Raw genomic sequence first — 72,089 nt, forward strand, 5'->3', positions numbered from 1 at the left:
ACATCGTCGTTCAATCCTTCAGAGTCGCACATCAGTTTATGGACCCATCTTTGCTCTTTCCTCAATAGAAACTGGGACCTGTCCGTGACATGCTGGGGTATGTAAGGTTGTTCTAACACTACCCATTGGAGGTCATCAGGTTGGTGTTTAGCTGCAAGGAAATGTGAGGTCAGACGTGTCGCCTGCTTGTTACGCCTGATCGTGCTTTTATGCTCTTGTATCCGTAGCTTGACCTTCCTCGTAGTCATGCCTATGTATCTTAAATTACACGGGCAGGTAATTAGATAAATTACTCCCTCGCTATTGCAATTAGTATGACGTTTGAGTACCCAAGGTTTAGCTGTGCCAATATCAACATGGAGAGTTTTCCTCGTTTGTGGGCAAACTGAGCAGTTCCCGCAGGGGTAGTGCCCTTGGACCGGTGGGAGATCCCACAGTGTAGCTATCGGGGTTTCTGGAGTAGTTCGTGGTCTAGTGTGTACCAATTCATCTTTGAGGTTGCTCCCTCTCTTGAACGCAAACAGAGGCAAGGGTATGTTCTCTCCGGTGCTGTTCAAGATACGCCATCTGTGTCGTATAATTTTCTGAATCCTCGATGACGAAGAGTTGAAGGTGGTCACACAAGCCAATCTGTCTAAAGGAGGTTTCTTGACTGGAGGTGCTAAGAGTGCCTCACGGTGGTTGTTTTCTGCCCGTTTCTTGGATTTCTTAATCAAAGAAGCTGGATATTTCCGTGCAATCAATTTTGTCGACAGATCTTTAGCTTCAGATTGAAAGTCCACTTTGTCAGAACAATTCCTGCGGACCCTCAGGAACTGCCCAAACGGGAGGTTCTCACGAAGAGACCGAGGATGATGGCTATCAAACCTCAAAAGCGAGTTACGGGCCATTGGTTTCCGATAAAGCGTGCTGGCTAAGTGGCCATCCTTTGGGAAGATCCACAGATCCAGGAAAGACAGCGCTGTTTTGCTGTAGTCCAGGGTGAACCTTAAGTAAGGATTCTGGCCATTGAGCCAGTCTTTAAAAACCAGGAGCGATTGTTCATCACCATGCCACACCAGCAAGATGTCGTCTATGTACCTTTTCCACACCATCAATTTCTGATGGTGTGGATTGGTGATGGCAAAGACACAGTCAGTTTCAAATTGGTGAACATACAGATTCGCCAGACTCGGCGCAAATTTACTCCCCATTGAGGTCCCTGATACTTGTAAGTACAGGTCTTTCTCAAAGGCAAAAATTTTTTGAGTCATAGCCAACTTCGCCAGTTCCATTATGAAAGGGATCGGTGTTATGGTATCTGGTGCTGCATCCTCCAGGAGACGTCTTACTGTTTCAAGGGTGTCTAGCTGGGGTATACATGTATACAAAGATTCCACATCTAGAGATACCAAGATGTCTTTATCTGTATCAAACTGCACCTCAGGTAGTAAACGCAGTACATCCTTTGTGTCCTGTAGGTATGATGGCATTTTCTTCACCAGTGGACTCAAAAACACGTCCACAAAAGAGGACAAGGGTTCAAGAAGAGACCCTATACCAGAGATGATGGGACGTCCCAATGGAGGTCTAGTGGGTTTATGTATTTTAGGCAAGGTGTAAAATGCCGGAATGACAGGAAACTTGGCCATTAAGAAAGCGGATTCGTGTGCTGTAATCCAGCCTTCACTGCTTGCTTCTTCCACTAGGCATTTGATCTCGTTTGTGAGCCTCAAAGTAGGGTTCTCGTCCAAAGGGGCATAAAAAAGGGTGTTGCTTAGTTGTCTTAGGCACTCCGTCCTATATGAAGTGGCATTCTGAACCACTATGGCACCCCTCTTGTCGGCTGGCTTTATAACGATATTAATGTCTTTTGAGGTGTGTTTCTGCGCGCAGGAAACGTGTATACTGCCATTCACTGTTTCCTGTGGTAGACTAGGAACCAATGGGCGGATTTGGTTTTAAGTTCTCTACATGGTCCGCTCTGACAAAAAGCATGTTTCTACATCGCGTACGGTGTAGCAGCCGGCGGGTGCGGTGACCTGATTTGATTGGTCGAATTAATATGCGGTAATGATCCAATAGGAGAGGAGACAGCAAGTGTGTCTCTTTCTGGTCCGCCACGTATCTTTATGTGGTTGCAGGCTCTGCTGACACACCACCTCCCCCTCGGCTCAGTTTAAGCCAGAGGCAACGACGGAGAGGTAGGTGGGCAGACAGGGTTGCTGTGGGTGAGATTTTCTTCCTTTCTTTAAGGGTTTAAAGCGCTGCAGTGGCCTTTGGTAAAACGTTCAGAAAGTAAATGCTTTCTTCGTGTGTAAGGAGTCTGAGATCCAGGAGTACACTCTCTCCTTAAGCATACCAGATTTTTGTACATAGTTTTTTACATACTCTCTACCCTAGATAGGACCAATTGAGGATAACCATGAGCTTGTGGTGAGATACGTGACGGCTTGCTCATTTTTTTTTTTTTTTTAAACTTATTTTTATTATTTCCATACTTTGCATAGTTTACACATCATACATTTATACATTTCATATTATACATTTCATATTAATTGCCTATGAGGTAAAACATAGGATCGGCAATAACGACTCATTTGATATATGTACAAAAAAACAATAAGGAAAAAACATAAAACCAAAAGCAAAGGGACAGCCCTTAATCTTACTGAGGCCCAATATTCTCTTTCCATCTAGTTATGGGTTCCCATATTTTTAATCCTCTCATTTTACCTCTTATCCCTTTTCGGGAATAAATAGGTTTCTCCAAATTATAAGCTGCCAATAAATTAGCCAACCAGGTTTGCATGATAGGTGGATTTTTATCTAACCAGGCTCTAGCTATAGTCAGTCTATAAACTGCAGCAGCCACAAAGATAAACCCTTTATGTACTATACCTCCATCCTGATCTATCCCCAACAATAATATTGATGGTGTGAGGGTTATGCGTATCTTCAATGACCTAATTAGAAATCGTTCTATATTTTCAATCAAAGTATACAGTTGTGGACACGTGACGAAAACATGGATTATATCCGCCTCTGAGTGATTGCACCTTGGACAAGTGATACCCGTAGTACCTCCCCATTTAGCTATTCTCGCTGGGGTAAAATATAAGAAGTACAGCGTTTTATAATGCTGTGATTGTAAAGGTGCCGAACACAAAACCGTACGCGCAAGCTCAAGTGACTCTTGAAATAATTATTTTGGAATACTCAGTTTAGATGCCCATTTGTTACTAAATTTTTCCATATCATCTGCTTTTCCTTTCACCAAGCATGCATACAGGCTCCTAATTGTACAGTCTGCAGAGATTTGTATTTTCTCTAAAATTTCATTACTCTGATATCCTGCAGGTCCTCCTTGTTTATTGCCCAAAAAGCTCCTAACCTGAAGGTATTTAAAGAAAGATCTTCTATCAATATCATATTTCGTCACAAGATCTGTAAACTGTAACATCGCTTCAATCCCTCTGAGGTCCCCAATCTGTACAATTCCCCTTTCAGCCCAGCCAGCCATTGTACTATCCGCAAATATTGCTGCAGGCAATGACCTATTCTTGTATAATCTAATATATCTATTAAACCTACCAAGGCCTGACTTCTTTAAAAAAACATTCCAGATTCTAACAGCAGCATTTAGTGTTTTAAATCTGGTCCTTTTGTAGTTACAAGTTTGTCGACAGAAATTTACAAGGCTGTTTTGGGCGAAGAAGCAGAAAATTGCTTCTTAAACTGTACGGAGTATGGGTAGTACAAAAGGACCAGATTTAAAACACTAAATGCTGCTGTTAGAATCTGGAATGTTTTTTTAAAGAAGACGTGACGGCTTGCTCAGTTACTTATTTTTGTAACAAATTGAGACTAACCTTGAGCTTGTGGTGAGATACATGACTGCTTGCTAAGTGGTTAGTTTATGCGACAGATGACACAGATTTGACACCTTTGGCTATGTATGTCACCTACAAGAAACAAAACAGTTCTTTGAATAAGCATCAAGGATACACACCGCCATTTAGATTGTACATAATCCCAATGGGTGTAAGAAAACTCTCAGATATGTATTAGGTCAACACATTCCCACTACCAGAGAATGGTCATGGCCAACAACTGCCTTAGTCTGATGGTGTTCTGGTAAATAGACTGCATGTATGATGAACATAATTTTACTTTTATCTTGTATATATTTCTTTCAGTGCGTGGCCTCCTTTAGCCTGAGCTGTCGCCAGGTGAGGCGAGGCTCCTGATCCCACAAAGTTGGGTAAGTGAATACACTATGAATAGTGTGAATGTTCCATACGTGTGTGATTGACACTGTATGGGACTTCAGTTACGCTTTGCATTTTGTTTTATGCAATATTGTCTTATGTTTCTTTTTTCTAACAGGAGGGGATACACCACCCTTGAAAAGATTATTCTTTCTTTTTTTCACACGTTACAAAGTAAGTGTTGCAGTAGTGATACGTAGGTCCTGACGAAAGCCTTTACAGGCTGAAACATGTTGACCAGATAACATCTCGGGTAAATAGCTAATCATCTTTCTTGCTATTGTCACTCTGTTTTTAACCATACCATCTTGACGGGCACACCCAATAAAGTTTTCTTGTTGACGTCAAGCTAGGTATTTTTACAATCACTTGGATCATCTTCCTTTTTTCACATCTTTGAGCACTGCAACTAAGCCCTTTTCAGCCACTTGTGCTGTCATTTGTTCAGGTTGAAGGTTCAACCTTTGGGTCCTATGCTAGCCTCAGTATTCACTGAAGGTAGTGCTGGTTGGACACCAACTCTCTACATTTGAAAATCCCAAATGACGAGCCTCCACTACTGAGTGGGCTGATGGGTACTTTTCACATCTTTTGTATCCCTCTATCTATCCTGTTACTCCAGCCTTGGTTGTGGAATACTTTTGAGACTCCCCTAATGCTTTTATAAACTATTAAACAGGAACTAAATTTCCGTAAACGCAACATAAAACATTTCAGCCAAACAATATACCTTAAGTAGTTATATTTAAAAGAAAATATTACTACATTTAACTTAAATTATATATTTCTGGTCTTTTAAAAAATGACAATTTTTCCACATTTTTTAAATGAACATTAATAATAAATATTTTTTCTATTTACATTTATACATCAAATAAACAACATAATAAACAAATATGTTTGTATTATCAATATAGCAAAATTGTACAAATCTACATTTTAAATGAATTAACAATATTGATTAACAGAAAATGATATACATTATTATAAAATATGGAAGGATTACTTGGTTCTACCACCTGGGACACTCGTGGCACTCGCAGGAACGGGAGGTGCCAAGTAGGTTAGTCATCCCCCATATGAAGAATGTTGACCAGTATTGTTCGCGTGATACATTCATATCCAATTGAAGGGATGTTCTTTCTGTAAAATTCTGCTGTCTAACTGGGAGTGATAGCAACAAAGCCATTATACCTGCCTGCATGTGTTGTTTTCGTCCGCAAAAACTATAAAAAATAATATTTAAAAAGACTTATAGTCAACCACTAAGACAGCTGGTACCCGGCCTTCCATAAACAAACTTATGATCCGCAGTTGGCATTTCACCTCGCCAACAGTCCGCATTGGGGTGATTTTTGACTGACGTGGCTGATAGAGATTTTTTCTATTTCTCTGAGAACAACCATGGCTGTAGTAGGATCTGTCACTGTGGAACACTTGCATGGCATTTTAGATATAACCTAGAGGCTCTCCAGCTTCATGTACTAAAAAAGAATACACATACATAGACATACATAGAGGAGTTTTGGGTAATTCCTTCTCATCCATTGGTCTCTTGAACTGTCATTCACAATTTGTTTCTGCCCACCACAACATGCAGAATGGGCAGCAGCTCATCCCTTTTAAGACAAGGGGATTTTATCACTGTGAGTGGTAGCAGCTTACCTGATCAAGTGCACATCTGCCTAACAAGGTGCTTCTATGCCAAGGCTAGTGGGATAATTCTTTACTTTGTCAAGGTTTTTTCTTTCCATTCTTGATCTTTTTATTAAGCCATCTTTGGGTTTTACACTCTGTCTTTCAGTTACAGTAATTCAAAGCCAATAGTACCTTTTCATTTTGCAATAAGAATCAAATGTTCGTGTTAGATGCTCAAAAAAGGGTCTTTTATTACCTGTACACCTGCTGCTGGGAAGCATTCAAATTATTCCATTAAAATTCTATGCTTGCTCTTTTTGTTTAAACTTTTTATTGCTAACCTATGGCTGACACATTTAGGGAGTAAACTGCAACAACAACAAGATGATGGATGGAATGCTCGAATTAATCCTTGCCACTGGCAATTGCTCGGAGTGCATTCCAGTCCATTATTGTTTGCAAACCATCCCACTCTAGGCAAAGTCCACCTTCTAAAAACCAGTACCTACCTCACTCCTCATTTGAGCAGTTTGACCCGAACTGCAGGGCGAGGCTCCCTCCAGAGGGAACCAGGAGAAACCCCAGACCGGTTTCAATCTACTTAGGTCTCATCAGTCAGGTGTAGCTTTAGTCCTATAACACAGTGAGCGCGGGGCACACGTCTGGGCATACCAGTCGCACTAAGGGCATAAACATTAGCAGCAAAAAGGTAACGGATCGAATACTTGAAATAATGTCAGCAACTGACAATTGCTTGGGCCGCATTCTGTGATGATTTTTATTCAAAGGCTGTGTCTCAAACAATAATTCCAGGTCTACATCCTATTGCTCACCTCTAGCAATCAGTAGTAAACTGCCAACTTTCTTTCATATCAGAAGCTGAAAGCTTTTAAGTTCATTCAAACAACTCACAGTCTTGCCTCTTTCGGGTAACCACCATGCAGGTTTTGTGACCAGGTGCCCTGGATTTGCAAGACAGCCCTTATTTTTCACCATTTGTCCTAGTAAATTTAGAACATCTGTTTTTTTTAGAGATGGTCGACTGAACCAAGAGGGAGGAAAGTTTTCAAGTGGTCCAGTCCAGAATTAGTTTGCAGCCCTTACCATAGAACATTTTAATTATCACAGGTGATACTGTACCTAAAATATGCATTCCATTGTCCCTTATTACCTTATTGATTTTTTTTTCTATGTTGGTGAGCGCTATTAAGTCATTCTGTGCCCATTTTTCAATGCCAAATTATAATCCTATGTCTCTGTGGAAGTCTATACACCATATCTGCACCACATAGGTTTTTTGTTTCTTCAAGGTATAAAAATCTTTCCCTGAGGCAAAACACCTTTCTTTACACACTATCAGTTGTAGCAATGATCCCTCCGGATTCCCACTCTGGAAAAGTGCTTTCATTAGCCTTCAGGACTAAACATGCATGCTATTCTACGCTCTGAAAGTATTTGAAAAACAGCAGTTAATACCCTCAAATGTGCAAATTTGTAATTGTTCATAACTGTTGAAAGAGAGACCTCCCAGGAAGCACCCCAAACTCTACCATGTGCCTAGATTTGCGAAAGCTTAAATTCTCCTAAAGTGGCAGATTCTACAGCTTTTGTCCTCCATGTGGTTTCAAGACAATTGTGATACTGGTTTCAGGTAATCAATTTACACCCAGGGCAGTGAGCCTTTGGTTTCAGCCTTAACAGGCATATGAGTCAATATTGTAAAAAAAACTGCATAGGAATATTAACTTTCCACTGCAGAAATACATTTTTGCATGGATACAGAACAGACTTGTCTTGAAACAAGAATGTTACACAGAGAAGTGCCTTACCTTGATGTCCATCCGTTCAGTAGTTTTTGAGAAGTTCAGAAATTGTATTGGTTGGGCCTAAAAGGGTTAAACTTTAGAAATCAATGTATTCTTTTTGATTTACCTATAACTTTAGCACCAGTTGATAAACCTGCACTAAATTTGATAAATACCTAGCATTTTTAGCTTACTCTTTGTTATTTAACATGTTTGGTGATTCGTGAAGGGGAGCACAATTGAAAGTGGGGTAAAAACATGTCCATTTTCTAACTGTAGTTAAAAGTGACAGGAGCTGCCAATTAGATCTACTGTGAAATATGGGCATATTGTTTTTAGTAATAACAATGTTTCAGTAATGTGTTTTTTGTATAACAATGAACAACAATTTCAGTAATTGGTAATGGCATACTTAATAAGCCATATATATAGTTCCCAATAGATACAAAACCATGTCAATTGCAATTATGCCACTTCATTCTTCAGGTTGTTGAATTATTTGAAAAAAGGTATTATGGAACAGTATTGTAATAGCAAAACAATAGTGCTTGGTGCAGTAAGTGACCATACAGTGCAAGTAGTGTAAACAATATTGTATCGTATTGTAATTGCATTTTTATAGCACTTACTACCCCTGACGAGGCGTCAAAGCTCTTCTTGGCAAGTAGCATGCTACTCAAGAACCCATAAAGGATTAGTGGCGAATTAGTATAGTGAAATATGAAATTAATTTGTGTGGTTAATATGTTAGCTTGTTTTTTGGATTGAGAAGGATAATTGAGGGATAGAATAGGGAAAAGGTTTTCATTTATATAGCGCTTGCTACTCCTGATGAGGTGTTGAAGCACTTTTAGGCAAGTAGTATGCTATTCCGGAACCAAAAAAGGATTAGTGGTGAATTAGTCTAGGGAATTATGAAATTATTTGAGTGGTAGATATGCTAGTCTGATATTTGAATTGAAAAGGATAGTCTGGGGAAAAGAAGAGGGAAGGGTCTAGAAAGTTTTTTTTTTAGTTCAAAGCAGTGGAAGGGGGTTTGGGATGAGTAAAGGGGAGGTGGAGTGGGAAAAGTCAGAGGGAATGTTTAGAAAGGCTTGTCAGGGAGATCTGAATAGTCAAAGAGGTATGAGATGATGCAAGGAGGTCTAGGGGAGAAAAGAGTCTAGAAAGGGGTATTTAGGGGATCATAGAGTGGAATGAGATTTGGGAAGTATGAGAGAGTGGAGGTAAAGGAGATATTGATAGAGGTATAGGGTGAAAAATAGGGTAGTGCATTGGAAAGAGTAGTAGAATGACATTTGAGATGAGTCAAAGAGTTGAGGTAGAGGTTATATTGAGAGCGGTTTAGTGTGAGACATAGAGTAGTGCATTGGAGACAGTAGTAGAATGAGGTTTGAGATCAGTCAGAGTGGAGGTAGGTATACATATTGAGGTAGAAGTTATATTGTGAGATATATAGGGTGGGATATTGGGTAGTGCATTGGGTAAGCTGAAATAGAAGCAAAGTGATAAATATAAAGATACATAATTACATGAAAGGTATATGTATATGCATAAGGAAGGTAATATATGTAGAATAAAGTTGCATTTAATAAACTCACATTTTCAAATGATGTCGTACTTTAAATTTTTTTTATTTTTTTTATTTTTTGTAATTCAATAGTGAAGCAATTGTAGATAAAAAGTAGTGATAAAGATGTACTTATTTATGCAGTCACTTTTTTTGTTTTTATTTTTTGTAATTCAATAGTGAAGCAATTGCAGATAAATAGTTATGATAAAAGATGTATTTATTTATGCAGTCACTTTTATAGCTGTTAAAAATAGAATACCTTAACTATAAGTAATATGAATGTAAATATACAGGTTCCCCTCTTATTAGATAAGTTCCTAAGTCAGGGATATAGCAGCAATTGTGTGAAAAAATACTTGGTCAACAACATAGAATGGGGGCATTAAAGTATGACTACAGAAACCCAGATCATGAATAGCGATATAATATTTTTATTTATATCAAAAAGGGAATAAAAAATCATCCTAAACATACATTTCAATAATTGTATCAAACTGATTCATTAAAAAAGACTTTCATGTTGAATATGACATTATAACCCTATCATTCAGTCATACTTGTTAATTCAACCTTTAATCTTTTTGGACTGGCCAAAGAATTCAGTATTACATGAACATAACTTGTAATATGTTCTATGGTGTTGCCTAACTATAAGTAATATGTACATTTTTTAAACAGCACTATACACGTTTATAAAAAGCAATACACATATGTAGGTACACATCTATAGTCCAAATAAATGCTTATTTACAGAGGGATATGCTGTATATTTATATTTGCGTATGGTGGTTATATGGAGAAGTTCTAATTCTTGTACATAGTTTGGCTGCTTGAACACAAAAAGATGTGCTATCCATTCTTTTTTCTTATACAGTGGTATTTTGTTGTGAGGTGCCTCTCTAGAGAGGAGGTTCTTTTGTTGAATGTATTTTTTGATTTTATTCTTGATGAAGAGCAGTCCTGTTCTATGTATTGGTTTGTGGGTGATAGAAAGCAGCTTGATTGTGGATCTTCTGGCGACCAGTAACCAATGTAGGGCTGTCAATGCAGGGGAGATTTGGGCTTGTGGCCTTATTTGTGGGAGTAGTCTGGCAGCAGAGTTGTGAATCTGTTGTAGTTTTTTCATAGTTTTAAAGGTGATCCGTGGTAAAGGCTATTGGCATAGTCGAGTTTGGATAGAACAAGAGAGATCGTAGCCTGGACCTTGTGTGGAAATCCCAGATGGGTGAAGATACGTCGCAGAGGTCCACTTGGGCATTCACTGAGAGCTGGGAGTCCATGGTCATTCTGAGGTTTCTTACTTCCTTTGATACTTTAGGTGGTGTTCCCAGATAATCAGGCCTTGTGGGTCATAATTTTTCCTATCACCAAATGTGAGTATTTCCATTTTGGAATCATTAATTATGAGTTGGCTCCATGTCATCCATTGATCCATGGCTCTGAGACAACTGAAAATTGGTGAGTTTCCAATGTCTTTGGGGCATTCCAGTTGAAAGAGTATTTGTGTGTCATCTGCATAGTTATAGCACGTGAAGTGAAATTGATTGAACAGTGTCTGTAACGACTTTATGTAGATGTTGAAAAGCATGGGTGAGATGAGGGACCTCTGCTTTTATGACTTACAGTTTGAAAGAGAAAGGGGGGTATGGATGACATTAGTTCTGTTTTGAAGGTAGGATATGATCCAGTCTAGAGCAGTCCCCTCTATGCCGGCTTCGTAGATTCTATGTTTCAGAGTGTCATGGTCAACCAGGTCAAAGGCAGCTGAGAGATCCAAGAGAAGAAGTGCAGTAACCCCGTTGCAGTCAACTATGTTCTTAAGGTCATCCCAAATGGCAACGAGGGCAGATTATGTGCCTCTTCCCGAACGGAATCCTGTTTGGAAGTCTGAAAGTATGGCATTATCTTCAATGAATTGTGACATCTGGGCGAATGCTGCTCTTTCTATAAGTTTGCCCAGGATAGGTCCATTTGTAATCGGCCTGTAGTCATCGGGGTTCAGTGGGTCCAGGTTTCTTTTCTTCACAAATGGGCGAATGTATAACTTTTTTTTAGTTCTTCTGGAAAGATTTCAGCAGTTAAGGAATTGTTGATGATTCTTCTTACTAGTGTGGAAGCAGAGGTTATTAGAAGAATTGTCGTGAAGGTTTTGGTGGACAGACATCAGAAGAGCTCTGCTTGCTTTGATCAAGTCCATAAATTCATTGTGTGATATTTGTTGGAAGGAATGGAGAGGCTGGGTTAGAGAATTATTGGATTGTTGTTTTAGAAAACGGTCATTGCTGGTGCTTTTTATACGAGTCCAATGTGTCTGCTCTGGCCGTGTATTGATTTGCCAGTTTGTCTTTGAAATCTTGAGTAATAGGATGAGCTCCTCCTAGGCAATTTGGTTCACAAAATTCAATGAGAATTTTATAGAATTATTATTTGCACATTTAAATTTTGTAATTCTGTCTGAATTGTACATTGTCTTAGCTTTTTTGATAGCTGACTTCTATAATCTGTTAAATTTCTATAAGTGAAGTTTGTCTTGTTTGGTGTTTGTTTTGAGCCAGGCATGTTGCAGCTTTCTAATTTTATCTCTGTATTTCTCCAAGGTGCCTATTTTCTTTTATTATGTTGTGTAGTTTTTAATTGTATTATGATTTCAAAAGCTTATTGTAGCTACTCATACAGTTTTTGAACAGAATGTATTGTATCAGATCTGTACTGGATGTTAACTGTTTTTCTAAGTGTTCGAAGTTGAGTTTATTCCACAGTCGATAGAGGGATGCACTTACGGTGTTGTTAGATGTGGTGCTTTGTGTTGTTTTATGTTGTAAAGCAAGCAATGGTGGTCTGACCATGTGAGTGGGATTATTGTTTGAAAGGTAACTAGTTTGGTATTTGCAAAAATGACATCTAGGATATGTCCAGCAATGTGTGTGGGTTTGTGGACGATCTGATGCAGGTTCAGTGCATCTAGGCCCGTGATGATTGTTTTCAGATGGGGCACATTGGGTTTGTCAAACCAAATGCTGAGGTCACCCAGAATGCAGATGTTGGAGTGTAGGGCTATCAGGTTTGAAACTGTGTCTAGAAGTGTGTCTGGGAATATTGCTAGTTGGAGGTCTCAAAAGGAGCAGGAAGTTTCTGAAGGAAAATGCTGCAGGGTTACATCTGGTGAAAAGGGCCTCACAACGTTGCCAGATGTAGTGATATGTAATGTTTTCCTGAATACAAAAGCTATGCCATCTCTTCTTTTGCCTATTCAATTTTGTGTGATAGTTTGGCAGCCTAGAGGAAGGGCTTCATGTGGGACTGGAGACATATCATCTCCAAACCATGATTCATTTATGAAGAGTATGTCAGGTTTTGTGTCAGTGAGAAGGTCGTAGATGTGATGTTTGTTTTTAGAGAGCAATCAAGCAATATTAGTAGACAGTTTAGAGAATGTGCATTGGTGATCGTGTGACTTTCTTTTGTAAAAGTGTGAGCAGTATTTTGTGGGCTTGTAGCAGGTGTGTCCTTAGTGTAGGTATTAGCTGCATGAGCATAGCAATCGTGTAGCTGTTCTGTATCGTGTTCCTCGTCCGGCAGCCTAAGAAGGCATTTTGATGGGTCTGTGTGTGTAAGTGGCGGAAACGGTGGTTGGGAGTGAGTTGGTAAGCTGTTTTGTTATTGTAGTATAACCGTGTTGTGCAATAGAAATGGAGATGCACAGTTGTGAAGAGTGGAATGTTGCTTGTTTTGTTTGCGTCTGTTTTGGGTGGAAGGTGTATGAGTTAGCAGTGGTGGTGCAGCATGTCAGTAAGTGTAGTGAGGTTCTAAATGGTCCAATGGATGAGAGGCAGTTAAAAGAGAGTTTCTCCTCAGTTGCTGTATATGTGCTAGGTGTGGGGGCAGAGATAAAGCTTGACATTAGAGTTTGTTCATGGTGTGTATCATTTGTGTAGTCTGTCAGGTGGGACGGTGCATGTTTGTAGTTTGCAATGGAAAGAATGATGTGGTGTATGTAAGAGATTGTATTGTGCTGGTGTGGGTTATGTTTTGTTTTTGAGGAGTAGTGAAAGGAGGTGCTGATGTATTTAATTTCTGAGAAGGATTTGTGTGTAAAGTATTGTTGACAAGTGGAGGTTGTAAAGAACAGGGGATGGTGATGTGTTTGTGAATACAGTGTATGTTGGTAATGTACCAGAGTTAAGAGTGTTTGTGTTAGAGTTGATTGCTGAAAGAGGTATTATCAGTGGTGCAGTGGAGTGTAACTGTTGGGCATAAGCATGGGCGAATTTTGCGAATCAGGCGTTCACGAATTTTGCGAATTTGCGAACTCGCAATCCGCAAAATCCGCGAATTCTCGCGAATTTGCGGATTTTTTTTTGTGTTCGCAAGGATTTCTGTCAGTTTGCAAGGATTTCTGCCAGTTCGCGTGGGTTTTGTACCAGTTCGCAATTGCGAACTTACATGTCGGCTCGCAACGGTCACGATTATGTTGTTTCTACGTCTGGTTCATCATCACAGGTTCCCAGAACCCTCTGTTTCACCCCTGCCTGCCTCTGTTTCACCCATGCCATCCTCTGGTGCATCAATGCCACCCTCTGGTTCATCATCACTGTAGATTATGGGGGGAAAAGCAAGCACACCTGCCTGCTTCAACTGAGATGAATTAATTTGGGGTTGATTTATTAATGTGTCACTGTTTTAAAATTCCAGTCTGGCACCTGCTTCCTTATCTGTAATTTGCTTTCTGTTGCAGTGCAATTTTTTTTTCCAGGACCTTTGTGGCCTCCTTGTAGCTATTCTATGAGCCTGCTGTGAGGGTCAGAGCAGGGTCATATAATTGTTGCAACTAGCAACTGAACTCTGGAGGGGCCCTTGTCAGGAAGCACTACAGGGAATGGTTACTAATGATGAGTTTGAACTTTTGAACCTGCTGAATGCTTTTTTTGTGTTCGCAAGCATTTCTGCCAGTTCGCAAGGATTTCTGCCAGTTCGCGAGGGTTTTGTACCAGTTCGCAATTGCGAACTTACATGTCGGCTCGCAACGGTCACGATTATGTTGTTTCTACGTCTGGTTCATCATCACAGGTTCCCAGAACCCTCTGTTTCACCCCTGCCACCCTCTGTTTCACCCATGCCATCCTCTGGTGCATCAATGCCACCCTCTGGTTCATCATCACTGTAGATTATGGGGGGAAAAGCAAGCATACCTGCCTGCTTCAACTGACATGAATTAATTTGGGGTTGATTTATTAATGTGTCACTGTTTTAAAATTCCAGTCTGGCACCTGCTTCCTTATCTGTAATTTGCTTTCTGTTGCAGTGCAATTTTTTTTTCCAGGACCTTTGTGGCCTACTTGTAGCTATTCTATGAGCCTGCTGTGAGGGTCAGAGCAGGGTCATATAATTGTTGCAACTAGCAACTGAACTCTGGAGGGGCCCTTGTCAGGAAGCACTACAGGGAATGGTTACTAATGATGAGTTTGAACTTTTGAACCTGCTGAATGCTTTTTTTATGTTCGCAAGCATTTCTGCCAGTTCGCAAGGATTTCTGCCAGTTCGTGAGGGTTTTGTACCAGTTTGCAATTGCGAACTTACACCGCACGCAGCAAAATTGTATCACCAAGAAAAATAAATCCGCTGCGTGCGAATTTGCGGATTTTGCGGGAAATTCGCGGATCTCGTGGATTGCCAATTTACTGAAAATCCGCAAAATCCGCGAGCGTAACGAATTTTCCGCCCATGCTTAGTTGGGCAGTATTATGGTCAGTATTATGGTAGAGGAGGGTGTTGGGTAAAAAGATGGAAGGTTAAGTATAGGTTTGTTAGTGACAAAAAGGGGCCTGTTAGGAGTAATTAGGGTGGGTTGTATTAGTGATGAGTGGATAGGTTAGTGGTATAGGATAGAGTTGTGTAATGTTTGAAAGTGATGGTGCAAATGTGTTGTAGCTGGTATAGAAGGCTGTATAGCTGTGGTTTATGGGTTTTTGTAGTGGGTGCTGAGACATTGAACTTTGTCTAGGGTTAGTTTATAGTAAATGAGTAGAGTACATGTGCTGTGAGTGTGTTAATGTGGCTGTGGATGGGGTAGGGTGGGTGCTGGTGCATATAAATTTGGGCAGCATTTCGGGATCTAGCCCGACCACTCTCGAACAGCTTCAAACAGGCAACTGCCCTTGTCCTCTCTGTCCTTATCCTCGACGCCCAGGCTGAGACACCTTGAGCCCTCAGCTTGAATAGCTCTAGTAAACCGGTGAACACTTTAGCCAATGGGGACCTTAACCCTAACAGTCACAGTTTAACCCTAAGCTATACAACCAATATGATACCAGCCTCCAAAAGCCAATCGCAGACCTAGTCCCAGCATCCAATAAGGCACAAACCCTAACCCCTTTGTCCAATAAAAAACAGTAGCCCCAGCCCTAGTCTCAGTCCTAGTCTTAGCTCTAGTCCTAACAGCCAATCAGACATGAAATCCTAAGCCCTACATGCAATAAAAAACTATAACCCCAGGAGCCAATCAGTAACCCTAAACCTATCCACCCATCAAATCACTAAACCTAAAACATACATCCAATAGAATCACTGACCCAGGAACCATTCAGAACCCTCAAATTATTAAGCCTGTGCAGAGTTCAAGGAGTTATATTCCGCATAATTCTGCGAAGTTACCCAAAAACTCCACATGATTCCGTGGAGTTCAGCAAATGGGCGACGTACATGACTTCTCAAAAATCAATAGCGTTTCTTTATGTACATATCACAAAAAAAGTTCTGATCCCCAAAAGCCCACCAGCTGTCGGGCCCCTTCACATCGCTCCAGCGTTAGCATGCAGGTGTGGCTATCTGTCATAATCGAAGCTCTCAGAGCGTGTGCTGAAGGAACGCAACCTCAGTGAATGAACATTGCACACACACAACTATTGGCAGAGCACCACATGACAGCCTGACAGACATCCGCAACAACTTTGCCTTGTAGTAAAAAAAAAGGCTGTTAAATTGCTTGTGAAGGGTTACTGGCTGCCTGGAATGTTTTTCTCATTGTTTATTTCAACTCCCAATCCCTCTTGGTCTTTGTTGCAGATTGTCCTTGCTGACAGCACAAGAAGCAAGGACTTTGCACATGGCCTGCTTCTGCACTGACTTCCTCCTGTTATTGAAGCATGTGATATGGATGCAGAAAAGCAGCAACTGTAAATAGCGCACAGATGCCAGAACAATCTTGGTTCACATTAAATGACAGACGTTGAACTGTTACAGTACAGTGCAAAGGGCAAAGGTGGCACTGCGGATGGTGACTTTCAAGTTACTCTAGGTAGTAAGCACCGTGCCCTGGTAGTAATTTGTGCCTCCCTCTGTGCCCTGTTTATTTGCGGAATGCTACAGCTACAGCATAGCACACTGATCTGAGTTTGATAAGGCTAAGCTATGGGAGGTAGTAAAGTGGGGGCAGACTGTTGGCAGCCTGTGGTATCACGAGCAGACCAATGGGGGTGGATCAAGACATTTACTAAATTTTCACCCAGAACTTCTCTGATAAATTCTAAGTAAGAATCAGTTTGCAACGTTACATTTTTAAAGAACTCAGCCTTGCACCACTTGGCAAAACACTAGCGACCTTTTTAAAGGACAGTGTGTGATCACTCCTTGCTTATCAGCCAGTGGGAAGTGTCACCTCCCTGCTGGCCGACACATGCTTTCCCTGGATGCGCCCCCACCCGTGTTGCACATAAAACATTCACCCTCTGTCTGACGATCTGTGGAGCAGTACTCACATGCATGTGGCAGGAATAAAACAGAGCCCAGTCACTCTCCATCATTCCCCTTTCTTTCATGGCCCATACTGGGTTGACCTGATGGGAGCCCCACCCTTAATGCTTCTTGCTCCTTTGCCTCAAACACCTTCACTTTTCTCTGATTATCCCCCTCCCTGCCTTGGAGGCTCTCCGATTGTGTGCAGCCTTGGTTATGCTCGCATCACCGACCTGAAATCCCAACAGACAAGCATGCTGGGTACTGCTACCTTGGCAACCGGCCTGGGGGGGGGGGGGGGGGGGGGGGGTGAGTTCTACTGAACGCATGTGCCTCATATACTCCAGCCCAGAGAGTGGGGGGGCTTTGCAAAGAATTCTAGGAGACGTGTGCCCTCTCTTCTTTGCAAGAAGATGGAAGGCATAAAACGTTAACACAGTTGATTGACAGTGAATATTCAAATCAAGATGACACATGGCGTCTCACTAATGTTTTTCTCCTAGAGGGAAAAGTGCACCGGCCCTGTGCCGTTTGTAAAATGTCCTACCCTGCAGAGGAAGTCATGTCATGCTTCTAGAACTACTGGGGCCTTAACGGGTGATGTTGAGCCATAAAAAAGTAAACAAAGGTGTGTATGCGTGCAGAATGTATATTCATCAAAGGTGGAGGCACCTGTAAACTCCGCTCCACTGTGGGTGATGGACTTTTTACTGAACTCCGCCATCCAAGTGGGGGGCTGAGAAGCAAAACTCTGTTAACTCCGCTGGCAGAGCGGACTTCACTACCCACACCTACAAATTATTAACCAATAAGAACACTAACCCTAATCCAGTAGAAACACCAGATACAGCCACAAATCAGTGCACAGATGTAGCATTCAATAGCAGCTTATATAAGGTGCCTGTAACCTCGAGCACAATTTGCTGGGCAGGGGGCTGGAAGCTACTCCTCAATTCAGAATATCCTAGGAGACAGACAGGCTCACTTCATGCTCTGGAGTTCTGCAGGTAAGGGCCTAAAATGTTGCCCTCTAGCAATACTGCTTTACAAACACTCAAACAACTCACTCTCCTAGCCAAAAAACAAGTGTTACAATACCTTTGCATACACAGCTTAAACAACTGACAACAGATTACTGCAGTCTCAAAGCACTCTCTGCTGTACCTCTGAGGTTTAATGTCTCTGTTATTTTTTAGTGTGAGTGTTTAATCTTGTTTCTCCCTCTTGCTAGGACAAAAAGGGAGCTGGCGTGAATTGCTTAACATACATGTCTGAGCACAGACTAAGGGAGAAACTAGGAGGGGAAATCAGGTGGTCACAGGTAATTGCAAACAACAGATTCTGGGCTACAAAGCCCACAGTGCAACATGTGAAAATGATGCAGTCAATGGCAAGTTAAAACTAAAAAAATGTAACTGTAACAACCACAAACAAAAAATGGTGAAAATGATTCAGTCACGGGGATGCGCCACCACTGACTCCTGCATTTACATGCTGGTCACAGCAAGGGAAGGTCTCATCTGCCAACCTGCCGCGAGAGAACCAGAATCCCAGGTCTTTTAGCGCCCTGAGGGGAACGGCCGGCGAAGCATCTAACTGGGGCCAAAACTACATCTCCCAGCAGCCCCAGTCCCAGCCCAGGCGCCAGCCATTGCCGTCATCAGGCTGCGCCAGGGCTGTTAAAAAGCGAATTCGGTGCTCCGCAGCGCGGGACGCGCCGCCACTGATTCCTGCATTTACATGCTGGTTACAGCAAGGGACAAGCCTCACCTGCCAACCTGCTGCGAGAGAACCAGTATCCCAGGTCTTTAATCTCTGTGAGGGGAACGGTCGGTGAAACATCTAACTGGGGCCAAAACTACATCTCCCAGCAGCCCCAGTCCCAGCCCAAGTGCCTGCCATTGCCATCATCAGGCTGCGCCAAGGCTATTGAAAAGCGAAGTCGGAGCCCCGCAGCGCGGGATGCGTGCAGGCGGCGCCCGGGCGAAGCTGGGCCAAGGGCAGGCCCGTCCTTTCCCATCAGTGGCTGGAAGAGGCTGGGCTGGGCCACCCCCCTTTCTCATTGACTCCAAGGTACTGTTGATTTTTTGAAAGTGACTGAAAGTGACTTAAGCAATACCAATACTGTTAGGCTCTAAAAGTTTAGTTCCCCACATCATGGGGAAAAGGAAATGCATGGATGGAGGGGGCGAGGGCACAAGTGTGCTAACCAAGGGGAAAAAAGCAAGGAAGGCAAGAAAATTAGCCACACATGCGGGGATAAACTGCGTTATGGATCGCATTGATGAGCTAATTGAGGAATGTGGAGTCTTACTTACGGCTAATCCCGTTCCAAGTACGATGGCGGAAAAGGGGTGTAAAAGTCCAGTAATAGCATCGAGGGTGGGCAATAAGCAAGGCCCAGTGGTCCCCGACATGTTTGTAGGGAGGAAAAAAGGTGATAAATGTAACAAAGGGCCAGACTAACAGAACGTAGAGGGGGTGAGTGAAATCCCCAACACTAACACAGAGCCAAGAGTCATCTGTCCCCTTGTGATTGACCCCATCATTGTATGTAAAAATAGATTCTCTGCTTTAGCTAACGCAGAGAGTTGTATTCCTGTGAAAGACCACAAATTACCTCCATCTAGTGTATTTGAGCCTGATGCTTCCCGGGGTGGCAAGGAGCTATTATTGGGTGGTGTGCCTGATTTTCTTGTACCCATTGAGGATGGTCGAACTGACCTGACCTCAATGGTTCAACTACTATGCAAGGCGGTTGAGTGCATGAAAACTAAGATCGATAATCTCACCTCTATATTAAGCAGTAACTTACTGGACAAAGGCCACTGTCCAACCTGCTTAGCAAGCAAACAAGTAAATTGAAAGCTCAGGAAAATGCATCAGCGCAACATACTGCACCTGATACGTGTAGGGATAGTGACCTGTCTGAAGCTGCTACCCCGTATAGTGAAGTGGTCAAAGGTAGAAAGGGGTCACAGAATGCTTACAGCTCAAAAGATGCCAAGTAAAAAATTGCCGGTCCTGGGAAAATATTGCCTTGAGAAAGGAGTGGCGGGCATCAAATAAGTGACAGGCATAGCATTAATCTTATAACACCTAAGCAAGCTAATAGTAAATTTGCCACGATAGTAAGGAGAGATCATCAGAGTGTTGCTATGCTTCCTCGTGTACCCACAGTTTACATGGTGAATGTCCCGAGGCTGGGCCCAGGAGAGGACATAGAATCATCAGATTCTTTAATGAACAAGGCTATTCACTGGATTAGGCACACCAGGGGCTGTCGCTCTGTGATCAGAGAAGATATTATTAGGGCACACAGGCTTACACATCGAGGGGAGAAAACTGATTGTATTGAATTGACATTTAAGCAGGCGGCCATGGTTGAAAACTTAGTTTTACTGGAGTTTAGAAGTTGTTCCCCAGATTACTCTGCTATACAGCTTAGACCCTTACCCCCCAACATTGGCCCGATAGATCGAGAAAATGGGCAACAAAAAAAGGTAAGGGCTGTTCGGGCCTTGAGCTTAATGACTGACTAGCTGGGCCAAGTGACCAATTTGATCTGTCCGAGGGCAAGATAGCCAAAAGCCAGAGCCAGCACGTAGCCCCTGATTCAGGCACTACCAGCACTTTAGTAACCCCACGGGTATTGGAAGGTTTATCATTCCCTAGGTTAAGAAACTGTACAAGAGGTTCAAACATGAATGAGATTCCAAAATCCCCTGATACTTTAGAAAGGCCAGGTTCAATCCTATCTTGGAACGTTGCAGGATTGAACTCAAAAGTATCAATCCCAGAATGGGCTACTTTTATTAATTTGTACAACATTTGCCTATTCCAGGAAATATGGCTTCTCAATCCACAATTCTTTGCAGGTTATTTCAATTTTAATATACCTGCAGAGAAGAGCGCAAAAGGGCGCCCCTCAGGGGGATTGACTATTTGGATCAAGCAGGACCTAGAAATTAGTGTGAAGATACTCCAATCCAACCATAGGGACATTCAGATTGTAAGCCTCAAACAAAGGCAGTCTAAACCTGTGGATATTTACAATGTATATGCTAGGAGCACGGGGGCAAGAAATCTGAGACCATAGCTGCCCTAGAAGAACTCCTAGAAAGATATTCCACACAATAACATATAACCGTTGCTGGTGGTTTTAATGCGAAATTTGAGCCGTTGTCAAGTTGTGATTGGAATCTTTTAGAGGAAGAAGACACACAATGGGGTATTCCAAAACTAGAACTTGCGCCAATAAATAGATGGATCGAGATGGTAATCCAGATTAATTCAATCTGTTTAAACAAAGGTTTTAGGGCAGCCAATGGTAGGACTGCACAGGATAGGATGGGGGTAAGCACCTACAGGAGAGGTTTATGCCAAAGTAGAATAGATTATATCCTAGGGAGTCTTGGGTTGTGGAATCATCTAGAGGATATGTCGGTTGTTGACCACTTGGAGAGAGACCATAACCCCCTATGTATGTTTCTATCCTACTGGATGCTGACCAAACCTGAACGTGGATCCAACTAATTGTCCCTCCTAAGCATAGTTCCCACAAACGACATCCGCCATTTGAAGTGGGCGCTAATGGTAGATAACCAGGAGAATATAGATTTTATTTCCAGTAAGCTAGCGCATGTAACTAATGAGATGGGGATTGTCCCTAGTAGCGGCCCAGATCTAGAGTCTTTTACCAGGGCTCATGAATTGTTTTTTCAGCAGCTAAAAATCCTGTTCGTTAGACCATACAAGATCATCAAGGTACCGCCCAATAATTTGCCACGTTGGTATAACAAATAATGTAGACAAGCACGTTTTGCTTTGGGGCAGGCCATAATGCTAGGGCCTAGTAGTGCTGTATGTCGTGCAAGGACAGCCTATAAAAATGTAATGTATAAATCAAAACGTGCCTGGGATGAACAGAGGTGGCAAGAGCTTAAGGAAGCTAGTACCCTTAAAAATTCTAAGTGTTTCTGGGGTATAATCAATTGTCGATGTGGTGGGCAACCAGAAACACCACAAAACTGGGTTGCTCAGGATGACTGGGTGGCTTATTTTAAACTCCAATACCCAAAAAGTCAGGGACCAAGTATAAGGGACAAACCTACCTATATACCCTTTTTGGAAGAGGCATTTTACATCGGGGACGTAAATCTTGCACTGGAATCCATGGTTGCTGGTGAGGCACTGGGTATAGACGGTGTCCCAGCAGACACTCTTTTGCATGATAAAAATTCTTGGGGTAGGTACATACTGCTATTAGCAAATGCAGTGGCAAAAGGAGCGCCTATCCCAAACTCATGGAATGGCGCGGAAATTATACCAGTTTACAAAAAGGGGGATAAGTCACTCCTTGGTAATTACCGCCCGATCAGTCTGATAGACTCAATGCAAAAGATTCTAGGTAGAATGATCCTAAATAAAATACAGGATTGGGAGCGAGAGCAGAACATTCAATCGCATCTCCAGGCAGGATTCAGGGCTTGCACTAGCACTGTCGATCAAGTATTGCATTTTGCAATGCTTCATTGGAAGACAGTGCAACTAGATAAGGGAAGTTTATATGCTGCCTTTATTGATTCAAGGGCAGCCTTTGACCTTGTTCCACGCTCCACATTGTGGTTGGTCTTACACGACTTAGGCATGCCCTGTGCCCTTCTAACATTAATTATGAGACTCCACAAGCACAATTATGCACAGATTAGGTGGGGGTCTCCTGGAAATGTTACCAGACAGTTTCCAGTAGAGAGAGGGGTACGCCAGGGCTGCGTCCTAGCTCCAACCTTGTTTTCTCTGTATATCAATGACGTAGCCTAATTAATGATCACAGCCAATATTGACGCCCCAATTTTAGCTGGGGCGAAAGTACCCATTTTAATGTTTGCAGATGACTGCCTAATTATTTCAAAGAACCCGAGTGGATTGCAGAAAGCATTAGTCATCTTTGAAGAATTCTGTACCACACGAGGCCTTGAAGTAAACGTGCTAAAATCCAAATTCATGATTTTTAACCAGCAAAAAACTTTTTGGAAGTTTAAAAGGAGTTTATTTCAAGGAAAGATCGCAATCGAAAAACATACAATATCATCATAATACAAAGTAAATAGCAATCAGAATATGAAATGATACATTACAATGTTAAAGAGAGGAAGAGAAAGGGAAGAGAGAAAGAAAGAGAAAAAGAAGGAAACGAGATGGGGTAGGAAAATAGAAACAGTTCATTATGTAAAATTCTAATAATATATAAAACGGTAAAGTTGCTAATTAAAAAAGTATCATATTATAAATAGTGAAAATACAATTATGTAGTACACACATAGAATTCTATAAAAACAATATCAATATCATGGAGGTTTGGGGATTTCTTCAGTGGCAGGGGTCTGTAATGGACGAGATTGAGCAGATACATCAAGAAAATTGGTAATTGGTAACCATAAGAGGTCACGTTTAATAGCAAGAGAAAGAGGGGATATATATGGTCTATCCAATCTGTGATTGTAGCATACACCATACCACCAAGCTTGAAAAGAGACGCATGATGTATCTTTCCAAGATTTAGTGATCTGCTGAAAAGCCACCGCCAAAAGAAAGTCAATAATAGAAATATTAAAGGTCATAGAGGACCAAATGTCAGATAAGCTACCTAGGAAAATATGAGTGATTGAAAAGGGAAATTGTGTTGAGAAAATGGAGTTAATTTGTTGCAATACTTTAGACCAAAATAAATGAATTAGGGGACAGGTGAAAAGCATATGTTTGAGATCTGCACATGTGTTGGAGCAGGACCAACAAGTGGAGGAGATAGAAGAATCAATAGAGTGTAATCTGACAGGAGTGATCAAAAGTCTATTATAAATAAAAAATAAAGTCTGAGTAGTATTAGCTGCTCTAGAAGATCTTCTTATTTTATTCCATATGTCATGCCATAACGAACTAGAGAAAGTGTCTTCCAAGTCAGATTCCCAATCTTGTTCTATCTTGGACTTATCTCTAACTAGAGGAAAATCATGTAATTTGTTATAAACTTGTGAAGCCGAAGGCGAAGATAAAAGAAAAGGAAGAGTAAGAGAAGAGACAACAGGGGGAGAAGAAGGGGAAAGAAAGGAATCATATGACGATTGGAGAGCCACGCGCAATAGATTATATTTAGTAAGAAAGGATTGAGGAAGAAAAAAACGAGACTGGAGAGACGAGAAAGGAAGGCAAATGCCATCTTGAAAGAATTGATAAACCCAAATAAGACCAAGAGACTGCCACTCCTTCCAGAAAAATGTTCTATTTTTAATTTTAACAAAAGGATTGTACCATATGGGAGATTGCATAAACTGAGCTCGATCGTCAAGACCATTAAGGAAAAGAGGCAGAAAGAGTTTTCTAGCAATTTTAAGAATAGGAAGAGACATCTTAGAGGGAACGTGAGAGAGAGAAATAAATTCTTTGAAAGTAAAAGGATGAAAGAAGGAGGATTCAATTGCAACCCATATTGGAAGTGAAGGTATATCTAACTCCGCATCTAATAAAAAGGAAGCTGAATGGGAAAGGAAGAATGAAGAATGATAGGACGCAAAATCTGGAAAATTAACTCCACCTAAAAACTTAGGGCGTTTAAGTTTGGCAAAAGACATCCTAGCTTTCTTGTGTTGCCATAGAAATTTTGAAATGACAGAATAAATGTTTTTAAAACAGGATTTAGGAAGATTAACAGGGAGACTAGAAAGAAAAAATAAAATGATCGGAACCAACATCATTTAAATGGAGTCTAGTCTACCCCACCAGGATAAAAATAGAGGGTGCCATCTAGTCGTGGAATCTGTTATAGTACCGATTAGGTTCTTAATATTCAAAGCCACAGTATCTTTAATAGAAGAAGTAAACTCAAGACCCAGATATTTGATTTTAGTAGGGCTCCAATGAAAAGATGAAATAAAAAAATCAGCATGAAAACAATATTTATTAAGGGGGAGAATTTCACACTTATCAACATTAAGTTTGTAACCGGAGACTGTTGCATATGAAGAGACTTCAGACAGAAAGGTCGGAATGGACGTTTGAGGGTGAGAAATAAACAAAAGAATATCGTTCGCATATGGAAAACCAATGATATCTTTATTTAATCTAACTTTTGACAAAAACGGTTATAAAGCAAGGATAAAAAGTAAAGGAGAAAGAGGACATCCTTGACGAACACCACGAAAAAGAGGAAAAGAAGAAGATACAAGACCGTTAGCAAAAATAAAAGACCTAGGAAAAGAATATAATTGAGAGATATAAGATATGAATTTAGAACCAAAACCAAACCAAGAAAGAGTAGAAAGCATAAAAGACCAGTTAACTCTATCGAAAGCTTTCTCTGCATCTAACGCAATTGCAGCTAAGGAGTGATTGAAAGTGGGGGCTTTTTAAAGAAAAGGCGCGTATTATCCGAAAGAAGACATCCCTTGAGGAAACCACATTGTTCTCTACCTATCAGGTGTGGGAGAATTTTATCCAAACGAAGAGCTAGAATCTTAGCAAAAATGTTGTAATCTAAATTAATTAATGAAATAGGTCTATAATTTTTACATAGGGTGTGATCTTTGTTGTCCTTAGGAAGGAGACAAATAAGAGCTTCTTGGAAAGTACCTTCGGATTTCTGAGATGATATAAAAAAGCAAAATAATTGGTGAAGTTTGGGAACAAGAAAAGAAGAAAAATGAGAATAGAATTCTATAGAAAATCCATCTGGACCAGACGCTTTACCTTTTTTAAGCACATGAATGGCATCTAAAATGTCTTTGGGAAGAATATCTTTATCTAAAGAAGAAAAATCCACATCAGCCGTGTGTGGACGAGGAATAGAGGATAAGTATTGATCAATATCGGAGGGTGCGGGAGGAGATTCAGGAGTATAAAGATTTTGATAAAAAGTAGCGAATTCATTTAAAATATCTTCATCTTTATGAAGTATAGTATTAGAAGAGGAAACAATCAAATCGATTTTTGTTCGTTCTTTCTTGACTTTAAGATAATTGGCAAGAATATTCCCAGCCTTGTTTTGTGTAGAGTAAAATTTTGAGCTTGACTTGAGTAAAAACAAATTGGCCGAATCGGTAGTTAATTTATTAAAAGAAAGTTTAGCTTTAATGAGTTGGGTAAGGACCGACTGAGATTTGGTTGAGTGATAAGAAAGCTCCAATTGTTTAATCTGAGAAGTTAAAGAAGATAGAGACTGATGTGCAAGGCGACGTTTCTTGGCAACATAAGAAATAATAAAGTCGGGGGCGGAGCTAGCCGGCGTCAATGGCGGACGCGTAAGAGCGAAGCTCCTCGCCATCGCCTACAATATCCTCCAGTGATCCTTTTTCCCGTAGTGACCACCGAGCACAAAAGGTGGGGACAGCTGCCCCTCACCTCGGCTGAGCTCCGGTGTGGCTCTGGGCGGGAGCTGACGCAGAAAACCTCCAATCCGGCATCTTCTCCGGCGGTCGCCGGACCAGTCCTGAAGCCCCGGTCTTTCCTGAGTGAGAGGCCGCGCTGCGTCACCCGATGTGCGGCCGCGGCAACCCGCACAATTCGGGGGCGGACGGAGCCCCGTGGAGACCCTGCTTCCTTGAGCCCCGGACCCCGGAATTGGGCAGCGGAGGTACGCTGCGGGGCGCAGGGTGCGACGAGTGCCTCGGTGGAGGCGGCAATCCGGCGGAAGAGCTGGTAGGGAACAGCGTAGCTGCAGCCGCAGCCCCCCAGGCCCCACGCACGTCCCTGGCTCCCTGAGGATCATGGATACCGCTTCACTGGGGTGCAACCCTTATGCTGGAGAGCGCGCAGACGCCCGAACGTTGGGGGGACCCCACACATTGACTTATAACACAGCCCTGGGCAGTCCCGGCCGCGCAGCAGTGTGAAGGGCCTGCTGCTGTTACACTGACCAGGGGGTACGAGCGATCGGCCCCTCGATCGAGCGGGGCCCATACACGCCAGCGCCTGGCCTCTGGACCCCTGAGAGTGACCGACAGAGGCGGACAAGCCCGCGGGGGACGCAGTTAACCGGGGGGGGGCACGCTTTCAAGTGGTGTGCTACCCTCCCCCAGAGCAACAGCGGAGAGCAGCGATTAGCCTCAGAATCGGACGCAGCCTACAGGGTTTCGGACCCCCCCGGACACAGCTATGGGCAAAGGGGACAGGACACAGACGAAGCTGTCGTTCGACCAACGGCGTCATAAGGAGCTGGATCAGCAAGTTGCCCCATCCCCGAGTGCCGCTGGAGACCCGGGTGCCTCGCTTTGCGCAGAGATAAAAGGGATGCTCACGACCATGGAAAAATGTCTACAGGAAGGCATGTCTGCCATTGGGACCAAGATTGATGCCCTGTCCTACCGGATGGACCGCATGTCTGAAAGGGTAGATAAACATGCCGAACGGCTGGACATGGCGGAGCGCCGTCTGACTGAGGCAGAGGAAGCGCAAATGGAGTGGGACGCCGACCGCAAGCAATTCGGACGCCTGCTGCAAGTCATCCAAGACAAATCTGAGGACCTGGAAGCGCGCTCCCGGCGCTCCAACATACGCGTCACGGGAGTGGCAGAGACGACCCAAACAGGCAAAATGGAACTGTTCGTCGAAAAGCTACTGAAATCGCTCCTGGGAGAGGACACCTTTTCGCCAATGTTCATAGTTGAGCGTGCCCACCGCACCCTCGGGCCGAGGCCTCCCCCGGGCGCCAACCCCAGACCGATCATAGCGAAACTACTAAATTACTGGGACAGGGATGCAGCCCTCTGGGCGGCCCACGAGAAGGGGAAACTGCAGTTCGAGGGGATGAACATATCACTTTACCCTGATTTCACGTCGAAAGTCCAGGAGGAAAGAAGAAGATTTGCACCGTACAAACAGCAACTCAGAGAACTTGGCCTGGACTACGCTATGTTATACCCAGCGAAACTCCGTATCAACAGACAGGGTCACTCGCATTTCTTCTCCGACCCAAAAGAACTACAAAAATCCCTGAAGGTTTGGGCGAGAGAGGGCCGAGGGAGTCCGGAGACCCGACCAACGGAGCGGAGCGGCACTGATGACCTCGAGGAGCAAGACTGAGGAAGGGGGGGGGCTTTTTGGGACATTGCAGGGAGCCTGCTGCCTGTAACCCCCCGCGGCCCACTCACGGGGTAGCGGATTACGCCCACGCTGAGGAGCTGGCTGCAGCTGCTGGAACTTTGCACGGTGGACTGTGGGTGAGATTGATGCAATATGTGATAGCACTGCAGTGGGGATGCATTTAACTTATTGTTACAGCCTTAAGTGAGAACTAGATTATAAGCGCTGAACACGTGGGGCGAGTAAGTCCCCGGAGACACTGGGGAGGGGGGGGGGTGGGGACCCTAGCCAGTTGGCAGGCTGTATTGCTTTCAAACCACTGCGGGTTACTACTGGAGGGGCGATGGCGGAGGGGCAGCCAAAGGACATTACACAGAGGTCCCAGTGGGAGAGGGGACTGCAGAGGAACTAGACTGGCTACCTCTGCCCCAGCGCTGTCAGCAGTGATGGCTCTACTTGGGCCTTGCTTGGGGATTTGTTGTGAGTTTTTGGGAGGGGGAGGGGGGAGGGGGCATGGGGGATTCGGTCAAACCAGGTTGGGGTTGGTTGGCTGTGGGAGGTGGGGGGTATTGGAAGTTATGGGAGAGGGTGTGTTTAGGGGGGGGTTCTTAGCTCGCTCCGAATTGTTGCTTTACAAATGGGTGTTTGACGACTGCTGCATGTACCATATGACTGTCGCTGTGTCCTGCTGCTCACTGTCTGGCCTCAGGGAATGTAAGCAGTTGATTGCATTGCGAAGTCTACACATGGGTCCGCACATGATACCTTACTGCACTGAGAATGCCTGACCTGCCACATGGGGACCTGATAGGCGACACTGAGACTCTTAAGGCCCTAACGTGGAACGTGCGGGGTCTGAATGATTATCGTAAGCTCCGCAAGGTCTTGCACTACCTACAAAGTCATCGAATAGACTTGGCCCTGCTACAAGAGACGCACCTACCCAATACCAGTAAGATGCTCTCACACAAGGGACTCCAGGGTAACTCCACATACGCGGGCTTCACCACACATGGGTCAACCCACGATCCAATCTGTCCCTAACACAAATACAAGCTGACCCGGATGGGAGGTACGTGCTAAGTAGATGCACGGGCAAGGGGCAGAATTTCATGGTCATGAACGTGTACGGACCAAATTATGACTCTCCCGACTTCTATGCAGCAGTAGCAGGGCTCTGCGCGGAGTGGTCCTCAGATAGGATGCTGTGGGAGGGAGACTTTAACTTTATCTTCGACCCGGAGCTGGATAGATCAGCGGGACCGCCCAGACGCCCAGCGGCAGCGGCGCAGCAAATGCAAGCTGAAATGGTGAGGCTGGGGCTGTTAGATGTTTGGAGGGAGAGACACCGGGACAGGGGGGGATACACACACTACTCAGCGTACCACAATATTCACACCAGGATAGACTATTGGCTGTCCACGCCCTCTCTCCTAGCGACAGTGAAAGGCTACAGAGTCCTCCCCCGCACACTGTCGGACCACGCCCCTATACTGTTGGTACTTAACACCCCCAAGCAGAGGATACCCCCATTCACATGGCGCTTCCCACCCTACTCACTACTGGATGAGGCCTTTAGGGCCGAACTAGGCGAAGAAATAGATATGTTCTTTGCAACAAATGTCGGCTCAGTGGACAGCTTCGGGACGGTGTGGGAGACCTTTAAGGTCTACATTAGGGGGGTTGCCATGGCCAAACACTCCAGCGTCCTGAAGGCCATCAGACATAGACTGATACATCTTGAAGGGCAAATAGCCGAACGGGAGAGGCAACATTTAGCGGGTTTGAACACCACAGAGGATGGGACCCTGCAGGAGCTCCTGAAAGAGTTCCATGAGGAGGCGGACAGGGAGGTACGTCACCTAGGCAAATATGCAACGGCGCGCATATATGGGGAGGGGAAGCGACCGGGCGCACTCCTAGCCAGGATAATGAAGGGCGCCAGAAGAAGGCAGGTAGTTACAGAACTGCAATCGGCTGGGGGAGATGTGCTGACGGTGGAGGGGGACATTCTCACCGAATTCAGGAACTTTTACGCGGAGCTATACACTAATAAGACCTCCGGTATGGAGGACCGAATCGACAACTACTTGAGCTATATCAACATGCCATTCCTAGAGGACTGGCAGAGGGAATTCCTTATGTCCCCCATAATGCAGGAGGAGATCTCAGATGCACTGGATGGCATAAGGTCTGAGAGTGCCCCCGGGGCGGACGGTCTAACAGTGTCCTTTTATAAGGCATACAGGGATAAGCTATTGCCGCACCTCTCCACCCTCTTTGACGAAATCTGCGAGGAAGGTGTGATGCCGCCCTCTATGAGAGAGGCGATAATTGTGACTATATTGAAACCAAGTAAGCCCCATAACCTTCCAGGCTCGTACCGCCCACTATCCCTCCTAAACGTGGACACCAAGCTCTACGCTAAGGTACTGGCGGCCAGGCTGGCACTTGTGGCCCCTGAGTTAGTTGCGCCAGAGCAGGCAGGTTTTATACCGGCACGAAATCTCACATACAATATTCGCACTGTGATGGGGACCATACAGCACACGAAGCAAGACGCCAAGGCCATAGCGGTCTTTTTGGACATGGAGAAGGCATTCGACTCCGTGGAGTGGCCGTTCATGCACAGAGTCCTTAAGAAGTTGGGCCTGGGGGACCTTTTCCCACACCTCTTAGGCGCGCGTGTCCGACTGGGTGATGCGGTCTCGGACCCGTTTGTTATCAGCAGAGGCACGAGACAGGGATGCCCCCTCTCGCCGCTACTTTATGCCGTGGTGGCGGAACCATTGGCTTGCGCGATACGAGAGTATCACTCCTATGAAGCCATTAATTACCCCACCTACAGGATTGGGATATCCACGTACGCAGATGACACCTTGCTGTACATCAGGGACCCGGTAAATAATCTCTCCTCGGTCCTGAGGGAAGTGGTCCGCTTTGGAGCGCTCTCGGGGTTGAAAGTTAACTGGCCCAAATCGGTGGCGTTTCCCCTGACCCCCGTTACTGAACCTTTCGAGATGGAATACCCACTCCAATGGTCCTCAGACCCGATTCGCTATTTGGGCATAATGCTCCACACAGACCCCGAAATTATGCTCAGAGAAAACTACGGAGTCACCTATAACAGGCTTGCAGACGACGTGGAACTCTGGATCAAGCTCCCATTGTCGTTGATGGGACGCATTGCCATGATGAAAATGGTGATCCTGCCGAGGTTTCTATTCCTATTCTCTAATATTCTGATTGTCCTATCTAGGGCCTTCTTTGCCACTCTTGACAAACTTCTCATACGACTAGCCTGGGCCGGAAAGCAACCTAGAGTGAAATGGGAAGTCCTTAAATTGCCGTATGAGCAGGGGGGACTGGCAGCGCCCGATATGGAGCGGTATTATAGAATCGCGCAGGCCTCCCACCTCCACACTTGGATCCACGGTGATCAGAACATCCCGCATGTGATGCTGGAGAGGCTGTTCACGGACCCGGCCCCGCTCCCAGCTACAATCTGTGGCCCAAGGGATCGCAGAGTGGGTATCTTGGACTCCCTCCTGTCCACTAACCATGCTTGGCACTCCATATTACAGAGGCAGAACAAAGAGTTGATGTACGCACCGAATATGCCGATACACTGGGCGCTATGGCTCCCCACTTTGGCTGAGCCAGGAGTCTACAGGGCCCTCCGCGAACTGGGCGCCCACACTCTGGGGGACCTGTTCGAACAGGGGAGGGTCAAGACATGGGAGCAGATGGCTCGGGGGAGGGAGCAGCCACCGTTACTTCAACGCTTCCAGTATCATAGGGTGCGGAGTGCACTTCTTGATCTGCTGGGCCCTGATATGGAGGAACCACCCGGGATACCGGAGCTCGCATGTGTTATAGCCACCGAGGCACCGCAAAAGCTAATATCTAAGCTCTATAAGACAGGAAACGAACATACAGCACTACAATACACGAAAGCGCGCTTGGCCTGGCAGACTGACCTGAACACCCAGATAGATGACAGCATGTGGGCGTACTGCTGTGCGGCCTCCAGAAGAATCTCGTTGAATGGACGTCATCGCCTGGTCCATTTTAAATTTCTGCAACACGTTTATTACACGCCAGAGCGGCTGCACAGGTATGGTCTCCGCGACTCCCCGCACTGTGAGAGGTGTCATGCCCCAGTTGCGGATTTCTTACATGTGGCCTGGATGTGCCCGGGAGTGCAGAGATTCTGGTGCAAGGTGTTTGCTGAAATGAGCGTTATAGTGGATATGGAATTGGCTATGGACCCGGCACTGGCCCTGTTAGGCTTTGCGAAAAGGATTCCAATGCCAGTGAGAAAAATGGTAAGCATGGGCATGCTCCTTGCCAAACGAGTGGTGGCGATGTGTTGGCTGAGGGGCCTATTACCGACGCTGAAACGTTGGTCCAGCGACTTACTGTTCTGCAATATGCAAGCAGAGCTCTATAGTGAGTTGCTTCCACCCCGGAGTAGGCCCAAGAACTTCTGGGGACTATATCAGACCTACTTAACCTCCAGGAGCGTGGATGACGAACCCACTGCAAAGGAGGGGGAGGCACAACTTGAGCCGAATGGAGCAGGAGCACGGACTGTGCAGGGAGAAGGGGCGTGGTCAGGGCACATCTCGGACTCGGACGCCAGCGAGGGCAGCCAGGGCAGTGGCCACACCGCAGCGCGATACTGACTTGGGGAGGTACAGCAGGCTTGGGGGTGAGGACACATAAGAGGTACTCTGGGGCTATCAAACGGTAACCGCGGCACAGGCCACATTGCACTCATAGACTACACACCTTTACGAGCAAGGAGCAGCAACTGGGGAATGGCTGGGGTGGGATGATTGTTGTGGGGGGGGAGGGCGGGGCGGGAGAAAATGTTAAAAATGTTCTGATCCGCTCATTCATGCATAGAGCAAAACGCATCTGCCAACAGTGGCTTTTTGCCTGAGTGATCCCGTATGTAACTGGAGATATGCTATATGGGACCCTTGGTCTTCTCGGTCCGGGCTTACGTAACTCAAGAGACACTTTGAAATGACGCCGGCCCGAGATGGGATGTAGGCAAGCTGCTCTGTATCTTCTGTATTTTGCTGTTCTGACAAATAAAATAATAATAAAAAAATAATAATAATAAAGTCCCTAGAAGCAGCTTTAAAAGTGTCCCAAATTAATTGAGGGGAAGATTGTGGTGTTTCATTTTCTGCAAAAAAGTGTGCAGCAAAATCAAGGAAAGCAGAAGTAAAAGATGCGTCCAAAAGAAGGGCATTATTAAATCGCCATCTTCGTGTTCCTTTAACAGGAGGGAGTAAATCAAGACCTAATGAAACAGGGGCATGGTTGGAAATTAGTATAGACCCAATGTCAGAGTGAGTGATATGTTGTGTCAGAGCCTTGGAAATAAAGAGATAATCAATTCGTGATTGAGAGGAGCGGACAGGTGAAAAATATGTATATTCTTGTAATGTTGGGTTGGATAGTCTCCAGGAATCAACAAGAGACCTCTGTGCAATAGTGGATGTAAATTGAGTATGAACCTGAGAAGGAGAAAAACGTGAATTGGATTTCCTATCTAAAAAAGGATCTATAATCATATTACAATCCCCCCAAGTATAAAGTAATCATCAGCATATTTCATAGAGGTTTGAAGGATGGAAGGCCAAAACAGTTTATCAGGAACAGTAGGGGCATATAAGTTGAAAATAGTTAAAGGAATTTTATTAACCAGTAACGAAACTACCACCCTCCTACCCTCCATATCGTTATCTTGGGAAAGAAGTTCAATGTTTAAACGTTTATGACATAAAATTGCAACCCCATTATGCTTCCCCGAACCCGGAGAGGCATAAACCTGGCCCACCCAATTACGGCGTAACTTAGCTATTTCAACATCTTTAACATGAATTTCTTGCAATAAAACTATATCCGCTTTCAAATGTGCTAAATGTGATAGAACACGTTGTCTCTTAATCGGGGACCCCAAACCTTTGACATTCCACGAAATTACATTAATTGGCATTTAGATGTATTAAAAATATCGAATACACGATACTTAGCAACAATAACATGAGTAACCAGCAAAATATTCAACTAAACCACAAGGTAGCAATATTAACAGAAGATAAAGAAGTATAGACCGGAAATGTGGAAGAAAATAGAGGAAAAAATGTAGCATAAAGAAATAGATGACTGAAACATAAGAGAAAGAAAAAGATTGAAGAAGATAAAGGGAAAAGAAGAAAGATAGAGAGGGAAGAAAGCGAAAGAAAGGGAAAAAGTACAGAACAAAAATTGGAAAAGTACAATATAGGAAAAACATACCACAGGGAAATAGAAAAAACAGGGATGGTGAAGACACATGAGGGAGATGAAACAAAGGACGGGAAAAACTCCATGACGAGACGAATAGAGCGGGAAACAACTCCAGGATGCACCGATGAGAATAAAAAACAATTTGGGACCATACACGAAACCACCTAGAAGGGGAGAGAAAGAGGGGAGAAAAAACTTGAATAACAGGGGAAAACTTGCAACAAGCTTACAACAGAGCACAAGCAAAGCCATAACCTCTGTATAGGTGGGGAATTACACCAAAGAACAAGCAACAGCAAAAATACAAGATAAAAAATCAGCAATAAAGAGAGACGCTACGACAGACAAAAGAGAGGGAGAAAGGACAAAAAAATCATTGTAAAAAGGCTTTCGTCTTCATGGTTGAGGAATGTCCATTGAATCCACTCTGCAGCTGTTCAGAAATCGTTGATGAAGAACAGGATCATCATATGTGGTGGTTTTATTGTTATAAGTCACTTTGAAAAAGCAGGGGTGGAATAAACCATATCTTGCATTCAAGCTGCATAACGACGGTCTCATATCCAGGAATTTCTTACGTCTTTCTGCAGTAGCTTTAGCATAGTCCTGGGCAAAAAATAGTGTAGAGCCATTCCAAATAATCTTCCCCCGTTGTTTAGCAGCCTGCAGCACACGAAGAAGATCAGGATATTCATATTCAAGAAAGTACAAAATAACTCCCCTAGGCTTGGGGGAGGACGCTGAAGAAGATGGACTTGAACCAAGACGATGCGCTTGCTGAATATTCAAAACTGGCGAGTCAGGAAGACCAAGAAGCGTTGGCAAAAAAGTTTGAAAAAAGGAAATCGGGGATGGACCTTCCAAACCTTCAACTAGGCCATAAATGTGCAGATTGTTGCGTCTATTACGGTTTTCTAACTGTTCAACCTGCTGTTTAAGATGTGCAATCTCTTTAGACATGGGTGGAATCTGATCCGCAAGACCTTGGATAAGATCAACACGATTCTCCAACACTCCAACCTTCTGTTCAGTGACGGACCAGTTGGATTCTAGATTAAGCAGACGAAGATTAGTTTCCTCCATGTGAGGTTTAAGGGCACGCAGTTCTTCAAGAATGAGGTCTGAGGAATTCAAGGAGGATGATGCAGGAGGTGGGGAAGGGGGGTTTACCTGGACTTGTTTGCCTTGTGCAGAGGATGAATTTGGCACAGTAAGGGACGCTTTAGGGCTTTGCTTAGCATTCAAGCGTGACACCGAAGTAGCAGACCCCTTAGAGATAGTAGAGTCTATGAGGGAATCCTCTTTAGAGTCCTGCAAGGCATTAAATGGATTAAAGTCCTCCAAACCTGGTCCATTTGGTTGAAAAGACCCATTGCGGTTATTACGTGCTTTAGCCATATTAGAAATGAGGAGGAAACCACTTCCTACACACTATAGGCTTGTACACCGTAGAAAACCAACTGGCATAAATAAACAAGAATTCTGCAATGGCTCCTCAAAAGACACCCATGTATGTCAACAAGCGTAAATGTCAAGCGCAGGGCAAAAATAGGAAAAAAAACAGTAAAAATTAGAAGGTTTGGCAAGGTTTTGTGAGGAAAATGCATCTGGTAACTTTTGCAGGCGGGAAAACGCGGACGCGCCGAAAAAACAAAATGGCGGCCGCGACTCTTCTGTGGAAAGCGGAGGAAATAAACATCAAAAAGAAGGGGAAAACCTTACAGAGCGCAGCTGTCATGGTAGCAAGGCAGGCAGCATCCTTTCCGACGCCGGGAAATACCTCAAACCGGGTCCGAAAGTGGAAGTTAAGTCCTGAGAGCCGCTCGAACTCCTACGTCCCTACGGAGCTCCCGTGAATCGCGGCCATCTCCAGAGGCTCCTAAGCCACGCCCCCCAGCATAAAACTTTTAAGGGAAAACTTTTTATGAATAATTTACCACTTGAACAAGTGAGGGCATTTAGCTACTTGGGTGTAAATATTCAACACGACTTGCATTGGAACCAGCAGACTGAGCTGGCAACGCTTAAACATCACCAGTTGGCTGGAGCACTGTGCTCTGAGCATGCAAAATCATTTACCATGCCAATTGCTCCAGTCCTCCGAGTCTATGACGCAAAGGTGGTTAGTTCAGCCCTCTATGGCGTTGAGATTTGGGGATTTGAGAATTTAACAAAAATGACTGTATCTGAGAACACGTTCCTACGCAACCTTATTAATTTACTCCAGAGTACTCCCATGTGTCCTGTCTTCTATGATGTAGGAATGAGGCCAATTAAATGTATTGCTAATTTGCGTCCGGTATTATACTGGAGGTGCCTGTGGATAACTCCTGAATTAAGAACATATGCCAATGGGATTATGGATATTATTAAGTGTGATTCCTTTCGTAAAATCAAATGGTTATCTGGTATTAGGGGTATTCTTGGAGAATTAGAAATGCAAGCGCTATGGGAGGATCCTCTTAATGCTAGCTTTCCCTCTAAGAAGGTTCTCAAGGACAAATATTGGGAGATGGTAGCATCTAAGATTTTCAGGAAAAGTGCCCCACTTTCTCTCACAGGGATTTTTTTAGATTTTAAAGATGTGATTTGCCTAGAAGCATATTGGGACAACATAACCAAGCCACTTGATAGAAAGCTCTATTTTCAGCTAAGAATTGGAAGTTTGCCAACTAGAGCATTTACTTCAAGGTGGTCCCAAGGCGGAACGGCCACTTGTCCCTGTTGTCCAGCATCCATGGAATCAGTTACTCATATGTTATTTGGGTGCCCAGCATACTCTGCCCCGCGCAGGGTATGGCTGTGACCCATGTGTAAGCTACTAGGCACCCGGAGTGGAGTGGTAGCAGTTAGAATTATTTGCATGATTACTGTTCCTTTTGTTTACATATCAGTGGCAAAGTTTCTAGGGTGGTCTTGGACTCTAAGGAGCAAAATGATCAGTGGTTGATTTGGAAAGATTTGGCTTTTATATTCGGTTTTTGTATTATATTTATCATGAAATTATTGCATCTGCTATCTTAAACTATGTAGTTTTGTTGATTAATGTTATAGGTTTTCTTTTAATGCGAGGTTACAAATCTTTTATGACAAAATGCATGTATTGTGCTTTTATGACAATTGTCGAATAAAGCTTGCTTGAATTTAATTGAATTGATTCAGCCACGTGGTAGAGAAAAATCGCTTTTAAATTTCAGCAAAGAGACAGCACAAAGTCTGCTTTCTTACCACCTCCTGGTCCTTGGCTCACTGCAATCTTGGGCACTTGGAAGCTGCAGCTCATAAAATGGTAGTGAAAGTTTTGGGGTCCACCCAACAAACCCTTAAGGGGCCTGGGGAGGTGTGAGAGGAGGGCTAATAGATACTTAGGAGCTAGGGAGCCAATCAGCAAACTCAGGCTGCTGGGCAGTGGGCTGGACGCTGCACCTCATTTCAGAATTTCCTCGGAAACAGACATTCACAATCCACACTCCGGAGTTCTGCAGGTGAAACTTTGCCCTCTAACAATACTGCTTTTCCAACTCACTCTTCTAGCCAAAAAATGAGTGTTCCAATCCCTTTCCAAACACAGCTTAAACAACTAACAGCAAATTACTGCAGTTTCAAAGCCCCCTCATCTCTGAGGTTTAATATATCTTGTCATAAATATGTAGCTAAAAGAAGGCATCAGACTTGATAGATTTGCTTAATACATGGGAAGTAATGCCCAATGTCTTATATGTACTCTCTAAAATATAGACTTTGTTTTGGTGTAGATAGCCGAAATTGTCAGCAGGGTCATTATCAGGAGTGAAAATGTCAAGCCTGGGTGCAGAGGGCAGAGGTTTTGAAGATTATGAAAATAAATTAGCCAATGAAGCCTGAGTACATATTGAACTGGAATATATCTTGGTGGCAGCATGGAAGATGGCAACTGCCATGGGTTGAATAAAAACTGAATTGTAGAACAGAGAATTGAACCCCGATGCTCAAAATCTGGCACGTGGCCTGGCAGACAGCTCGTGGCCACTGCTCTGTATCTCAGAAACCAGCAGCCTTGGATGCATGGATACCTAACTGTAAGCCATACTCTCTCCACTGTAGCTCTATACCTTGGTGTGGAAATTATAGTTCATGAACATAAGGAAAACACATTTCTCGCAGATGCATAACAACAGGAGATCTCTCTGCAGTTATCTTCAATGACTGTTGTAATATTCAAGTGACACCGATCTCAGGGCATTTTGTCTACAAGTGATGACACTTACAAAGATATGTCTTTGTCTGCTTGATAACAAAAATCATTGAGAAGTGACAGGAGGAGAGCAGGTGTTTTACTGATAGGAGTGAAGGGCAATCTCAGGAGGTGATGAAAGAGGAGCAGAACAATGTTAGCAGAGAGTGAGGCAAGTGAGAGAACACGTTTTAATCGAAGCCAGAACAACATTAGGCACAGGAGAAGAGAAGTCTCCTATTGACCATTAAACAATATCATGAGGCAGAGGGCAATGTTGGCAGAAATACGTTCATTGCAAGTGCAGTTTGAAGTCATTGTTTTTTATTTGAGCATAACTGTGAAGCCAACCTGTCATTCTTCGCAAAAGTAGTTTGGGTGGCTCAGCTACTATCCCTAAATCTTGGAAACATGCCAAAGTGGCCCCCTTGTTAAAAAAACCACCCTGGACCCTTCCAAGCCAGAAAGTTTCCGACCTATCTCCCTGCTTCCGTACTTGGCTAAAGTGGCGGAGGCACATGTAAATTCCATCTTGACTGGTTTTTTGGAGACTAATGGGATCTTGGAAGAGTCTCAGAATGGATTCCGTGCCAAACATAGCACAGAGTCGGCCTTATTGGTCGTTACGGAACATCTAAGGGTGGCACTGGACATGGGTAGCACCTCAGCTGTGGTGCTTCTGGATTTGAGTGCAGCGTTCGACACGGTCTCCCATGGGATCCTGTTAAGGAGACTGTGGGAGATAGGTGTCGGAGATGGAGCTCTGGATTGGTTCGTGTCATTTCTATCTGACCGTTCCTTCCAGGTTCATGCTCCCCCATACTCATCCAGCAGTTTTCCATTAGGCTGCGGTGTCCCACAGGGCTCTGCCCTCAGCCCCACGTTGTTTAATGTGTATGTCCGCCCCTTGGCCATGTTGGCCAGGGAACGTAACATCAAATTAATTTCCTATGCGGATGATACGCAACTAATTTTCACCTTTTCCAATGACACCGTGGGTGATCAAGCCAAATTTCAAGAAGACATCCTGGCCATGTCCAGCTGGCTAACAGAGAACTGCCTTCAGTTTAATTCATCTAAAACTGAATTCCTCCTCATTGGCACTGACACCCAGAAGTGGGCTGAGCGGTGGTGGCCCCCTACATTGGGCCCCCCTCCCACACCTAAGAGGGAAGTTAAAAATCTGGGGGTGATTTTAGACAACTCACTTACCCTGGATTCTCATGCGAAAAGAGTAGCTGGTACTTGTTATGGACGCCTACGCTCTTTAAAACCTATTCTCGGCTTTTTCGAACCCTCCATCCGACAGACAATTGTCCAAGCTATGGTCTTATCCCATCTAGACTATTATAATGTTCTTATGCTTGGTTCCAACCTGACAGTCGTTAATAGACTGCAAAGGGCTCAGAATGCTGCAGCCCGTATTCTGTTCGGTTTGCCGAAATGCTGCCACACTTCTCAGGTTCTGCGTAGGCTTCATTGGTTGCCTGTTAAACAACGTATTCAATTCAAAACCCTGTGTGTTCTTCATAGAATGCTGCATTGTTTAGGCCCCCAAATCTTGCAAGGAATCTGTTCCTTTTATGTCCCGTCGCGGGCTCTCCGCTCTGCGGACCTTTCTCTTGCCTGTACCATCAAGATCCGGAGGTGCAGAGCTGGAGGCCGATCATTTAGGTATCTGGCCCCAAAACTCTGGAACTCTATCCCTTTAAGTGTGCGTTCTATTAGCAACCACCTACACTTTCGAAAACACATTAAGACCTGGTTATTTTCCTCTATTTAGGGTTCCCCTGTGAGCTGACACTCTGCCGCTCCACTCCGATCGTTGTGTAATGGGGCTTGTCTGCAAGCACTGGGACGCCTCGATGTTGGGGTAGCCATGCGCTATATAAGCGTACTATAACATAACATAACATTCATGCGCTATATAAGCGTACTATAACATAACATACCATTCATTATCATGATACGGTTACTTCCACCATTCTTGAAATATCTTTTCTAAAAGTAGAAACTTGGGAAGCTAAAAAGTAGAAACAAAGACAGCTCACACAGTTGTGTTACATGCTCTGTCTTTGTGTTTGGGTGCACTGAGCCGCCAAGCGTATCTTCAGAGAGCATATGGACTGCATACACATATATCTAGGATGTGATTGTCTGTAAAAGTCTTAAACAGAACAGTGGTAGACTTATATGGGCTGAATGAAGGCTGTTTTCCGACCAAAGGGGTAGGACGGCAGTCACACATAACACTCTGTTAACTATTATGCGCACATGACTCTGATTGAAATAATCCCAATTTTTAAAAAGGGTAAATGACAAGATCCTGACAACTATAGGCCTATAAGTCTAATAGACACTTTACAAAAGATCTATGCAAAACAAATTCTATCCAAACTTAATATCTGGATAGAGGAAAACCACATTTTATCACAGAACCAAGCTGGGTTCAGAGTGAGAACGAGCATAATTGACTAGGTCTTTAGACTTCTATGTATAGGTTGGAAATACACATGTTTAACGGGAGGACACCTGTACAAAGCATTCATAGATTTGAAGGCCGCCTTCGACCTTATCTCCAGGGATTTCCTCTGGATCTCCCTTAAAATTCAGGGAGCCCTCGAAGACCTTCTGATTCAGATAGTCCGGTTGCATGAAGACAACTATGCAAAAATAAGGTTGGGACCCAGGGGTGAACTTACACAGACGATCCCTATAAAGAGAGGAGTAAGGCAGGGATGTGTACTGGCACCCACTCTCTTCTCATTATATGCAAATGATGCTGTGAATCATCTCCAAGGATGTAAACATGATACACCAAAGTTAGGAGGGGAGCCAGTACCATCTCTATTATTTGTTGATGGTACAATTCTGTTATCCCGAACTCTGAAGGGATTACAAAATCTGTTAGACTCTTTCAGTGAATATTGCGCTTTAAAGGGCCTCGAAATGAACTCCAATAAAACAAAATACATGACAATCAAACCACATAAGACCTTTAAGAAAAATATCACAGTCCAAAATCAAAAGTTAGAATATGTGTCCAACTTTAGTTACCTTAGTATCACATTAGATAAAAAAACTGACATGGAATTCACACTTAGACAAATGTAAGGCTATCCTGCTGCAAAACTCCATGCCAATACAGAAAAAGCATCAGAAAAGTGTATCCAAGGCAGCGTCTCCCACCCTTAAGGTCTACAAGTACAAGGCTCAATCTGCAACCCTCTTTGGTGAAGAGTTTTGGGGGCCAATAGGCGGAACATGCTTTCAGGCCTGTACGCACACATATGATCTCGATCATCCAGGACCTCAACATAAAGCACATAGACCAATAAGCCATACTGAGGCCTGTGCTATTCTGGGTCAGTTTGTGGACCACAGAAGAACTTAAAAACTACAAAGAAGGGTTAATCGAGATTCCAAGACTCAACCAGCATACAACACTCTAATGGGCTAAACATGTGCGAATATGGTTTTGCAAACTAGGCCTAAAACACTTTTGGGATGCACCCAGCACACTAACGCCACTCTCAAAAAAAGATCTTGAAAAATATATGTTGGACATATATGCAAAATAGTATTCACCATTGTTCTGAAATAGGTAGGCTAACATCCCAGTTCTTATTAACAAAACCACTCCCCTCTTTTGAACAATACTTGGATGAAATCCAACCGCAACTGGCCAAATCACTGTACATGAAATTTCGTTTTGATGTCCGGCAGGTTAACTGCAACACAGCTAAATGGTTACATAATAATAGTGTTGACAGAGAAGTTTATTGTCCCCATGCCAATCTAATGTAGTAGAAAACAACTCCAACACACTATTATTTTGCCCAGCCTATGACATTCCAAGGAAAAAATGGATTAAAACCATGTGTGGTTTTTGCTTACATCTCAAAAAATAATTTTTAATGTAAGTAGATATTTATTTGCTGTTAACCTAATACAAAATGGAAAAGGTTTGAAATTCTAGCTATTTTCTGCTGATTACATTTTAAATGTTTTAATATTGTATACTGTTCAAGTATGGATAAGCACTTTATTGAATTTGCACTTTATCAGCTCTTGCCTTGATATAACATACCTTCTATGATAGAAAATTACACAACAGCACCAGAATCAGAACCCATGTTTTGATACTTATAAGCGATGTATCCATTATTTATTTTAAGATAAGTCTTGAGTATTTGATTGCTATTGGAGGAATGGGGGCACGTTTGTCATCTGATTTTATTCACCATGCATGTTTGAAATGTTTAAACTTGCATCTTTTATGTTTTTTTTTATAACTGGTTAAAGATTATTGAATTGAATAATTTTTTAGTTTTGTTTTTTTTGGGGTAAATGAACCATCATTTTCTGACTTCTTTGATTGCTCCTAGAAGTCTGGATTTGCGTCTGTCTGTGAGGAATGGCCGCCGTACGGTCAGTTGGAAGGCTGCTGGTGAGGTTCAAGCAATGTGCTGATGATTATCTCTAGAGCTCTTCTCTCGCACAGATTGTAGAACTACATAGAACATAATCAAAAACGCAAAAGCTGCTGCCAAGTGGGTGTGCTTATTCATGCTGTATGGACCTTGAGCAGCAGCGACAGCTGTTGCAATGGCAACAGTAGCAGGAAGAGTTGAAGAAGTCAGCATCTTTAGAATTCAGCTATAATGCAGTTGTGAATTAGTAATGGTGCATATCTTCTTTGGGCGCTATTTATGGCGTCTGACAGAACATGTCCAGGTAATGAAACCACTATGGGTTGTATGGCTTAAATTGTAAGCAGCGATTGAATCTAGATTCTGGATGTTTGCTCCATGAAACAAAAACATCTGTTCAATAAGAGCCCACTGCTACACCTGAGATTGCACTTAAAAAAGATCCCAAAGAGAAATCTCTAATCCATCTAAGTACTTTCTAAACAATGTATGGTGCACTAGACTTGCCAGGGTTCAGCCTGGGGATATCTATCACAAATGCAGCAGCTAGTCTCCTTTATCTGGTCCAAAGGGCGAATATGAGTTTGCTTTGAGCAAGCTCCACTGCCCGTTGCTTTGGGAGGGCTTGGGGCTCCCATCTTTCAGCATTATTACCTCACCGTGCAGCTACCGTGCCATCACGCTGGCTGGCAGATCTACTCCTGGATCAACTGGGCACATTCTCGCTAGACTGAGCCACTCAAATGATACATGAACTGCTGTTGCTGACTGGCAAACTATCCCCGCACTTCAATACTAAATTGACCATAGCACACAGCAGCTAAAATAGAAGCATCCGTTTGACTCCTACACAAGTGCCATACACAGCGGACATCAGAATAAGATCTATATGACCTTTCAGGGACCTCATGGGAAGGGAAGAGGTGGAGCAGACACACTGGGCACCTTGTTTCATTAGGGAGCCCTTGTACCCTTTGAGCACCTACACAAACATCATGGCTAGCCTCCAGGCCGTTTCCCAGCGCACCGGACACTACTAGTTGAATTACAGTGTCTTTGGCACATTACAAATGGAGAACCGGAGACACATTCATTGTTACATGCAGTCTACGTGATGGGTTCAGGCCAGCACCTTATCACGTGGTTCACATGTGTGATGGCATTTCACTCACGGGACTTGATGCAGCCTATGAAACTGCCCTGGGAGCGGGACATTGACGTAAGATTACTTCTAAAGAATTGGATAGGGCACTCCCAATTCATCCAAAACAACATCTTATACAAGGCCTAGCTTACCCCCAAGCGATTGCACCAAATGTATGGAAGTGAGTTTGTGTGCCCTAGATGTGGTTCCAGAAATGCAGGTATGACACATATGTTCTGGGACTGTCCAGAGGCAAGGTTCTTTTGGGCAGCAGTCTCAGATGCCTTGGTGGAGGTTACGGGTAGAGTGGATCTCAGGACCATGGAGGCGGGATTACTGGGGATTTATTGACACAAGAGACGGAGAGGTGCAACAGTCCATTTCATAGACTTAGCCCTAATTATAACTAAACATGCAATTGCCGTGAACAGGAAGAGTGCCTGCCTTCCCAGCATGCCCTACCGGTATACAGCAATGTTGAAATGGAGTAGAGCCAAGTCCACAGCGTTGCACAGGGAGGAGGCGAGGGACCTGCGAAGAGTTCCCATTGCGCAGGAGTGGGATGCTTTTGTGTGTGCGTTACAGGTCCACACTGAGGGGACCGGGTAGAGGGGGTCTGACAGTGAGTAGTGATTCTGCTCCGACCTTTTTCTTTGCCCCATTCGCCATGCCTGGCATGCTCCCCCTTAGCACATTCCCCCTTATCTCTGTGACTAAAGGGTGCCTGAAGACTGTGCATGTACCTGCTGTGGGTGATAACAGAATTGAGGAGCTGGATGCTCACCATGCGCCATGCATACACCACTCCACAAAGGAGACATAGATCTTGACTCTGGAACTGTTAATGACCTGCCTATTCAAACAGTTAACCACATTACTCATCACAGTTAAGTTAAAAAATAAACCAATGTCTCCTACAGATGTTTAGCTAGTGCCAAGACACCCCTGGAGGCATATAAGCGCTTTGCAAAAATGTATAACATAACATACATTGGTATATGCGATGCAATGACCTATTAGGACATTGTACGTTGATTACCTGAATCATTATACAATACTGTACTTGCAATGTGTATTGTACTCATACAAAAATGTAATAAAAGCGTTCTTATAACAAAAAGTGCAACAGCTAGTCAGCATCTACACAACTGAAAATCAAGAGGTAATATTATTTGTTTTTTTTCCTAAAGAAACAGACAACATGGACATTAAAGATTATTTAGGCTTGCAGACCTCTCTTTCGGGGAACATCATCCATAGTTAAAGAAATTGAAAGGAAGGCTAGGGAACTCAAGGACCTGAATTAGAAATTGTGACCCAGTGAGAGATGCAGAGATCTCTCTGGGAAGGACAAGCTGACCTTGAAATAGAGGAGCTTGATACTTCATTGTTAACCCTTTCGATGCTGATGACGAGCTCAGCTCGTCATCACCCACGGGTGTCGTGTGCTGATGACGAGCTGAGCTCGTCATGAACAATGGGCTCCTGCATTCCTCAGCACAGGAGGGGAAAATGGACAGCAGCTATGTGGTTAAATCAAATGTATGATATAATGAGTCATCCTTCCACAGAATTATAAAGTACCTCAGTAACCAATAAATTTTCTATTGGACACACAACACTGTCATTGTTGATGCGTTAACCATTTCGTTTGGTCTATGGAAAGTGAATATGAGCATACTGCTGCTGCATGAGGGTTTTCCCATTATCTTATATAGGGCTGTTGACAAGAGAAAAGCAATAGAACAGGGTTGTCTAATGCAAATTCTGGAGGACTGAATCTTTGCCATATCCAGAATGCTCAGATAAGAGTGGTTTTCTAAATGGAAATCATTCACATGATCTGTGGTTATTTTGAAAATTTCTTTTTTACTGAAGGTTCTGTAGCAATGAATAACATGTTTTATTAAACACTTGTTTCACAAGATTTAATTTTGAGTATTACAAAGTCTGCATAAAAAGGTAAAAAGGAGTCTCATTTACAAAATGTCCTCACTAGCCTAACTGCAGTGCACTGATGACACCCCCACTATTATCATGCTCATCCATACACTGAAAATGTGTAATACATTTGGGCTTCCATGACCAATTATGGACACTCTTGCAATAACATAACATGTGTATTTGCAAGGTGCATGTTCAACCAGAAGGGTATCTTGGCCCTGAATAACAGATGTTTATTGTTACCCAACTCAATGGCACTCATTTTATAGACCTCAGACGGATGAGTGGACCCACTAGGATTTGGACCTGACACAATGGGGTCAAACACAGGCCCCTACAGTGGATGCATTAGTCCGCTAAGCCACCAGACCTAGCCTCGTGCAATAATGACTTGCAATATTAGCCTGATGACAGCATTCTCGTCCTCTATAAAAACGGCATATCTGTATCACAAAAGGGCAGATGAGACATCTGTCTTTTTGGCAAATATGCCATTATGACTACCTCTAAATGAGGAATGAGGGGTTAATTTTTGAGGGCACTGTATCACTTTTTCACCAGTTCAGTTCAGTTCAAGTTTAATATGATATGGAACTCCTACGAAGGTCCACAAAATTACACATTACAAATAAAACAAGAAATGCATCTCCTTCAAAATTATTTATTTCTTTGTACGAGGCCACCTCCTTAAAATCTATTATCATACATACTATACAGAATGTGGGGGAGAAGAAACCAGTCATGTAAAACAGAAAAGTGCATAGTACAACAAACAAGGAGTGAAATGGAACAAAGCATTCCTAAAAGCAAGAGTAAAAATATTAGGATGCATATACAGCCGAATAAACAAAAGTCATAATATTACTACAGAAGAATTGCGATTCTCCTATTATCATGCCTAGAGAATCTAGATTTCATTAAAGACACGGAGGCTCACATTATGCAATGACTTTTAATTGCAGATCCATGCCAGTCGCATCACAATATAAAGGTTCCAATAAGAACACTGAGATAAAGTAAGACATTACACATAGCAAACATCAGCCTCTTTTAAATTTGGTGAAAGTAGATCCAGTAGATTCCAGAAGATTCGAAGTGAATGGAAGCAAAATTGAAGAAGAAGACAGTCAATCCACCTCCTGATGACGACACGTCAAAAGTAGATTAAGTAGACGGGATATTTGAAAGAAAGAGGACAATGAAAATTGTATCCTAAAAACAAAGGAATCCGACTCGTATCCAGATGAACAATTGAACAATAAATAATAAACATTTTGAAATACATAACATCAAGATGATAAATAACATCATGTTAATTTATACCCAATACCATGGGAAGGGTTGGGTGGGATAATGTGAGCCTCCGTGTCTTTAATGAAATCTAGATTCTCTAGGCATGATAATAGGAGAATCGCAATTTCATTACAAGAACGGAGGCTACATTATGCATGTTGGTAGCCCTGTAAAACTACATTAGACATGTGTTCAATTGGTTTACAATAATGTCTTGCGAAGGTACTTGCATTAGACCAGTCAGCAGCTTTAAGGATATCATCCAACTTACCTCCGGACCAAAGAGACTTACTTGCCATGGCACCTCTAAGAGAATGAGCTTGAAATTTGGAAATATCAATACCAGCTAAAGACATAACAGACTTAACCCATCTGGCAATAGAAGTGGAGGAAATAGCCTTATGAGGCTTAACGAAGGAAATGAGAAGTTGATTCTCATTAAGCGGTCGAAGATTAGACATTGTCATATCATACGCTTTCATACATTCGACTACACAAAGTTTCGGAGAAGGATCGAAACGAGGATAGAAGATTGAATCAGACATGGTCTTGGTTCTTCTATAGACCTCGAATTTAACTCCAAATAAATTATATGACCTATTAGAAATCTCCAGAGCTTTAACATCAGAAACTCTACGACAGGAGATAAGGCAAAGAAGAGTTGCGAGTTTAAAAGAAAGAAACTTTCTGCCTAAAAATTAATTATCTGGCCAGGAAGTGAAGAGATCTAGAATCAAATTCACATCCCAGAGAGTATCATATTTCGGCCTTGGGGGTCTCTTTAGACGAATGCTCAACATTACCCTACAAACAATCACATTTTTACCGATTGACTTGCCGCTAATGAGGACATGACCAGCAGAGATCGCCGATCTATAACAGTTGATTGATCTATAACTCAATCCCCTGTCGAAGAGTTCAGCGAGGAAATTCACTATATCAACGATAGGGGCTTGAGTGGGATCCAAATCCCTCTCCATTCACCAACGAAGCCAGCATTTCCAGATATTGTTGTATCTGTAGTGAGTTCCCGGAGCCCATGACTCTCTGAGGAAAGTAGAAGCTGATGACGAAAGTACTGAGACTTCGTTAGATCGCCTGACACTTTCCAGGCAAGAAGGTTCAAACTCCCTGATAGGGTCATTAGGTGAGGATCTCCGTTTACGTCCGTAAGGAGATCTTTCAGGGAAGGAATGAGAAATGGAATTTCGAAGGTCAGTTTCAGTACAGTGGGGAACCACGCCTGTGATGGCCAGAAGGGAGTTATTAGGACTAGAGAGCATCGGTCCTGCCTCACTTTCTGCAAGACTCTCTGGATCATTGCGAATGGGGGACAGGCATAAGCATTGATCCCTGACCAGGGTTGGAGAAATGCGTTCACTGCCTCTGCACCGGGATCCGGCATCCAGCTGAAGTAACGCTCTAGTTGAGAGGTGAGACGGGTCACAAATAGGTCTATTTCGAATGGACCCTAATAAGAATTTAGTGAGTCGAAGACAGCAACGTTCAGTTTCCAATCGCTGTAGTCCGAAAGGAATCTGGAATTCCAATTTGCAGAAACGTTCGACTTCCCTGGGTAGTATTCCGCTCTGAGGGCAATTTTGTGTTCTAAACAGAACATCCAGAGTTTCCTTGCTAGGTTCGAAAGGTCGGCAGACTTCGTACCTCCTAACCGATTGATGTAGGCCACTGCCGAAACATTGTCCTTTTTCAGAACAACCAATCTCCCTTGAATTGAGTGTTTGAAACTCATAAGGGCGTATAGGCCAACAGTAAGTTCTAGGAAATTGATGTGGTGAGATGACTCCTCCTGAGACCAAACACCACCTGTATTCTGGTCTAGGAAACAAGAACCCCAAGCGTCTGATTCCAGCACAAAGTCCGGTTCTGACCCGAAAATTGCTTTCCCATTCCAAGCTTCCAGGTTTTCTAACCACCAGTTCAGATCTGTTTTGGCCTCCAAATCTAGGGTGATTCGATCTTCGTACCAAAGACCGGACCTCAACGCCCTTCCTTTTATCCTTTGTAAGGCCCGGTAATTCAGAGGGCCTGGGAAGATCGCCTGAATGGAAGAAGATAAGAGGCCTAGAAGTCTTGCCAGTACCCTTAAAGGGATGTCTTCCTGTCTTAAAACATGACGAATCTCTTTCTTGATCTTCGAGATTTTTGAAGGAGGTAAAAGGAGAAGGCACTTGAAAGTGTTTAGAGTGAAACCCAAAAACTCCAGAGATTTGGAGGGGGTTAGAATGGACTTCTCTTTGTTGACAATGAAGCCTAGACTTTCCAACAGGTCTTGTGACATTATCAAAATGTTGTCGAGGTAAATAATAAGCTGAACGCCTCGTTCTCTTAAGAAGGAAGCTACTGCTCTCATTACCTTGGTAAAACACCAAAGGGCGGACGAAAGCCCGAAGGGGAGAGCCTTGAACTGATAAAGATGATTTTTCCAGAGAACTTGTAGGTAAGGTTGATGTATTTCCACCATCGGGATAGTGAAGTAGGCGTCCTTCAAATCTAGTTTTACTAACCAGTCTTCCATTTTGAAGTGCCTGTAAACGAGAAATTTGTTCAGGCCCTTTAAATTTATTACTGGTCTCCAACCTTTTCCTTTTTTCTCCACAAGGAACAAAGAGCTTACGAAGGTTAGAGAATCCAAAGGAACTTCTATTATCGCTCCTTTCTCGAGCATAGAGGATATCTCTTATTCTACTATTTTCTCCTTCTCTACTGAGATGGGAATATCCCTCGGGAATGAGGTTTGAAACAGAGTTTGAACAAAATCTATCATAAAGCCTATTACTGTGGATAGTACCCACGGATCTTGAGTTATTTCCTCCCATTTTTTTGAAAACCGTTTCAGTCTGCCTCCCACTTTTGGAGGGGTAGAAGAAGAAAGTAAATGAAGGGAACTTACTAGGAGGGTTTAATGAGAAAGATGATCGAGATCTTCCACCTCTTGCTCGATTTCCTCTTGCACGGTTGGAGGTGTTGTAGTAATTATTCTGGTATGAGCCTCTTCAGAAGGGGCGTGATCTCTGGTAGGGCCTTTGGTTATAGCGGCCGGAAAGAAGGCCCCTTCTTCCGGCCCTTCCAAAATCATTACTGCTGAATACTCTCTTCATATTCTTTTGGACCTTATCAAGAGCAGTAAAAGTTGAGACGTACTTTCCTAAAGATCTTATAAGCTCTTCACCAAAGAGCAGGCCTTTTGGATTCGAGGAAGGTTCCTTCTCAGCCATGTCTGTGAGTTTAGGGTCTAGTGTAAAAAGGATGAGCCTACGCCTTTCAGCGTTAATGCTAGTATTAGCATTACCTAGGAGAATGAGGGCTCTTTGACTCCAACCTCTTATTAGATCTATATCAAGCTGGGTACCTTTAAGGTAACATTCCTCAGCGGAGTCAAGAATTCTGCTCAATGGACCAAGTACGTCCAATAGGCGATCTTGGCAACCCCTTAAAGGCTTTTTCAAGACCTTTCCTAGGGTCGCGCCCAAGTCTAAAAAGGTACTTAATTAATTTGGGGTCCATATTAGGGGCGTAACAAGCTTTCTCATCGATTGAGGGTCTTGAACACTCAGCCCTTAGAATATTCCTTGTCCCTCTTTCAAGAGGGAAACAAATCCATTTTTTAATAAATTTAGAGACATGGTCCTGGGGAGACCATTGTGAGGAACGGGGATGTTTTAGATATAGGGGGGAGAACATCTCCTCCCCCAGGGGGTTTAGAATACTATCTTTGGAAGTAGAAGGGGTTTCATCCTCCCCTTCAAAAATTCCTATGTCCTCATCATCTAAATCCAGAACGTTTTCATCTGGGTCTATATCCTCATCCTCATCTGAACCCTCATGGTAATTCTGAGCACTTTGAAGCAATGAGCCGCTAGGGGCATCCAAGGTATTTGGGCCGCAAGAGGCACCCGAATGAAGTGTGTCATAAAAGACATCTCTATTATTTGAGGTGCGAAGACCATCCAAAGAATTTGTGGTGCTAAGACCACCAATAATATCAGAGGTGCTAGGACCTCCCGTGCTCACATGCGTCTCAGTAGCAGTGTGGTTGCTTTTCCTGGTAAGCTCAGCTCCAACTTTATCATGAATAAAAACATCAGACACATCTTCTTGAGAAGGAAGTGGTCTTTTATAAGGAGCAAACTGAGCAAAGGTCTCCCTAAAATAGGATTTAATTTCTTTCTGGATCATAATGCGAAAATCCTCCTTATTAAAATTAGGGGGTGTAGCATTGTTTATATCTGAATCTGAGTCAGAAACATTTTCCATATTGCCCTTCTTTTTTTTTTTTTTTGGTAAAAGAAATGGTAAAAAGCTAATCGCCCTATGTATTCTCTCACTTTAAAAATATGTTAATATAAGTGATAGTTTTCCCATCAAGGGCAAATTATAGGGGGCTGAATATAATATGCCTAGGGTTAAGGGGCCCTTTTGCTATTTGCCAAAAACAGATTTTAGAATTAATTGTACATTAATTTGGTAATTCTTATAAATAATGTATAGAGTGCCCGCTCGCTAAATTATAGCGTATGCAGTGCTCGTTCGATAAATCCTCACAAACGCGGTCAAACAGCTGAATTTTGACTGTCAGAGAGTGAGGAAAGCTCCTAGGCGAGACGTGCACGAAGCGTGGCTCTCACCAAGGAACTTTCCTCTAATGCATGACGTATCATTTCCTTGAGGACAGAGACTGCGGGCAAAATGGGGGAGAGGTTCAAAGAACTCGGAACAACGCTTGTCTTTTGAACGCTTGTTCAAAGATGGGAGGTGAGCGTGGGATCACTCGGTGGGAGCGCGAGGAGGGTAGCGCTTGTCCTAAGCACGCAAAAGCGTTACAAAACCGATAGATTAAGAGCGGAGTTTCAGGCTGAAACAGGGTGAGTAGACCAACGCTGGTTTAATCTACATAAACGCCAGTTCGTTGTCAGAGCTGACAGTATGAGAAATACAGCGTTTGACATCTATACATTATTCAAACAAGGTTTTGGACAGAAAAAAAGGCAAAGAACAGCGGGATGTACAATAAAATAAGGAAAGGAAAGTAAACTACCTGAGATAAGGCATACTGAACGAAATCACTGAGCAAATACACATTATTAAACAACAACCTGGTAAAGAGAGGTTATCCAAACAGAGGGAGGGGATGATCTCCATAAATTGCAGATCATGAAGGAGGGGGGGGAGAGGGAGAGGATAAAGCCACCCTTCACATAAACCCCAATATAAATCCAAATTGTTACCAAAAACACAATATTAGAGAAAATAGGTTTAGAGAAGATAATGAGCTACTTATCTGCTTGGAGCCGCATTACATTAAAATATACTAGTAAACAGCCAAGAAAGTTTAAAAAAATCGATAAATCCTGTGAAAAACTATTTCATTTGGTGGAGACAAGACAAATAAGCAGGCCTCATGGGCAGAATGAATGTTGAATTTGATATATGATGGTCTTAGGAAAATACGCCCAGCCTTTTGCAACTCCGGACACACAAATAACACATGAGTAAAATCTTGAACTTGTAGACAACAAATTTTGCAAATTTTATCCCTAATACCGGTAATTTCTCTTAAGGGCAACAAATAGAGTCTCAACAAGAGCACGAACCTTCTAATCCCGTGAGGTAGGTTCCAAGTTAAATAGGGCTGTGGTGTCGGGTTTAGTGTTTTTCTTACCAGTCTTGAGGCATTGGGACAGTTCCCGGCTTTGGTTCTTGTACGTCCTGAGATAGGGGCAACCCCTTCCAGTAGCCAAGGTGCTGCCAACAATAAAAGCCTAAGCAGCCAGTGCCCTCCAGAAGGAGTCCCAAGAGGAAAACCCTGGTGGGATAAAACCTCTGATGATGATGAGACTCCAGGAGTTAAGGAGAAGACACAGAGCCAGAATACACTGGAAGACCAGGAGCCCAAAAGAAACCAGGAGAAAACTGGAAGTCAAGCTGGAGCAGAAGTCCCCAGGTAACCAGGAACGCCAAAGGAAGGAAGGTATCACCAAAATAGGAGTCAAGGAGCCAACAGGAGTGAGGACACACCAACAGGAACAAGGAGTGTTGCAAAGCAAGGAAGGAAAGGTTCTGATGCCTTATATACAGAAAGACAGGAAGTGACATACAGGAACAGAATGTGACATACAGGAACGAGAAGTGACAAAACAGGAAGGAGAGGTGCCGCCATCTTTGTTAGGGAAAAGAGTGAAGTGCATTACAGAAAGATCACCATGTTATGAAGGTAAGTATCCCTCCCCTATTGCCTTCTGGGACAAAGGTGAAGAGGAGAGCAACATGTGGTTTGTTACCCAATGCCCTCCCACAAACCACATCATTACGCAACTTTGGTCTAGCTTAAAGCAATATCTCTGGCCAAACTAATGGAGGTCACAGACTTCTTTGTAAACAGCTTCGATACAGACTTTGGCATGGAGGAGTCAGTGTTCCAGCTAACCCCAAAAAAATCATTGGCTCGCTCGAAGGACATAAAAAATGTTGATTGTTCTTTCAACTTAACAAACATTTCCACATTCAAGGCAGCCCTAAGTGTACCCTCTTCCCCCCAAAGGAGGGAATTACCCCACCTCATAACCACTGCCAAGGATAAAATATATGAGGAGAGTAAGCCAAATTCAAGACGTAATGCATGGGGGCGGCCAGAGAGTTTAGGTTACAGATCTGGTGCAGGATTAGACCTTTGGCCTTATCGAAGGAAAGTCAATGGTCCATATCCAGCACCTCAGCAGCATAGGACAGAGAAGGGGGAATTTTAACTTAAGGTGGGTGGAGTTGGTGTAGTGGCACTACGTGGAATTCCACAGAGTTGCCTAAAAAGTCTGTGGAATTCCGCTCCGCACTAGACAGACAACTTACCCATGCAGTGGCGGTGTTCCCTCGACTCCGAGAGTCCTTCCTGACTCCAGTGCACAATTCTTCTTCCAGTTCTCCTGGCTGCCTGTAAAATGGGAACCCCTTCCTGCAAGATTCATGAAGACTGTGCATGTGCGCGGATGGAGAGTGGAGAGACATATGCGTGCATCAGCAGTCCTTGCGAGTCCTGCAGGAAGGGGTTTCATTTTCAAAGCCCACTGGAGGACAAGAAGAATCCTCCTGTGCAAAGGAGGCAGCATTAACACCTTGACACGATCCAAGTAGGAGGACTTGGGCTGGGGTAGGGGGCACATGCTGAGTAGGGGTGGGTGGGGGAAATTCCCTTATGTGGTGGAGTCTGAGTTTTTTTGCCAACTCCGCACTCCCAGCGGAGCTGTCAAAACTCAGCAAACTCCGCTATCGGAGTAGAGTTCCCCACCCACTGCTGAAAACATGGCCACAGTGGCATCTACAGCAGATTCTCTAGAATCTATTCAGTGCTCTAGCCTGGGAAACAGCCCTTCTCGCAGTTTAATATGCCCTTTATCTTGCCTGTTGTTTTGAAAGACCTTTCCAAGATATAAATAGGAATCAACCAATTCCAGTTTTTCGGACCCCAACATCCAATGGTAACACCTCTTTATTCTGAGCCCTGTCTTATGCAAGGCCAAGATCTTACTTTTGGCGATGTTAATTTTCAAGAAACGGGCTTCTGCATATATGGTCACGGCTTCCAGATGATGTTGCAAGCCAAAAGGCATTAAATCAATGATGACTACATCATCCGCATATAATACGGAACCAACGGACATTGTACCAATTCTAGGGGCATCCCCCTCACCGAATTTAAGGTGCCAAGAAGATCAGATATATATAAAGAAAACAAGATAGGTGCCAGCAGGCAACCCTCCTTAAGCCCATCATGTGTTCCAATCTTAAGGGATAAATCCAGCGATCCTCCCATCAAAACTTGACACCAGGTATCTGAGTTTAATTCCATGATGAGACCCAGAAGATGATGTGGGATACCCAGTCGAAGGAGGTTTCTCCACAGCGTTTGGTGGTCCACTTTGTCAAACTATAGACTGGCATGGCCGGTAACAAAACATATTTCGCTATGATAGTCTGGAGGCCCACAATGTTATCCAGAGTACTATGTTTCTTTCTGAAACCGGCCTGTTCTCTAGGTATGATATTCTGGTCATGGGCCCATTGTTGCAGACGACAGAGGATGAATCCAGCAAAGTAATCTGTCTAAAGCTGGATGGAAGTTTTGGGAGCCTTTTTATGCAAAGGTACTACAACATTCCCCTTCCAAGAAAGGGGAATTTACCCAGTTTGAAAGCAATAATTAAGCAGCGGGGCAAGAAAAGCTCCCCAGGCACCATGCTCCTTTTTAATTAGCGCAATTGGAATTCCGTTCCGACCTTGCATGCCAGATGTTCTAGCGTTCTTTATAAACCCCACTTAATCCTACCCTGAAGGAGAACCAAATTCTGAAAAAGAGGACTCATCCAGTCCAATTGTCACTGGAATGACTGGACTGTTGTTCTTACATAATAAGAAATTGTAATCCACCAAGTCCTTCTCTGCGATCGGAATAGGCAGAGCCGTCTGCCTTGAGTCGCAATATTCTGCTATCAGGCGCCAGTACTTTCTAGAGTCTTTGGCCCTTGCAGCTGCTCTCAAGCCAATACACTTAAAATAGTAATCCCTTCTCCTTTCACTGAGTTTACAATGACTTCTTACTCATTTAAGGTGAATAATTTCCTGTTGATGACCCATAAAGAACTGTAAATGCTGTTTTTGAACTAATCGATTAATTTCCACATAAAGTGGCACATGTGTGATGCAGGGCTCTCATAAAGATTAATGAAACCATGCAAAGACACCCTGCATTGCTTTGAGTGGCCTCATAAATTATGAGTAAGGTGACGCAGCCCAAACCAGGTTCACAAATGAAATGTGCAAGATGTGTAACTATTAAAAATGTTACAAAAAGGCCGCTACATAATAGTAAAGAAGAGAGGTATCCATGTAATCCTAATTTTAATGTGGTGGGAGGTCACATGTTTATTTGTTTAGAGGAAGTAAATGCAAATGACCTGTGAACAAGAAGTAAAGGCATCGAAACGTATTAGGCGTTATTTTTTGCTTCCTGCCAGAAAGTTAAACACATGCTGATATATTAGAGCCCTGGCTGTCCTTTTGCTTGTTTGACCCGAACCCGTCGGAATGGTTAAGAATGTGGAGAATATATTTATATACCTATGCATACATACATATATGTATATATATATATATATATATATATATATATATATATATATATATATATATATATATATATATATATATATATATATATATATACACACAGAAAAACGCACGTTATAGTTAGGGAATAGCATTTAAAAAAACTTGGAAATTCACTAAAAACTATAGGTTTCACACATGTTATAGTTAGCTGGATATTTCACTCATACAAAATCATTGAAATTCCCCTGTTATAGTTAGTTCAGCTAACTATAATTTGCGCGCCCGCAATGCACTGCTGGTGATGTCACAAATTAAATCACTCATGACATGGTCAGTGACATCACTCATTATGATTTTACTTATGATTTTCTCAGGAACTAATAATGGTGTAAATCCGTTCAGTAGTTGCTGAGAAATTAAAAAAATAAAAGTTTCGATATCTGGGGCAGGGGTGGGTATGCGCATGCCCCCGACCGTTGGGGGTCGTGCGCCTAGACCCAGGTTTATCAACATATTCCTTAGATCCCTCAGCCATTTGACCCTTTTATTGGTATCTAGTGTAATGAGCTCAGTAAGGCCAGTTGCATAACTGTTGAGTTCTGGGGTGCGCCTTAACCTTACCCAAAATAATAGGGGGTGAAGTCTAGCAATAGTAATATATATATATATATATATATATATATATATATATATATATATATATATATATATATATATATATATATATATATATATATATATATATATATATATATATATATATATATATATATATATATATATATATATATATATATATATATATATAACCTACTGGAAGTCACCAGTAGGTAGTTATAGTTAGGATTGTTTTCTATAGGAAATCCGCAACATTCTATTGGGAATAACTTTGGCGCCGGTGGACGAATTTTCGCAAATTTCTCAAAGAAGATGGCCCGCTCCGCTCCGCTCCTTCCCTTAAAGTTTGGGGGGATTCGTCCAGCGGGGGCCGAGATAAAAGGGGGGTCCCAAAACGTGTTTTCCCCATGTTAATTTCCATAGGGCGGTTGGACTCACTTTTAGCCCGAACGGCTGAATGGATTTCCACCAAACTCTGCAAAATTGTAGGGACTGGTACCCCGATGTGCCTCTGCTATGTCTCAAGTTTTATACTCCAGTGGATTTTACGAAAATTACCTTTGAAAAAATATATATTGGGCTACATTGGTCTATATATATGTTAGAGCCCAAATGTAGCCCAATGTAGCCCAATGTAGCCCAAAGATGGCCACCAGAGAAAAAAAATATTAATTTGCAAAGGAACAAAATGAGGGGGTTCATTTTGCCATAGAAATTATGATTAGTGCTGAAGAAAGAAAAAAGAAAGAAAAAATAGGGCACATTTTGAGTGACTTCTCAAATCCTCTTATATTTAATTAAAAAAAATTCTGATATGCAGTCTCCCAAGATGGCCACCAGAGACAAAAGAGCCCAAATGTAGCCCACATATCAGCCAGATGTAGGCCAACTATAGCCCAATGACAGAATGTCCCAGAGTGTTCTAAAGAACAACTAGAACGCTAACAGTCTTACTTATGACAAAAGTATGGCACACCTGAAGTCATCTTGATTGGAATAAAGTGGTAACACTTAATACATTTAATTTGAAAAGGAACAAAATTAGGGGTTTCATTTTGCCATAGAAATTTTATATATATATATATATTTATATATATATATTACCTACTGGCGGTCGCCAGTAGGTATATATAGTTAGGATTTTTTCTCTATGGGATTTTTGAAAATTCTATGTCTAATAACTTTGGCGTTTGTGGACGGAATTGGCTGAAATCTTCAGGAAAATGGAACATTTTGTTTCTGAGCAGCCCCTGACAATTTGGGGGGGTTTCATCAAGGGGGGGCCGAGAAAAAAGGGGGGTCCCAAAACGCGTTTTTCCCATGTTAATTTCCATAGGGCAGTTGGCCTCACTTTTAGCTCGAACGGCTGAATGGATTTGCACGAAACTTGGCAAAATTGTAGGGACTGTTAGCCCGATGTGCCTTTGCTAGGTCTCAATATATGTGCTCCAGTGGATTTTGAGTAATTTAGGTTCAAAAATAGATATATATCTGGGCGGAGCCTAACCACACATCTGATCTGATTGGCTGTCAGCACTTCATCCAAGAAGTGTTGGCAGCCATCTTGGGACCAATATACATGATAGCACCTCATTAAAAAGCATTGTAGTTAATAGAGGGTTTTAGGACTTTAGTTACATTATAAATCATTTGTTGATGGTACCATACTCGTTTTAGGAATTGTGGTGGGTTCTAAGGTGATTTTACCATGTGAAAAAACCTTCTGCTGTGATATCATGAATATTGTTTGAAAGAAAACTAATATCTCATGATTTTCCCACAATGGTTTGGAAGGGGATCTATAAGCTAAACTGAAAGCATATTTTCTGTAAATTCACATTATCTTTCTCAGTCATGTGAAAATGAAGTCTGACATTCTCAGTAAAACATGTACATCCAACAAGGACAGAGACTGTCAGTTGATTCCTTTGTGCTCTACTGCAGCCTCCTAGAGTGTTCTAAAGAACAACTAGAGCGCTAACAGTCCTACTTATTACAAAGGTATGGCACACCTGAAGCCATCTTGATTGGAATAAAGTGGTAACTCTTAAAACATTTAATTTAAAAAGAAACAACATGAGGGGGTATATTTTGCCATAGAAAGTATGATTAGTGCTGCAGAATGAAAAATTAGGGCACATTTTGAGTGACTTCTCAAATCCTTTTCTATTTCATTAAAACATTCTGACATGCAGTCTCCCAAAATGGCCACCAGAGACAAAAGAGCCCAAATGTAGCCCAAATATCACCCAGATGTAGCCCAAGTATAGCTCAATGACAGAATGTCCCAGAGTGTTCTAAAGAACAACTAGAGCGCTAACAGTCCTACTTATTACAAAGGTATGGCACACCTGAAGCCATCTTGATTGGAATAAAGTGGTAACTCTTAAAACATTTAATTTAAAAAGAAACAACATGAGGGGGTATATTTTGCCATAGAAAGTATGATTAGTGCTGCAGAATGAAAAATTAGGGCACATTTTGAGTGACTTCTCAAATCCTTTTCTATTTCATTAAAACATTCTGACATGCAGTCTCCCAAAATGGCCACCAGAGACAAAAGAGCCCAAATGTAGCCCAAATATCACCCAGATGTAGCCCAAGTATAGCCCAATGGCAGAATGTCCCAGAGTGTTCTAAAGAACAACTAGAGCGCTAACAGTCCTACTTATTACAAAGGTATAGCACACCAGGAGCCATCGTGATGGGAATAAAGTGGTACCTCTTAAAACATTTAATTTAAAAAGGAACAAAATGAGGGGGTATATTATGCAATAGAAGGTATTATTAGTGCTGCAGAAAGAAAAATTAGGGCACATTTTGAGTGACTTTTCAAATCCTCTTCTATTTCATAAAAAAATTCTGACATGCAGTCTCCCAAAATGGCCACCAGAGACAAAAGAGCCCAAATGTAGCCCAAATATCACCCAGATGTAGCCCAAGTATAGCCCAATGACAGAATGTCCCAGAGTGTTCTAAAGAACAACTAGAGCGCTAACAGTCCTACTTATTACAAAGGTATGGCACACCTGAAGCCATCTTGATTGGAATAAAGTGGTAACTCTTAAAACATTTAATTTAAAAAGGAACAAAATGAGGGGGTATATGTTGCCATATGAATTATGATTAGTGCTGCAGAAAGAAAAATTAGGGCACATTTTGAGTGACTTCTCAAACCCTCTTCAATTTCATTAAAAAATTCTGACATAGGGTCTCCCAAGATGGCCACCAGAGACAAAAGAGCCTAAATGTAGCCCAAATATCACCCAGATGTACCCCAAGTATAGCCCAATGACAGAATGTCCCAGAGTGTTCTAAAGAACAACTAGAGCGCTAACAGTCTTACTTATGACAAAAGTATGGCACACCAGAAGCCATCTTGATTGGAATGAAGTGGTAAGTCTGAAAACACTCAATTTAAAAAGGAACAACATGAGGGGGTTAATTTTGCCATAGAAAGTATGATTAGTGCTCCAGAAAGAAAAATTAGGGATCATTTTGAGTGACTTCTCAAATCCTCTTCTATTTCATTAAAAAAATTCTGACATGCAGACTGAAACATGCACTTTGAATACCATAAGCAGACGTCCCTGGTGAGCAGTAGCTTTACTACAGTGATCTAATGTGCAACTAGAGTGCTAACATTCAGAATTTATGGCAAATGTGTGACACATCTGAATGCCTTCTTGATGGAACCAAAGTAAACAAGCATTGAAAATGCAATAGATATCGCCCTCGTTTAAGTTAAAGCCATTCTGTTCGTAATGAGGTGGCTTTTTAGCTTTGCTTTTATTAGTGTTTTTTCAACTTTCATGTAAAAAACATACATCTGTATGCATATAAGTATATGTATGCATGCATTTATGTTTGTATTTATATAGATATACAGATGATATATGTTTATATATGTATGTATATATATATATTCACTGAAAAAACCATAGGTTATAGACCATATATAGTTAGGAATTAGCATTTACAAAACCTTGATGTCATTTGAGATGTCATCAGTGATGTCATTTGAGATGTCATCAGTGATGTCATCAGTGATGTCACTGACCATGTCATGAATGATGTAATATGTGACATCATCAGCAGTGGATTGCGGGTGCGCGATATATAGTTAGTGTAACTAACTATATATGGAATTTCAATGGTTTTGTGTGAGTAAAATAAGGTTTTGTAAATGCGAATTCCTAACTATATATGGTCTATAACCTATGGTTTTTTCAGTGAATATATATATATATATATATATATATATATATATATATATATATATATATATATATATATATATATATATATATATATATATATATTGGCAAAACGCAAAACCTCAGACTCTCGGGTTAGAGAAATGAGAGCACTCCAAGCCAATACGGCGTAGGTCAGCCAAGTCTTTTATTAATCAAAGACCTCCTCGGTAGTCAGTATACAAACGCGTTTTGCCGTCGCCGCCTTCGTCAGTGTAACTGACATTGTTTTCAAATTACATTTAAATCAAAAACACTGTGATCGTTATCAATCACGTGATTAACTTCACATGCATTAACATAAAAGAAGGTACATAAGGCAATGCATTCATTATTTTTGCGGCGGCCATCTTTGAACGAGCAATCTACTATGTTACATATATATATATATACAAGATGCGAGAGAATCAAATTAACTAATTCATTTGTCACATAAATTGAAACATAAAAAGTGGAATTAACATTCAATATTCATTCTCGCTTTTTAACCATATGTCTAGATGGTAGTTGCGCCGCAAGTACCTACAAATGCGAGTTTCACTTGTAAATTTGCGTGAAAGTCACATCAGTTCGCATGGTTATACGTTACCAAAGTTGTGTCGCAGTTAGATTATATACAATTTAGCCCTGGATGGGCATTGGCATTATTTACAATCTAGCCCTGAATGGGCTATTCAATTCATGAGTGACTAAATCTAATCACCCAATTCATAACTGCATTTTACATTTGTCAAAGTAATCAATATGATACACAAAACATTGGTGGTAACTTGTCAGTCTGCTCTGCTTAAAGAAAAACTATATACAAATCTATATTGCTGGTTCTTAAAAAAGAGGGAAGGAAATGTGAGAGGAATGTTCAGATGTGAGTCCACATCTCTTCTTCATTATTCATCCCTCCCGGGGTTTTGGTCTGCAACTGGATAATAAACCTTGATTCTAATGTCCTCAACTTTTTTACCCAATTTCCCCCTCTTTCTGTTCTGACCAACTGATCCAAGATGAAATATGTCAATAAATTGCTATTGCTATCATGTTCCTGCTCAAAATGACGGGCTACTGGGTAGTTGGGGTCCTTTGATGAAATAGCCCTCATGTGTTCTAGAACCCTGAGTTTGGTTAGTTTCACCGTGCTCCCTACATACCTCTTCCCACAGGGACATGTCAGGCAATAGACCGTGTAGTCAGAATTACAGTTCACCAGTTTGGTTATTCTGCCTTTCCTCTTTTGACCAGGGATGTAGTATTCTTTGACTTTCTGGGAATTCTTACAGGCCTTGCACTTCATGCAAGGATAGAAGCCGGAAACAGGTGATTTTCTCTTTCTTCTTTTCTCATAATGGCTATTTACAAGATGGTCTTTGAAAGATTTCCCCTTTCTATAGGTGATCAGAGGGTGGTCAGACAGTGACTTCCCGATTACAGGATCTGTTTTTAGAATCTTCCAGTTCTTCCGTATTACATTGAAGATTTCTGGAGATTTTTCAGAAAAGTCAGTTATCAGCCTGATCTTGTTGTCCAGGGGCCTAATTCTATCAGTTAATAGGTCCTTTCTTTCGACCAAATCACTTCTCACTTCTGCTTGTGTGAGAATCCCTTTCCCATAGCCTCTTTGAGAGAATCTCATTTTAGACTGTTCCCTGGAGCTCACAAACTCCTTAGTGGTTGAGCAGTTGCGTTTCATTCGCAAAAACTCTCCCAGGGGGATATTGCTGATGACGCTACGGGGATGGTAACTGCGTGAGTGTAGTATGGTATTACCCGCCGTAGGTTTTCTATAGACAGCGGTTTGTATTTTATTGTCTTCCACGAAGACCCGTAGGTCTAGGTAGAAAACCTCACTTTGGCTCATACTGCTGGTGAAGCTGAGATTTAGATTATTCTTATTCAAATCAGAAATATATTCCTCAGCCTCATTCCGTGAACCCCGCCACACCAGAAACAAGTCGTCGATGTAGCGGGTCCATAGAACAATGTTGTCCATCCACCGTTCGTTGTTCCCCGCCCAGGCCACGTGCTTCTCCCACCAGCCCACGAATAAGTTCGCGTAGCTGGGGGCGAAGCACGTGCCCATCGCGGTCCCCTACAGTTGTAAATACAGTTTTCCTGCAAATAAAAAAATGTTATTTTGGAGACAGAAGTCCGTGAGTTCCAATAACATCTTGTTATGGCTCCGATATCTGATGGGTCTTAATTCAAGGAAGCTTTTCATTGCCATTAGGCCATCTTCGTGTTTGATGGATGTGTATAAGCTGGCAATGTCCAAAGTTATGAGGATCATGTCTTCTTCCCAAACCACATCCTGTATGATTCTCAAAAAGTCCTTCGTATCCTTGAGATACGAGCTGAGATCCTTCACGAAAGGGGCAATGAAGCTGTCAATATAGCTCGATGTTTTTTCTAGTAAGCTGTCTTTTGCAGATACGATGGGTCTGCCTGGAGGCCAAATTTTACTCTTGTGCACCTTTGGCAGGTGATAGAATGTCGCAATTTGTGGGTAGTCACACTTCAGGTTTTTCCAGTCTTTAACATCAAGGATGCCTTTATCCTTCCAATTATTAATTAGGTCATTGAATGCTATTATGCTTTCAGTGTATTTTGTACGCTTTATCTCCACGTAGTGTTCCTTGTTATTTAATTGGGATAGGGCCTCATCCTCATATTGTCCTCGTTTAAGAATGACAATATTTCCCCCTTTATCACTGGGTTTGATGATTATACTGTCATCTTCTTTCAAATTCTGAATTACTGCCCATTCCTCCTTACTCAAATTTTTCTTGCTGGCATTAAAACCTTCCATTTGGAGATATTTTAGTTCCTCAATGACCATTTCCTGGAAAGTGTCTATTCCGTCATGTGGTGTCCTCGGATTCGTTTTAGATTTGATAGTCATTCCGCTTTTACACCCTTGTTGAATAATGCCACAGTCCTCCAGAGTCTGTGTAGGTTGAATCTCCCAATCTTGGGAATGACTTGTTCCAACAAGTGTTTGTGCTACCGCAATTGCCTCAAAATCTTTGCCTGTTATTGTTGTTAGTGGATCTTCTCCTTCAATATTGATTCCATCAGCTGTTTTCGGGTTCAGAGTATGAAGTTTATGAAGTTTGAGTTTTCTGATAAATCTAAAGAGATCTATCCTTGTTTGTGTATAATTAAATGCAGGAGTCGGACAAAAGGTAAGTCCAAGTTTCAATAGTTCTTCTTCTTTGGGGGTCAGTATCCGGTCCGAGAGATTAATTATAGTATTTTCTGTCATATTCATTGTGGTCCTTTCCAGGTCTTCCCGCGGGTGCTCCTTGTTACCACCGGAGTCGATCTTCCTTGGGCGGCCCCGCCTCCCCCTCCTCGTTTTCCTTTTGGTGTTTTTGGAGGGTGTGTTGTTGCTGCGGGTCGCTCTCTGAGTCCTCTGATGACCTTGTACTCCTCGAAAAAAGGATCGTCTTCAATAAGGTAATCTCTAGCTTCACCACCTTCTGCACCCCTAGATTCCACGGTGCTTCTTGCTCTGACTGACTCGTCTTCTGAAATTTCAGACTCTTCAGTACTGGCTGGGGTTCTATTCTTGAGTTTGTCTTGTTGTAACTTTCTTCTAGGGGCGTCGTATTTTCGTGCAAATGTCAATATTCTCCCATTTGCATAATCCTTTTCATCGCGGATGAACTTGGATTGCTTCCTCAATTTTATGGTATTCTCATAGTCTATTAACCTTTTCTTCATTTGTTCTCGTAGCTCCTCGCATTTTTTTGTATCTTTCTCTTCGCCAATCTTAGCTTCTATTGCCTTGATTTCTTCCTGCAATTTGTTTCGATCACTCCATGCGTGTTTTACCAGCAGTTTGAGCATCCCTTGCATAACATCGTTCATAAATTCAGACCACTCTTTTAAAAGTTCATGGTTGAGTTTTTCATACGAGGGGACCAATAAAATTCTCAATCCCCTAGGAACCCTCCCAACTTCCAAATATTTTTGAAGGCTGGTGGCCTCCCACCACTTGCGGATTTCTCGCTCGTATGTCTTTTCAAGGGTGGCAAATAATTTGGTCAATGTATCGGGTGCACTTGCTGCCTGCGATGGAGTGGTTTTCTTCCGTGCCCCTGTTTGGGGAATAAACAGAGAGTCTGCCGCTTGCTCCCTCTCACTATCTGTGAACATGTCTTTTGCCGAGGGGTTGAATGTTCCTTCGCGTGGCTCTACCTCTCGCTCAGGCTGTGCGTGTTCTTGCCGGATATTTTGAAAATAATGACAGCGTCGCTCACTCACCCGTTCCAGAATCTCCCGGCCGCCGAGTTCCCTCACGGTCGGTTGTTCTTTTCCGGGTTGTGTTTGCGGAATCTCGCTTTGCTCCCAAGTCGTGCTCCTCGCACGCTGCTCCGGTGGGGCCAGACGGCAATTCAATTTTTCGGCACTCAGGTTCCACCAGCCTCCGCTCCACTCGAACACGGGTGCCTCTCTCGCACGGTGGAATGCGAAATGTATTGACAAAACGCAAAACCTCAGACTCTCGGGTTAGAGAAATGAGAGCACTCCAAGCCAATACGGCGTAGGTCAGCCAAGTCTTTTATTAATCAAAGACCTCCTCGGTAGTCAGTATACAAACGCGTTTCGGCGTCGCCGCCTTCGTCAGTGTAACTGACATTGTTTTCAAATTACATTTAAATCAAAAACACTGTGATCGTTATCAATCACGTGATTAACTTCATATGCATTAACATAAAAGAAGGTACATAAGGCAATGCATTCATTATTTTTGCGGCGGCCATCTTTGAACGAGCAATCTACTATGTTACATATATATATATATATACAAGATGCGAGAGAATCAAATTAACTAATTCATTCGTCACATAAATTGAAACATAAAAAGTGGAATTAACATTCAATATTCATTCTCGCTTTTTAACCATATGTCTAGATGGTAGTTGCGCCGCAAGTACCTACAAATGCGAGTTTCACTTGTAAATTTGCGTGAAAGTCACATCAGTTCGCATGGTTATACGTTACCAAAGTTGTGTCACAGTTAGATTATATACAATTTAGCCCTGGATATATTCACTGAAAAAACCATAGGTTTCACACCAGTTATAGTTAGGAATTAGCATATTAAAAACCTATTAAATTCACAGAAAAAACCATAGGTTTCACACCAGTTATAGTTACCTGGAAATTTTACTGACATAAAACCATTGAAATTCCACGTTATAGTTAGTTGGACTCACTATAACTTGTGCGTGCAATGCACTGCTGATGACGTCACATATTACATCACTCATGACATGGTCAGTGACATCACTCATGACATCACTGATGATGACATTATAGTGAGTTCACCTAACTATAACTGGTGCGAAACCTATGTTTTTTTCAGTTAATATATATATATATTTATATATATATACATATATTACCTACTGGCGGTCGCCAGTAGATAGTTATAGTTAGAACCTAGGGCTAGATGTAGGTAACTTCGATACCGATAGGCGAGGCAAGATGGCGGTCTAGCGATAGACCGGTTAGCAGCACTTCGCTGAGCTCCGCTTCACTGCAATGATCGAGGATGACCCGACCCGCCACCGATTGCTTTCTGCTGAATGAGGCTTAAAAACAGCTTTGGGCTTCTTGGATAGCTTGGGCAGCTAAAATAAACTGATGATCGACTGCTGATTATCGAGGAAAGAGAATTGTGGAAACCGAGGGAAACTCTGTATCGAATCCCGAGCTAACGCCTTAATTAACACTCCCGCTCCTTCCTCTTTGTTGCTCTACAACCAGACGTTATGCTACAAAGAGTATTACATTGTAACGAAATCAAGAGAAGCCCCGATACACACACAAACTTAACTGGGTTAACATGGAGATTCGTGGTTCCTCCGTATGGCGCATAAAACGGACTCCGACTTCGACCAGTGACTGCTGTGCTGCGGTGGGCCTGTCAGGCAGTGCAGCCACCGCCGCAGAGGAGCACAGAGTTCGTGTTTTTGGCATGTGGCTTCTCCTGCTGGGTGCAGCCGTGTTCAAAGAAGGAGACGCCGAGAGCAACGAAAACGCCAGGAATGCCGCCGAAAAGTGCTTCAGCCGCTACAACTAGAGCGTGGGTGGCGAAAGCAGCCAGAACACTGCGCAAGGAAATTGAAAGGCAACAACGGGAGGGTTCATTTGACGGGGAAGAGTCTGACTGTGCTCCAGCCAAAACAGTGAGATCAAAGTCAAAGAGGCAACAAACAGCAGTGACTACGTCCATCACTCCAAGACAGGAAGCCCTCGCCTCACGGAGAAAGCTAAGTACTACTGGGGGGAAGACAATACTTGATTTATTGTTAAAGAAACATTCGGTTCAGGCTAGCCCTCAGGCTGAGGATGAGTCACTATTACCTTTACCCTTGAATGATGATCAAAACTGTATACAGGATGAGGACCCCCCAGCCCTCCCCATGTCTCAGACAAGTGACGCTTTGGGTTTAAATAATGGAGTATCTGAACCCCTAAGTGCTCCCGCTATCCTCCAGCCCGTAGTTGTGGATATAGTGAACAATTTGACTATCCCTGAATCTATCACTGAATCTGCTAAGACTCCTGAACCAAGTTGAGGAGGAGCGTGCTATGTCATTCACAGGACCAGGGGGAAACATTTTAGGGGTACAGAGTGAGCTGGCTAACTTGACTGGGGAGACAGCTATAAACCAGATTATACTTACAACACCGACTTTGCAGTCAGTTACCCCTGAAGAACTAATGCCTGGAACCCTATATCCTGAGCAAACTGCAGTACATGCAGCAAATGAAGGTATTAATGAGCTATCAGATCTTAGAGGCTGAAAAGGATCCTAGTGAGTTTTATTTTTTCTCAGACGAAACTGGAGAGGTCGGATCTGATGTTGTAGGGGAATGGTCAGAGAGCTATGTGTCTACGGAGGAGGAGGAGGAAGACGATGAACTGGAATTTCATCCTTATTCCTCAGAAGATAGCTATGGGGATGGAAGACAGAATGCTAACACAGTTAAAACTAAATCTAAAGCAGGTACCAGAGTTCTGCAAAATAATCTGGCTAAAGAACGCTCTGACATCAATCATGGTGTCAGCTCCGCTATCTCGGAAATACCTCCTATGGCGGTTGAAACTATTCTACAAGCGATAGCAGCTCACAGAGAAGAGACCGCGTTAGACAGTAAAAGATCTCAGGCAGCCTTACGCAAAATGCAGAGGGTTGTCAAGAAGCTTTCTAAAACTTGCAACCATATAGGTGAAAAAGTTACAGAAATGGAAGTAAGGGTAATGACGGCGGAAAAAGATTCTTCTGAGAACTCGGAGAAAATTAAGGTACGGGAGGCAGAGCTAATGGATATTAAATGGAAGCTTGAGGACTTCGAAAACAGGCTTGCGCATCTTAGGCGTGCCGGAGAAAACGGAGGGGGAGAATATGCGAGCTTTCGTTATTAAACTTTTTAGTGTATCTATGCCTGAAGTTCAAAACTGAAACTGGGACTTGGAAATACAGCGGGCCCACCGAGTTCCATTCAATCTACCACCCAAGCCAGGGGTGTACCCCCGTGCTATCTTAGTATACTTTGGAACCTTTTCGCTGCGGCAGATGGTGACTGAGAAAGCGAGACCTGATCACAAGCTATCTTTCAATAATTTTTCATTTTTTTCAAGGCCCGACTTCTGTCACGCGACCGTGGAAAGACGTTGGCGGTTGCGCCTACTAATCAAACCATTCCAAGAAAAGGGAGCCTTGGCATACTTGAACAATCCTGCCGGACTTAAAATTATCCATGGTGGCGAGACAAAGTTTTTTCAGTCTGAAATTAAGGCAAAAGCCTATCTTGATGAAATGTCCTAGACAGACCTTAGACAATCTATAGACATCTCTGGAAATAACTTATATATGTTTGAGTAAGAAAAACACTAACTCATGAACATTTTGTATTATGTAACATGAACGTTGCTACCTTCGTAATAGCTAGCTGACATGAGCTGAGAACTACATTAATGTTTGATAAGATATAGGGCCTCCTTGGTCAAGGTTATGGTATATAATGGCTTGTAATTAGCTTCTTTTTTCTTACTTCTTTCTTTCGTCTTACTATTAGGGTTTTTCTTTTTTCTTTATTTTTTTTATATCAGGAAGCGGTAGCTCAGCAGAAGTGCAGCAATTTCATCACACAGACTCTAGTGGAGTCTGAATGCCTACATAAAGGGGAGAGGGGCAAGCGGGGAGGGTTTTGGGGAGAGTTCTTGGGAGGGATTGCTGGGGGTGCGGAAAGGGGAAGGGGGGAGTAGGGAAGGGGAGCAAAAAACAAAAAATGAACCAGGTTTAGTAGCAGGAGCAATGTTAATTTTTGAATTAAAGAGAAAGGAGATACAGCAGAACAAAGAATTTTATATGATTAAGAATACCATGCAATCTTTTTACATTAACAATGGGTAAACTTAGTGTGCAATCCTGGAATGTAGGAGGGCTCTTATCCAGAGACAAACGTCTTAGACTAGGAGAAGTAATAAAACTAAATCCTGTAGATATTTTGTGCATTCAGGAGACACATATACCTTGGAGTAAAAGAGCCTTATTAAATCTTAAGGGGTACAACCTGTTGATAACAACATCCCAATCTTCAAATATCAGGGGAGTAGCAATTTTTGCAAAATCCTGCTTTGGTCAGGGAATACGCTTCTTATCGGATACACATGGAAGGTGGGCAATCGTTAAACTCGCCAATGGAATTACTATATGTTCCGTTTATGGATCGAATCATGATGATCCCGCAGTATTTGAAATCTTGGAAACAGAACTAGCTACGTGGCAAGGCCCGTTAATTTTCTGTGGCGATTTTAATATCTCGTTTCTCCCTGCATTGTCGACTCAAACGCCAAATCAGAAATATATGGGCCGGAAACCAAGAGTATATCGTGCAGCTAAAAGTCTAATGTATAGTTTGTGTTTGACTGATATATGGCTACTAAATAATCCTACCCAAAAATGTCCTTGGTCCTTTGATAGGAAATTGTTAGCTAATAATGACTATATCAACTACATTAAAACCTGGACTGATGAATTTTTTAATATGAATTGCTTTAGTGCGTCAAGAAATATTGTCTGGGATTCCTATAAAGCTGCATTAAGGGGCGAGACCATTAGCTTCCAAAATAAAGCCCGAAAAATCTTGAAAGAAAACTATGATCTGAAAATTGCAGCCTTAGCTAAAGCTGAGGAGGAACATACTGCTAAAATAATACAAAAACAGGAAGCCGGGTATTTGATGATGCAGGTAGCAGTACTGAAATCTGAATTAAACACTCGACTTAGCCAGAAAGCCGCCCAAACATATCAAACACATAGGAAGCAAGTTTATGAAAGTGGGGAGAAAGTGTACACGCCAGAAAAACACTAGAAATAACCTATCTTCAATAGTAGAAAATGGACAGACATTTACCCATGTGACAGATATTAACTACCAATTTCAAAGATATTACCAGAATCTTTATTCAAAGGAAACTCCAGCTATGGAAAAGGACATAATACATTATTTGGATAATTTTCTTACTAATTCGGAGGCTACGAAGCTACTAGATGATGTCACTAAGGAAGAACTCGAAAAAGAAATTACATTAGCAGAGGTGGGGGCTGCTCTATCATTATTATCATCTGGTAAGGCAGCAGGCCCTGACAAAATACCGATTGATTTATATAAGATTCTTAGCCAACAACTATGTCCTATTCTACATGATTTATTTCTTGTTATTCAATGTAACGGTGTTCCACCAGCCTCTTGGGATGAGGCTACTATAATCGTTTTTCCAAAGAAGGGAAAATCCCCGGAACAGTTAACTTCATATCGTCCTATATCCCTGATCAATTCAGACTCCAAATTGTATGCAAAGGTATTGGCACTCAGACTCAGTAGGGTCGTTGAACATCTTGTCTCCCAATGGCAACATGGCTTTATCCCTGGTAAAGGAACTACAGAATACACTCGCCGGGCAATAACCCTATTTGATGCCATGGTTGCCACGGGGGAACAAATGTCGATGATCCTACTTGACGCTGAGAAAGCCTTTGACCGCGTCTCATGGGACTTCCTTTGGGAAGGTATGAAACGTAATAATTTCGGCCCTAAATTTATTAAATCTATTAAGTCAATGTACCTCCGCCCCAAAGCAAAAATTCTAGCAGCAGGGTTATTATCTGAAAATATCAATATTGCATGGGGCACCAGGCAGGGATGTCCTTGCTCACCCCTGCTGTTCGCTCTATCTATTAACCCACTTATCTTGAAACTATTAGAAAACAATATTATTAAGCCGGTTACTAGTCGTCACTTTGAAACTAAAGTATTGGCCTATGCCGATGACATCGCGGTTACTACATCTGACCCGATCGAGGCTATACGTGAAATAGAGAAAGTGACTACTGAATTTGGACGTTGTTCGGGCTGTTCTCTTAATGAAGGAAAAACGATTATTTTGTGTACTGATAATACCATCTGTCTGGATCAACGAAGAGCTGAAAAGGCTACGTATTTGGGAGTTGTTCTTTGTGCAAATTCCAAGTTATTACCAAAAGCTAATTTTGACCCACTATTGGCCAAGATCAAGAACGATTTTGAAAGAGTTAATAGCCTCCATCTCTCTATCATAGGAAGAGCCAATTATGTAAAAAAGAACACGTTACCTAGATGCCTTTATTT

This window comes from Lissotriton vulgaris, chromosome 1_1 (assembly GCF_964263255.1).
Source record: "Lissotriton vulgaris chromosome 1_1, aLisVul1.2, whole genome shotgun sequence".
In the NCBI taxonomy this organism is placed as follows: domain Eukaryota; kingdom Metazoa; phylum Chordata; class Amphibia; order Caudata; family Salamandridae; genus Lissotriton; species Lissotriton vulgaris.